Source organism: Moschus berezovskii, chromosome 20 (genome assembly GCF_049115385.1).
Source record: "Moschus berezovskii isolate FMDL1 chromosome 20, NW_MosBer_1.0, whole genome shotgun sequence".
NCBI classification, from domain to species: domain Eukaryota; kingdom Metazoa; phylum Chordata; class Mammalia; order Artiodactyla; family Moschidae; genus Moschus; species Moschus berezovskii.
In genome coordinates, this window is record NC_142479.1 from 18220533 (window position 1) to 18292621 (window position 72089).

At 39.9% G+C, this 72089-nt stretch overlaps 1 pseudogene; it reads right to left on the reverse strand.

Annotated features, from left to right (window-relative positions):
- Positions 1-7426: 7426 nt before the first annotated feature.
- LOC129536488 (bone morphogenetic protein receptor type-1A pseudogene) lies at positions 7427-9112 on the reverse strand (annotated as a pseudogene).
- Between the last annotated feature and the right edge of the window lie 62977 nt (positions 9113-72089).

The window sequence follows — 72089 nt, forward strand, 5'->3', positions numbered from 1 at the left end:
AAATGAAAATGGAGAGATCACAACCGACAACACAGAAATACAAAAGCTCTTACAAGACTACTATCAGCAATTATATGCCAAAAAATGGACTACTTGGAAGAAATGGACAAATTCTTAGAAAAGTACAACTTTCCAAAACTGAACCAGGAAGAAATAGAAACTCTTAATAGACCCATCACAAGCACGGAAATTGAAACTGTAATCAGAAATCTTCCAGCAAACAAAAGCCCAGGTCCAGACGGATTCACAGCTGAATTTTAACAAAAATTTAGAGAAGAGCTAACACCTATTCTGCTCAAACTCTTCCAGAAAATTGCCAAGGAAGGGAAACTTCCAAACTCATTCTATGAGGCCACCCAAAACCCTATTTCCAAAACCTGGTAAAGATCCCACAAAAAAAGAAAATTACAGGCCAATATCACTGATGAACATAGACGCAAAAATCCTTAACAAAATTCTAGCAGTCAGAATCCAACAACTTATTAAAAATATCATACATCATGACCAAGTGGGCTTTATCCCAGGAATGCAAGGATTCTTCAATATCTGCAAATCAATCAGTGTAATACACCGCATTAACAAATTGAAAGATAAAAGCCATGTGATTATCTCAAGAGATGCAGAAAAAGCCTTTGGCAAAATTCAACATCCATTTATGATAAAAGCCCTCCAGACAGCAGGAATAGAGGGAACATACTCCAACATAATTAAAGCTATATATTACAAACCTACAGCAAACATTATCCTCAATGGTGAAAAACTTAAAGCATTTCCCCTAAAGTCAGGAAAAAGACAAGTGTGCCCACTCTCACCACTACTATTCAACATAGTTTTGGAAGTTTTGTCCACAGCAATCAGAGAAGAAAAAGACATAAAAGGAAACCATTTCGGAAAAGAAGTAAAACTCTCACTGTTTGCAGATGACATGATCCTCTACACAGAAAACCCTAAAGACTCTACTAGAAAATCACTAGAGCTAATCAAGAAATAGAGTAAAGTTGCAGGATATAAAATCAACACACAGAAAACCCTTGAATTCCTATACACTAATAATGAGAAAATAGAGAAATTAAGGAAACAATTCCATTCAACATTGCAACGAAAAGAATAAAATACTTAGAAATATATCAACCTAAAGAAACAAAAGACCTATATATAGAAAACTATAAAACACTGATAAAAGAAATCAGAGAGGACACTAATAGATGGAGAAAAATACCGGGTTCATGGATTGGGAGAATCAATATAGTGAAAATGAGTATAATACCGAAAGCAATCTATAGATTCAAAGCAATCTTTATCAAGCTACCAACGGTATTTTTCACAGGGCTAGAATGAATAATTTCACAATTTGTATGGAAATACAAGAAACCTCAAATAGCCAAAGCAATCTTGAGAAAGAAGAATGGACCTGGAAAAATCAACCTGCCTGACTTCAGGCTCTACTACAAAGCCACAATCATCAAAATAGTATGGTACTGGCACAAAGACAGAAATATAGATCAGTGGAACAAAATAGAAAGCCCAGAGATAAATCCACGCACCTATGGACACCTTCAGAGAAGGCAATGGCAGCCCGCTCCAGTACTCTTGCCTGGAGAATCCCATGGACAGAGAAGACTGGTAGGCTGCAGTCCATAGTGTCGCAAAGAGTCAGACATGACTGAGCGAGTTCACTTTCACTTTTCACTTTCATGCATTGGAGAAGGCAATAGCAACCCACTCCAGTGTTCTTGCCTGGAGAATCCCAGGGACGGCGGAGCCTGGTGGGCTGCCGTCTATGGGGTCGCACAGAGTTGGACATGACTGAAGCGACTTAGCAGCAGCAGCATGGACACCTTATCTTTGACAAAGGAGGCAAGAATATAAAATGGAGAAAAGACAGTCTCTTTAACAAGTGGTGCTGGGAAAACTGGTCAGCCACTTGTAAAAGAATGAAACTAGAACACTTCCTAACACCATACACAAAAATAAACTCAAGATGGATTCGAGAGCTAAATGTAAGACCAGAAACTATAAAACTCCTAGAGGAAAACATAGGCAAAACACTCTCCGACATAAATCACAGCAGGATCCTCCAAGACCCACCTCCCAGAATATTGGAAATAAAAGCAAATATAAACAAATAGGACCTAATTAAAATCAAAAGCTTCTGCACAACAAAGGAAACTATAAGCAAGGTGAAAAGACAGCCTTCAGAATGGGAGAAAATAATAGCAAATGAAACAACTGACAAACAATTAATCTCCAAAATATACAAACACCTCCTGCAGCTCAATTCCAGAAAAATAAATGACCCAATCAAAAAATGGGCCAAAGACAGACATTTCTCCAAAGAAGACATACAGAGGGCTAACAAACACATGAAAAGATGCTCAACATCCCTCATAATCAGAGAAATGCAAATGAAAACCACAATGTGATACCATTTCACACCAGTCAGATTGGCTGCTATCCAAAGTCTACATGCAATAAATGCTGGAGAGGGTATGGAGAGAAGGGAACCCTCTTACACTGTTGGTGGGAATGCAAACTAGTACAGCCACTATGGAGAACAGTGTGGAGATTCCTTAAATAACTGGAAATAGAAGTGCCATACGACCCAGCAATCCCACTGCTGGGCATACACATGGAGGAAACCAGAATTGAAAGAGACACACATATTCCAATGTCCATCACAGCACTGTTTGTAATAGCCAGGACCTGGAAGCAACCTAGATGTCCATCAGCAGACTAATGGATAAGAAAGCTGTGGTACATATACACAATGGAGTATTTACTCAGTCATTATAAAAAATTCATTTGAATCAGTTCTAATGAGGTGGATGAAACTGGAGCCTATTATACAGAGTGAAGTAAGCCAGAAAGAAAAATACCAATACAGTATACTAAAGCATATATGTGGAATTTAGAAAGATGGTAATGATAACCCTGTATCCGAGATAGCAAAAGAGAAATAGATGTATAGAACAGTCTTTTGGACTCTGTGGGAAAGGGTGAGGGTGGGATGATTTGGGAGAATGGCATTGAAACATGTATATTATCATATGTGAAACGAATCCCCAGTCCAGATTCGAAGCATGATGCAAGATGCTTGGGTCTGGTGCACTGGGATGACCCAGAGGGATGGTATGGGGAAGGAGGTGGGAGGGGTGTTCAGGATGGGGAACATATGTACACCTGTGGTGGATTCAAGTCAATGTATGGCAAGACCAATACAATATTGTAAAGTAATTAGCCTCTAATTAAAATAAATTTATATTTAAAAATAAAATAAAATCAAAAAAGAAAAAGGAAATATCAGTTCTTCAGTGCTCAGCCTTCTTTTTGGCCCGACTCTCTCAGCTGTATATTAATACCAAAAAAGCAATAGCTTTGAGTATATGGATTTTTCGGGCAAATAACGTCTCTGCTTTTTAATACTCAGTCTAGGTTACGATTATACAGTGGAAGTGAGAAATAGATTTAAGGGACTAGATCTGATAGATAGAGTACCTGATTAACTATGGCTGGAGGTTCATGACATTGTACAGGAGACAGGGACCAAGACCATCCGCATGGAAAAGAAATGAGAAAAGCAAAATGGCTGTCAGAGGAGGCCTTACAGTTCAGTTCAGTCGTTCAGTCGTGTCCGACTCTCTGCGACCCCATGAATCACAGCACGCCAGGCCTCCCTGTCCATCAACAAATCCCAGAGTTCACTCAAACTCTTGGCCACAGAGTCGGTGATGCCATCCAGCCATCTCATTCTCGGTCGTCCCCTTCTCCTCCCACACCCAACCTTTCCCAGCATCAGAGTCTTTTCCAGTGAGTCAACTCGTCGCATGAGGTGGCCAAAGTATTGCAGTTTCAGCTTTAGCATCAGTCCTTCCGATGAACACCCAGGATTGATCTCCTTTAGAATGGGCTGGTTGGATCTCCTTGCAGTACGAGGGACTCTCAAGGGTCTTCTCCAACACCACACTTCAGAAAAATCAATTCTTCGGTGATCAGCTTTCTTCACAGTCCAACTCTCACATCCATACATGACCACGGGATAAACCATAGCCTTGACTAGACGGACCTTTGCTGGCAAAGTAATGTCTCTGCTTTTTAATATACTATCTAGGTTTGTCATAACTTTCCTTCCAAGGAGTAAGCGTCTTTTATTTATTTATCTTTTTTTTGGTTACAAAATATTTTTATTGAACATGTTTCTACAGTTTGTTCTTGATATAATTTTTAATAGATTAATTTAATTAAAAAATTATAATGGTCATATATTACCTGGAATTTTTGCTTCCACATAATATTTTAACATTTCTAAGAATAGGTTGGCTTGAAGCTCAACATTCAGAAAACAAAGATCATGGCATCTGGTCCCATCACTTCATGGGAAATAGATGGAAAAACAGTGGAAACAGTGTCAGACTTTGTTTTTTTGGGCTCCAAAATCACTGCAGATGCTGATTGCAGCCATGAAATTAAAAGACGCTTGCTCCTTGGAAGGAAAGTTATGACCAACCTTGATAGTATATTAAAAAGCAGAGACATTACTTTGCCAACCAAGGTCCGTCTAGTCAAGGCAATGGTTTTTCCCATGGTCATGTATGGATGTGAGAGTTGGACTGTGAAGAAGGCTGACCGCTGAAGAATCGATGCTTTTGAACTGTGGTGTTGGAGAAGACTCTTGAGAGTCCCTTATACTGCAAGGAGATCCAACCAGTCCATTCTAGAGGAGATCAATTCTGGATGTTCATTGGAGGGACTGATGCTAAAGCTGAAACTGCAATACTTTGGCCACCTCATGCGACGAGTTGACTCACTGGAAAAGACTCTGATGCTGGGAAAGGTTGGGGGCGGGAGGAGAAGGGGACGACAGAGAATGAGATGGCTGGATGGCATCACCGACTCTGTGGACATGAGTTTGAGTGAACTCCGGGAGTTGGTGATGGACAGGGAGGCCTGGCGTGCTGTGATTCATGGGGTCGCGGAGAGTCGGACACGACTGAGCGACTGAACTGAACTGAACTGAAGAATAGTTTGCCTTTCTTTACATTTTCCTTTATTAGGATGATGAATTATTTTCAAGATTTATCAGATCAGATCAGATCAGATCAGTCGCTCAGTCGTGTCCGACTCTCCGCGGAGAGAGTCAAGATTTATAGTTATCAAATAAAAAATAAATCAAGGTTAACTTTAACTAGATCAGAGCTCATAATTATTCTTAAATTACATGGCAAGTTAGATTAAAACACCTATATTTCTGAGTATACTGATGGGGAAAACATTCTCAAAGAGCAAGTTATTGGGTACTATCAATATATAAATTTACTTGGTGAACACTCCAAACTTTAGTTATGTTAGATGCAAACTATTAAACTTGGTCAAAACTGTTAAAGCAAATTTCAAATTTGTGAAATTTGACCAATATATAGAGTTTCATCCTTAACTGTCAATCACATTTTTGGTAATGGACAGATATGGGCTCTGATTCCTCCACTTTGAAGGTTTTTTTTTTACTATGTTGTTATAATAATCACATTTATTTTATGCTGTATTCAAGAAAATTCTCACTTTGTGCATCTATGAGTTGTTTGTTCAGAATAAGACAGAAATATTTAAAAGGCATTACAGAAATATAATAAGTAGATCAGAGTTACTCCTTGGGAAAACAAGGCATCCATGAAATATGTATTATATTCAAATATGTTACTGAATAACAGCTGTATGGTATAGATATAGGTACTGACTAGATATTGAATTTCTTGCCTGACTCTTCACTGTCTTCACAAACTTATGAAACCGAAATCATAAAACTAAAAATTATAAATGATTTAAGTGTCTAAAATAGTTGATGATAGATGTGTATTAACTCTAGAGATAGAAATTTCTAATTTGAGTATCCCTTCATAAACATTGACTCTAGATATAGAAATTTCTAATTGAGGATCCCTTCATAAACAGAACTGAGATGATGGCATCTTAATGAAAGTCTATACCTGAAGTTAAACAAAGTCCTAGATTTGATTTAGTATTTTGAATTAATTGTGAAGATTTTACATGTAGTTTCTACTTTATATATTTTTCTGATGATCTTTTAATTTTTTCCCTTAAGGATGGGATATGAGGTACACATGAGCTGGTTTCTATAGTATGAATGTATGTACATGTATAAAATATGGTTGTAAAGGAGCTGGTATTTTGCAAGTAAAGCATATTACACACAAAATATAAATAACTTCCCTTTTAAAAGTTACTGAGAATAAAGAATACAGAACATGGTTATAGGCACTTACACTGCTATCAAATTCATTAATTAGTATTTACTTCAATAAGAAATGTTTTCTTTAGAAGGTTCATGGCATTGGAAGCTCCAACTTCGGACAGAATGCTTTTCATGACAATAATAACAGTTAACAACAAAAAAAGTTTGTGGTGGGAGGAAAACAGTCCAAATTTATATACACTTTTAACTCCTTTTGGCCTTTATATTAACTTTAATGTTAAAAAATAAAGTTGGTGGAGAAGCTAGCTCACTTGCAAGGTAAATGGCTTTTATGCGATTGGCAAATCTCGGTCAGATAGCGCATTTTTAAAGCACAAAACCAATAGCCACCAATATCTTCCTGTGCATTCACAAATTCCGTTCCGTTCGGTCGCTCAGTCGTGTCCGACTCCTTGCGACCCCGTGGACTGTAGCCTACCAGGCTTCTCCGTCCTTGGGATTCTCCAGGCAAGAATACTGGAGTGGGTTACCGTTTCCTTCTCCAGGGGATCTTCCCGACCCAGGGATCGAACCCGGGTCTCCCGCATTTGAGGCAGACGCTTTAACCTCTGAGCCACCAGGGAATTATCTTCTTCTAATTCAAATGGCAGCAGAGGAACTCTGGTATGCACGTATGTACACAGACACACACACACCATCATCAAGGCATGACAAACTATCATAAACTAAGCAGTACTGTATCCCAAACAGATCATAATCCATAGGCTGTTTACAAAGGTAGAATACAAATAGATTAAATTTTTTTCAGGTAGAAGGCAAACATGTATATTTCTCCATCTCTGCTGAATTCATTTATCTTCTCAAGGCTTTCACAGAAAGCACCATTTTATGATCAGGTAATTCAGTACCCAGAGTTTGACTGGAGACTTATTAATCAGGATTGAAGTCTTGATGCAGTTCATAAAAATCCAATTAAAAAAAGGCATCAAAAATCACATTTAAAATAAAGTTGTCCATATATAAAGAATGAAGTGTTTAGAAGTTCCCAGCTTGTATTCTACAGAGTACTGAAAGGTTTAGTATTAGCAGCCTGTGAAGGTGTAGTGAGGAAAGAGTCTGAGAACCAAGTTAACATCCTCATTCTATTCTAATTCCACCCATTCCTTAGGTGAAAACAGTTCTTGCAGTCTAGAATTTCTCCTCATGATTTTTTATCTGTCAAATCTTTACATCTTGGAATTCAACCATCTTGGCAAGTGTCTTCTTGATTCTCAGAGCTGTAAGTCTGGAGGCTGGATTGTGAGCCCAGCATTCTAACATTAGCTTCAAAACTGCTCGTAGACATTCATCACTGTTCCATCTATTAGACACAATTGGCCGCAAACGTTTAACACACACAACCTCACGCATATCTTCATATGATGGATCATCGGGTACCATGCTATAATATGGCAATTGGTACTCTTCTACTATTCTTCCTGTGATACAACGATGAGCCATTTCCCAAATGATCAAGCCAAAGCTATAGATGTCAGCCATGATGTAGGGTTGGAAATGGTTTTTATTCAGGCTTTCATCTAGCACTTCTGGAGCCATGTAGCGTTTGGTACCCACCCTAGTATTCAAAGGGACATCAACTTCATTTGTGTCACTGTTGAACTTAACAGCAAGGCCCAGGTCAGCAATACAGCAACTTCCATTTTTCTTGATGAAGATGTTTTTGCTCTTTAGGTCTCGATGAGCAATTGCAGGCTTTCCTTGAGTGCCATAAATTTCTGTGTGAAGATGGCACAGACCACAGGCAGCCGAATAAGCCAATTTAAGCAGGGCTCTGGTGTCTAGTGTAGCACATTTCAGGAAATCATAGAGAGATCCGTTTTCATGGTAATCAGTAATCAAATAGAGCTGAGTCCAGGAACCTGTACCTTTAATGTCTGCTGCTATAAAACCAAGTATGTTTTCATGGTGCATTAGCACAGTTTGATAGATTTCTGTTTCTCGAAACCAGCTAGATTCTTCAGTGATAAAAAACACTTTGACTGCCACTTTCTCACCACGACATTTACCCATCCACACTTCTCCATGTCGGCCTTTACCAACTTGCCGAACCATCTGAATCTGTTTGGCAATAGTTCGCTGAACCAATAAGGGTAGTCCAGATCCACTACCAGAACTTTGTGACTGGTCAATAAGGTCTTTTAATGATTCTCCAACTGGAATAAATGCTTCATCTTGTTCCAGATCACGATTGTAATGGCGTCTGCTTGAGATGCTCTTGCAATAATGTTTGTAACAAAAGCAGCTACAGAAAATGATCATAGCAATTATGCAGACAGCCATAGAAAAAAGCAAAGCCAGCCATCGAATGCTGCCATCGAAAAATGGACCTATAACAACAGGGGGCAGTGTAGGTTGCAAATACTGGTTACATAAGTTGGTCCGACAACATTCTATTGTCCGGCGTAGCGGGGCTTTTGGTGAATCCTTGCACTGAAAATCAGATCCTTCATATTTCATACACCCTGAAGCTAATGTGGTTTCTCCCTGGTCATCTTCTTCTATGATGGCAAAGCAATGCCCATTAGTTAAGCATGTGTTATTAATAGCATCATCTGGGCAGTGACCTGAGCAATAGCACTTTAAAAAAGGCAAGGTATCCTCTGGTGCTAAGGTTACTCCATTTTCTGACTTCTTCTGATCGGAGTCTGATTTCATCCCAGTACCATGGAGCATACTGTCTAGATTCTGCCCTTGAACATGAGAAATGACGAACAGATAGGCTCCCAATAACCTGATGTAAATGTATAGCTGAGTCATTGTTCAATTTTAATGTTTCCTGTACAGTGTTACCTTTAAAAACTGGTCTTGTATGGTCACTAATTTGAAAGACTTTTATTCAATCAGATTTTCTTGTAAAAGGCTCAATCACTTAACAATGACTCCAACTTCCACTGTTTTCTTCCTGACTCCTCAGAGATGTGGTTAGATAAACCTGTACTTCCAATTTTCTCCAAACAGCTTTGACCTATACTTCCATCTCATGAATTCCAAGACAGTATTAAACTGATGCATATTTTCATAAATCCGAACCATGGGGAACTCATCCTCCAGCTCTCGGCGCGGAGCGGGGCGGGCTCGGGGGTGAGGCAGGGGGCCCGGCTCGGCCTCCGCCCGGGGCATGCAGCGGCCCCAGCCCAGTCGCCCCTCGAGCGGCCGTACAGTCCCTGTCTCGCGCTGACGGACACGCCAGAGCCCGAGCCTTCCTGCCTGCCCTCCCCTCCCTCCTCCCTCCTCGCTCCTCCTTCGCCAAGTGTCAGCAGGCGGATTCCAATCTCGGCAGCCGCTGCCGCCACCGCTGCCGACACCGCTGCGGACACTCGCCGGGGAGGGCAGTAAGCGTCTTTTAATTTCATGGCTGCAATCAGCATCTGCAGTGATTTTGGAGCCCCCCCCCAAAAAAAAAATTAAGTCTGACACTGTTTCCACTGTTTCCCCATCTATTTCCCATGAAGTGATGGGACCAGATGCCATGATCTTTGTTTTCTGAATGTTGAGCTTCAAGCCAACATTTTCACTCTCCTCTTTCACTTTCATCAAGAGGCCTTTGAGTTCCTCTTCACTTTCTGCCATAAGGGTGGTGTCATCTGCATATCTGAGGTTATTGATATTTCTCCCAGCAATCTTGATTCCAGCTTGTGCTTCTACCAGCCCAGCGTTCCTCATGATGTACTCTGCATATAAGTTAAATAACCAAGGTGATAATATACAGCCTTGACGTACTCCTTTTCCTATTTGGAACCAGTCTGTTGTTCCATGTACAGTTCTGACTTTTGCTTCCTGACCTGCATGCAGGTTTCTCAAGAGGCAGGTCAGGTGGTCTGGGATTCCCATCTCTTTCAGAATGTTCCACAGTTTATTGTGATCCACACAGTCAAAGGCTTTGGCATAGTCAGTGAAGCAGAAAGAGATGTTTTTCTGGAATTCTCTTGCTTTCTCCATGATCCAGCGGATGTTGGCAATTTGATCTCTGGTGCCTCTGCCTTTTCTAAAACCTGCTTGAACATCTGGGAGTTCACAGTTCACATATTGCTGAAGCCTGGCTTGGAGAATTTTGAGCATGACTTTACTAGCGTGTGAGATGAGTGCAATTGTGCGGTAGTTTGAGCATTCTTTGGCATTACCTTTCTTTGGGATTGGAATGAAAACTGACCTTTTCCAGTCCTGAGGCCACTGCTGAGTTCTCCAAATTTGATGGTATATTGAGTGCAGCACTTTCACAGCATCGTCTTTCAAAATTTGAAATAGCTCACCTGGAATTCCATCACCTCCACTAGCTTTGTTTGTAGTGATGCTTTCTAAGGCCCACTTGACTTCACATTCCAAGATGTCTGGCTCTAGGTCAGTGATCACGTTACTGTGACTATCTTAGTCATGAAAATCTTTTTTGTACACTTCTTCTGCGTATTCTTGCCACCTCTTCTTAATATCTTCTGCTTCTGTTAGGTCCATACCATTTCTGTCCTTTATTGAGCCCATCTTTGCATGAAATGTTCCCTTGGAATCTCTAATTTTCTTGAAGAGATCTCTTGTTTTTCCTATTCTGTTGTTTTCCTCTATTTCTTTGCATTGATCGCTGAGGAAAGCTTTCTTATCACTCCTTGCTATTCTTTGGAACTCTGCATTCAGTTGCTTATATCTTTCCTTTTCTCCTTTGCTTTTCGCTTCTCTTCTTTTCACAGCTATTTGTAAGGCCTCCTCAGACAGCCATTTTGCTGTTTTGCATTTCTTTTCCATGGGGATGGTCTTGGTTGCCGTCTCCTGTACAATATCACGAACCTCCGTCCAGAGTTCATCAGGCACTCTATCAATCAGATCTAGTCCCTTAAATCTATTTCTCACTTCCACTGTATAATCATAAGGGATTTGATTTAGGTCATATCTGAATGGTCTAGTGGTTTCCCCTACTTTCTTCAATTTCAGTCTGAATTTCCAAAAAAGGAGTTCATGATCTGAGCCACAGTCAGCTCCTGGTCTTGTTTTTGCCAACTGTATACAGCTTCTCCATCTTTGGTTGCAAAGAATATAATCAATCTGATTTTGGTGTTGACCATCTGGTGATGTCCATGTGTAGAGTCTTCTCTTGTGTTGTTGGAAAAGGGTGTTTGCTATGACCAGTGCATTCTCTTGACAAAACTCTATGATCCTTTGCCCTGCTTCATTCCGTGCTCCAAGACCAAATTTGCCTGTTACTCCACGGCTGTGAGGAGCTACCCCACTCCTGAGGCCAGGGCTGGCAGCTGAGAGGAGCTACCCCCACGTCTGCGCAGGCACAGGAGGGCCGAGAGGAGCTACTCCACGTTCAAGGTCAGGGGGGCGGCCTTGAGGAGATACCCCTCATCCAAGGTAAGGTGCAGCGGCTGCACTTTCTTGGAGCAGCTGTGAAGAGATATCCCACACCCAAGGTAAGAGAAACCCAAATAAGACGGTAGGCATTGTGAGGGGGCATCAGAGGGCCGACACACTAAAATCATAATCACAGGAAACTAATTGATCTGATCACATGGACCACAGCCGAAATGTGGAGAAGGGAATGGCAAACCACTTCAGTATACTTGCCTTGAGAACCCCATGAACAGTATCAAACGGCAAAATGATAGGATACTGAATGAGGAATTCCCCAGGTCGGTAGTTGTCCAGTGCTACTGAAGATAAGTGGAGAAGTAACTGTAGAACGAATGAAGGGATGGAGCAAAAGCAAAACCAATACGCAGTTGTGGATGTGACCGGTGATAAAAGCAAGGTCCAGTACTGTAAAGAGCAATATTGCATAGGAACCTGGAATGTTAGGTCCATGAATCAAGGCAAATTGGAAGTGGTCAAACAGGAGATGACCAGAGTGAACATAAACATTCTAGGAATCAGTGAATTAAAATGGACTGGAATGGGTGAATTTAACTCAGATGACCATTATATCTACTACTGTGGGCAGGAATCCCTTAGAACAAATGGAGTAGCCATCATGGTCAACAAAAGAGTCCGAAATGCAGTACTGGGATGCAATCTTAAAAACGACAGAATGATTTCTGTTCATTTCCAAGGCAAACCATTCAATATTACAGTAATCCAAGTCTATGCCCCAAAGAGTAACGCTGAAGAAGTTGAAGTTGAATGGTTCTATGAAGACCTACAAGACCTTTTAGAACTAACACCCAGAAAAGATGTCCTTTTCATTATAAGGGACTGGAATGCAAAAGTAGGAAGTCAAGAAACACCTGGAGTAATAGGAAAACTTGGTCTTGGAGGCCTTACAAATAGCTGTGAAAAGAAGAGAATTAGAAGCAAAGGAGGGAAGGAGTAGAAGATGGCGGAGGAATAGGATGGGGCGACCACTTTCTCCCCCACAAAATCAGCAAAAGAACATTTGAACGCTGAGTAAATCCCACAAAACAACTTCTGAATACCAGCAGAAGACATCAGGCACCCAGAAAAGCAGCCCATATTCTTCAAAAAGAGGTAGCAAATAGTATAAAAGATAAAAAGAGAGGCAAAAGAGGGAGGGATGGAGCTCCGTCCTGGGAAGGGGGTGCCTAAAAAAAAGAGAGAGAGAGAAGTTTCCAAACACCTGGAAACACTCACCGGCGAGTCTGTGGCGAGCCTTGGAACCTCAGAGGGCCACATAACCAGGATAAAAGAAGAAATAAATAATTAAAACCCACAGACTAAGTGCCCAGAGGAAACTCTCAGCAGAGAAGCAGCATAGACGCCCTCACCCACCACTAGCAAGTGGGGGCTGGGCAGGGAGGTGCGGCAGAAGCATTTAGAGAAAGGACCGGGCCTGAATGCCCTGAGGGCAATCTGAGGGCGCTCATGGGAGATAGCTAAGCAGACTGTGCAGCTAAAAGGCGAAAAGCCTGAGAAAAGGTGAAAAGCCCCAACCTAAGACTCTGCCAACCATGCTCACAGAACAAAGGACTGAGAAGAGCGAGCTGGCTGCGGGCGCCCCATCCCCACCCCCCACTGCGACAGGCAGGGGAGGGCGGCCAGCACCAGAAGAGGCAACCACGGCCTCAGAGAGGCTTCCCATACCAAGCTGCAGGCAGGCTTCATTGCTAACCAAGACTTCTTGGGTTCAGGCCGGTCGATATCTGCCTGAGAAGGTGAGCCTGTTGTACACCCAGAAAACTGAGTGGCTCGAACCGGGGAGGTGATAAGTCGCAGCGACCGCGCTCGACAAACGCCTGGTCACCTGAGCTGCTCGGACCGGAGAAGGCACAAAACGTAGCCCCAACCAAGTCTGCGCCTTTGTGGAGTACCTGAGTACCTGAACCTGAGCTGCTCAGACCTGGGAAGTGCATGCAACCCAGTGCAAGCTGCAGACAGCTCCTGGCAGAGCAACCTAGAGCCTGAGCAGCATAAACAGGGAAAGCACACACGCCATGAGCGGGGGCAATCCCAGTGTAGCCGAGACACCACGCGCACTCCCCACAGATGCCAGTGATATTTGTTAGCAGCGTTCCTCCCTCCCCACAGCAGGACTGAACAGGTGAGCCAAAAAAAAGTGTCCACCACCGCCCCCTGGTGTCAGGATGGGAATTAGACACTGTAGAGACAGCAAACAGAAGAGCTTTAACAGAAGGAACTGCCTTGGAAGTATCAGATGGAGAAGTCTTGAGCCTGTTGAAAGAATAAGACTGAAAATCAGAGGCAGAGGCTTAAGTCCAAATCCTGAGAATACCAGAGATCTCCTGTTCCAGGGAACATTAATTCATAGGTGCCCATCAAATGCCTCCATACATACACTGAAACCAGGCACCACCCAAGGGTCAACAAGTTTCAGTGAAAGACAAAGCACAAAAATTCTCCAGCAACACAGGAGAATAGCCATGAGCTTCAATATACAGGCTGCCTAAAGCCACTCCAAACCCACTGACATCTTAAACTCATTACTGGACACTTCATTGCACTCCAGAGAGAAGAAATCCAGCTCCACCCACCAGAACACCGACACAAGCTTCCCTAGCCAGGGAACCTTGACAAGTCACCCGTATAACCTCACACACAATGAGGTAACTACATAATAAAGAGAACTCCACAAACTGGCAGAAGATGGAAAGGCCACCCCAAGCACAGCAATATAAGCAAGATGAAGAGGCAGAGAAATACCCAGCAAGTACAGGAACAGGATAAATGCCCACCAACACAAACAAAAGAGGAAGATATAGGGAACCTACCTGATAAAGAATTTTGAATTTTAATTGTGAAAATGACTCAAAATCTTGAAAGCAAAATGGAGTTACAGATAAAAATGGAGAAAAGGATTGAGAAGATGCAACAAATGTTTAATAAGGAATTAGAGGAAATAAAAACGAGTCAATATACAATGAATAAGGCAATAGATGAGATCAGAACACTCTCGAGGGAACAAACAGTAGAATAAAGGAGGCAGAAGACAGGATAAGTGAGCCAGAAGATAGAATTGTAGAAATAAATGAAACAGAGACGGAAAAAGAAAAACGAATTAAAAGAAATGAGGACAATATTAGAGACCCCCGGGACAATGTTAAACACCCCAACATTCGAATCATAGGAGTCCAAGAAGAAGAAGACAAAAAGAAAGACCATGAGAGAATACTTGAGGAGATAATAGTTGAAAATTTCCCTAAAATGGGGAAGGAAATAATCACCCAAGTCCAAGAAACCCAGAGAATCCCTAATAGGATAAACCCAAGGCGAAATACTCCAAGACACATATTAATCAAATTAACAAAGATCAAACAAAAAGAACAAATATTAAAAGCAGCAAGGGAAAAGCAACAAATAACACACAAGAGGATACCCATAAGGATAACAGCTGATCTTTCAACAGAAACTCTTCAGGCCAGAAAGGAATGGCAAGACATACTTAAAGTGATGAAAGAAAGTAACCTACAGCCCAGATTACTATACCCAGCAGGATCTCATTCAAATATGAAGGAGAAATCAAAAGCTTTACAGGCAAGCAAAAGCTGAGAGAATTCAGCATCACCAAACCAGCTCTCCAAGAAATACTAAAGGATCTTCTCTAGACAGGAAACACAGAAAGGGTATATAAACTTGAACCCAAAACAATAAAGAAACTGTCAACGGGATCATATTTATCTATAATCACCTTAAACGTAAATGGGTTGAATGCCCCAACCAAAAGACAAAGGCTGGCTGAATGGTTACAAAAACAAGCCCACTTATAGGTTGTCTACAAGAGACCCACGACAAAACGAGGGACACACACAGACTGAAAATGAAGGGCTGGAAAAAGACTTTCCACGCAAATAGAGACCAAAAGAAAGCAGGAGTAGCAATACTCATATCAGATAAAATAGACTTTAAAACAAAGGCTGTGAAAAGAGACAAAAAAGGAAACTACATAATAATCAAAGGATCAATCCAAGAAGAAGATATAAAAATTACAAATATTTATGCATCCAACATAGGATCATCACAATATGTAAGTCAATAACTAACAAGTATGAAAGGGGAAATTAACAACAACACAATAATTGTGGGAGACTTTAATACCCCACTCACACCTATGGATAGATCAACTAAACAGAAAATTAATAAGGAAACACAAACTTTAAATGGTACAATAGACCAGTTAGACCTAATAGATCTCTATAGGACATTTCACCCCAAAAGAATGAATTTCAACTTTTTCTCAAGTGCACACGGAACCTTTTCCAGAATAGATCACATCCTGGGCCATAAATCCAGCCTTGGTAAATTCAAAAAAATTGAAGTCATTCCAAGCATCTTTTCTGACCACAATGCAGTAAGATTAGATCTCAATTACAGGAGAAAAACTATTAAAAATTCGAACATGTGGAGGCTGAACAACATGCTGCTGAATATTGAACAAATCATAGAAGAAATCAAAAGAGAAATCAAAATATGCATAGAAATGAATGAAAATGAAAACACAACCCAAAACCTGTGGGACACTGTAAAAGTGGTGCTAAGGGGAAGGTTCATAGCAATAAAGGCACACCTCAAGAAACAAGAAAAAAGTCAACTAAATAACCTATATCTACATCTAAAGAAACTAGAAAATGAAGAAATGAAGAACCCCAGGGTTAGTAGAAGGAAAGAAATCGTAAAAATTAGGGCAGAGATAAATGCAAAAGAAACAAAAGAGACCATAGCAAAAATCAACAAAGTCAAAAGTTGGTTCTTTGAGAAGTTAAATAAAATTGACAAACCACTAGTCAGACATCTCAAGAAACAAAGGGAGAAGAACCAAATCAATAAAATAAGAAATGAAAATGGAGAGATCACAACTGACAGCACAGAAATACAAAGGATCATTAGAGAATACTATCAGCAATTATATGGCAATAAAATGAATAACTTGGAAGAAATGGACAAATTCTTAGAAAAGTACAACTTTCCAAAACCGAACCTGTAAGAAATAGAAAATCTTAAGAGACCCATCACAAGCACGGAAATAGACGCTGTAATCAGAAATCTTCCAGCAAACAAAAGCCCAGGTCCAGACGGCTTCACAGCTGAATTCTACCAAAAATTTAGAGAACTACACCTATTCTACTCAAACTCTTTCAGAAAATTGCTAAGGAAGGGAAACTTCCAAACTCATCCTGAGGCCACCATCACCCTAATCCCAAAACCTGGTAAAGATCCCACAAAAAAAGAAAACTACAGGCCAATATCACTGATGAACATAGATGCAAAAATCCTTAACAAAATTCTAACAATCAGAATCCAACAACATATTAAGAAGATCATACATCATGACCAAGCGGGCTTTATCCCAGGAATGCAAGGAGTCTTCAATATCTGCAAATCAATCAATGTAATACACCACATTAACAAACTGAAAAATAAAAATCATATGATTATCTCAATAGATGCAGAGAAAGCCTTTGACAAAATTCAACATCCATTTATGATCAAAACCCTCCAGAAAGTGGGTATAAAAGGGACGTACCTCAACAAAATAAGAGCTATATATGACAAACCCACAGCAAACATTATCCTCAATGGTGAAAAACTGAAAGCATTTCCCCTAAAGTCAGGAACAAGACAAGGATGCCCACTCGCACCACTACTATTCAACATAGTTCTGGAAGTTTTGGCTACAGCAACCAGAGCGGAAAAAGACAAAAAAGGAATCCAAATTTGAAAAGAAGAAGTAAAACTTTCACTGTTCGCTGATGATATGATCCTCTACACAGAAAATCCTAAAGACTCTACCAGAAAACTACTAGAGCTAATCAATGAATACAGTAAAGTTTCAGGATATAAAATCAACACACAGAAATCCCTTGCATTCCTATACACTAATAATGAGAAAATAGAAATAGAAATTAAGGAAACAATTCCATTCACTGTTGCAGCGAAGAGAATAAAATACTTAGGAATATATCTACCTAAAGAAACAGAAGGCTTGTACATAGAAAACTATGAAACACTGGTGAAAGTAATCAAAGAGGACTGATAGATGGAGAAATATATCGTGTTCTTGGAGTGGAAGATAAAATATTGTGAAAATGAGTATACTACCCAAAGTAATTTATACATTCAATGCAATCCCTATCAAGCTACCAACGATATTTTTCACAGAGGTAGAAAAAATAATCTCACAATTTCGATGGAAATACAAAAAACCTCAAATAGCCAAAGCAATCTTGAGGAAGAAGAATGGAACTGGGGGAATTAACCTGCCGGACTTCAGGAACTACTACAATGCCACAGTCATCAAGACAGTATGGTACTGGCATAAAGACAGAAATATAGATCAATGGAACAAAATAGAAAGCCCAGAGATAAATCCACGCACCTATGGACACCTTATCTTTGATAAAGGAGGCAAGAATATAAAATGGAGAAAAGACAGTCTCTTTAACAAGTGGTGCTGGGAAAACTGGTCAGCCACTTGTAAAAGAATGAAATAGAACACTTCCTAACACCATACACAAAAATAAACTCAAGATGGATTCGAGAGCTAAATGTAAGACCAGAAACTATAAAACTCCTAGAGGAAAACATAGGCAAAACACTCTCCGACATAAATCACAGCAGGATCCTCCAAGACCCACCTCCCAGAATATTGGAAATAAAAGCAAATATAAACAAATAGGACCTAATTAAAATCAAAAGCTTCTGCACAGCAAAGGAAACTATAAGCAAGGTGAAAAGACAGCCTTCAGAATGGGAGAAAATAATAGCAAATGAAACAACTGACGAAGAATTAATCTCCAAAATATACAAACACCTCCTGCAGCTCAATTCCAGAAAAATAAACGACCCAATCAAAAAATGGTCCAAAGAACTGAACAAACATTTCTCCAAAGAAGACATACAGAGGGCTAACAAACACATGAAAAAATGCTCAACATCCCTCATAATCAGAGAAATGCAAATGAAAACCACAATGTGATACCATTTCACACCAGTCAGAATGGCTAATATCCAAAAATCTACATGCAATAAATGCTGGAGACAGTGTGGAGAAAAGGGAACCCTCTTACACTGTTGGTGGGAATGCAAACTAGTACAGCCACTATGGAGAACAGTGTGGAGATTCCTCAAAAAACTGGAAATAGAACTTCCATATGATCCAGCAATCCCACTGCTGGACATACACACCGAGGAAACCAGAATTGAAAGAGACACATGTACTCCAAAGTTCATTGCAGCATTGTTTATAATAGCGAGGACATGGAAGCAACCTAGATGTCCATCAGCAGACGAATGGATAAGAAAGCTTTGGTACATATACACAATGTAGTATTTTTCAGCCATCAAAAAGAATGCATTTGAATCAGTTCTAATGAGGTGAATGAAATTAGAGCCTATTATATAAGTGAAGTAAGCCAGAAAGAAAAACATCAATATAGTATACTAACACATATATATGGAATTTAGAATGATGATAACTTTAACCCTGTATACGAGACAGCAAAAGAGACACAGATGTATAGAACAGTCTTTGGGACTCTGTGGGAGAGGGTGAAGATCGGATGATTTGGGAGAATGGCATTGAAACATGTATATTATCATATGTGAAATGAATCACCAGTCCAGGTTCGACGTATGATACAGGATGCTTGGGGCTGTTGCATGGCGATGACATGGAGGGAGAATATGGGGAGGAGGGAGGTGGCAGGGGGGTTTAAGAAGGGGAACACATGTACATCAGGGGAAGATTCATGTCAATGTATGGCAAAACCAACCAATATATTATTGTAAAGTAATTAGCCTCCAATAAAATAAATAAATAAAAGCAAAGGAGAAAAGGAAAGATATAAGCATCTGAATGCAGAGTTCCAAAGAATAGCAAAGAGAGATAAGAAAGCCTTCCTCAGTGATCAATGCAAAGAAATAGAGGAAAACAACAGAATAGGAAAAACAAGAGATCTCTTCAAGAAAATTAGAGAATCCAAGGGAACATTTCATACAAAGATGGGCTCCATAGAGGACAGAATTGGTATAGACCTAACAGAAGCAGAAGATATTAAGAAGAGGTGGCAATAATGCACAGAAGAACTGTACAAAAATATCTTCATGACCAAGATAATCACGGTGGAGCCAGACATCCTGGAATGTGAAGTCAAGTGGGCCTTAGAAACCATCACTACGAACAAAGCTAGCAGAGGTGATGGAATTCCTATTGAGCTATTTCAAATCCTGAAAGATGATGCTGCACTCAATATGCCAGAAAATTCGGAAAACCAGCAGTGGCCACAGGACTGGAAAAGGTCAATCTTCATTCCAATCCCAAAGAAAGGCAATGCTAAAGAATGATCAAACTACCACACAATTGCACTCATCTCACACGTTAGTAACTTCATGCTCAAAATTCTCCAAGCCAGATTTCAGCAATACGGGAACTATGAACTTCCAAGATGTTCAAGCTGGTTTTAGAAAAGGCAAAGGAACCAGAGAACAAAATGCCAACATCCGCTGGATCATGGAGAAAGCAAGAGAGTTCCAGAAAAACATCTATTTCTGCTTGATTGACTATGCAAAGCCTTTGACTGTGTGGATCACAATAAACTGTGGAAAATTCTGAAAAAGATGGGAACACCAGACCACCTGACCTGCCTCTTGAGAAACCTGTATGCAGGTCAGGAAGCAACAGTTAGAACTGGACATGGAACAACAGACTGGTTCCAAATAGGAAAAGGAGTACGTCAAGGTTGTATATTGTCACCTTGCATATTTAACTTATATGCAGAGTACATCATGAGGAACGCTGGGCTGGAAGAAGCACAAGCTGGAATCAAGATTGCTGGGAGAAATATCAATAACCTCAGATATGCAGATGACACCACCCTTATGACAGAAAGTGAAGAGGAACTCAAAGGCCTCTTGATGAAAGTGAAAGAGGAGAGTGAAAATGTTGGCTTGAAGCTCAACATTCAGAAAACTAAGATCATGGCATCTGGTCCCATCACTTCATAGGAAATAGATGGGGAAACAGTGGAAACATTGTCAGACTTTATATTTTTGGGCTCCAAAATCACTGCGGATGCTGATTGCAGCCATGAAATTAAAAGATGTTTACTCCTTGGAAGGAAAGTTATGACCCACCTAGATAGCATGTTAAAAAGCAGAGACAATACTTTGCCAACCAAGGTCCATCTAGTCAAGGCTATGGTTTTTTCAGTGGTCATGTATGGATGTGAAAGTTAGACTGTGAAAAAGCTGATCACCGAAGAATTGATGCTTTAGAACTGTGGTGTTGGAGAAGACTGTTAAGAGTTCCATGGATTGCAAGGGGCTCCAACCAGTCCACTCTAAAGGAGATCAGTCCTAGGTGTTCATTGGAAGGACTGATGCTAAAACTGAAGCTCCAATACATTGGCCACCTCATGCGAAGTGTTGACTCACTGGAAAAGACTCTGATGCTGGGAGGGATTGGGGGCAGGAGGAGAAGGGGATGACAGAGGATGAGATGACTAGATGGCATCACCGACTCGATGGAGGTGAGTTTGAGTGAACTCTGGGAGTTGTTGATGGACAGGGAGGCCAGGCATGCTGTGATTCATGGGGTGGCAAAGAGTCGGACATGACTGATCGACTGAACTGGAGTGAACTAGGTTTGTAACAGCTTTACCTCCAAGGAGAAAGCATCTTTAATTTCATGTCTGCAGGCACCAGCCACAGTAATTTTGTAGCCCAAGAAGATAAAATCTGTCTCTACACTTTGCCCCCTTTCATTTGCCATGTGGTGATGGGACTGGATGTGATGATCTTTGTTTTTTGAATGTTGGATTTTAAGCCAGTTTTTCACTCTCTGCTTTCACCTTCATCCAGAGGTTCCTTAGTTCTCCATTTTCTTCTATTAAATTAGTATCATCTGCATATCTGAGGTTGTTGATATTTCTGCTGGCAATCTTGATTCCATCTTGTGCTTCAACCAGCCTAGCATTTCACATGATGTACTCTGCATTAGAAGTTTAATAAGCAGGGTGACAATATACAGCCTTGTAATACTCATTTCCCAATTTTGAACCAGTCCATCTGTTCCATGTATAGTTTTAGATGTTGCTTTTTGACCCTCACACAAGTTTCTCAATAGGCAGGTAAGGTGATCTGGTATTTCCATCTCTTTCAGAATTTTCCACAGTTTATTGTAATCCACACAGTTAAAGGCTATAGTATATGAAACAAGTAGATGTTCTCCTCGAATTCACTTGCTTCCTCTATCATCCAATGAATGTATCCAGCTTGTACATCTGGAAATTTTTGGTTCATATATGTTGAAGCCTAGCTTGAAGGATTTTGAGCATTACCTTGCTAGCATGTGAAATGAGTGCAATTGTACGGTAGTTTGAACGTTCTTTGGCATTGCCCTTCTTTGGGATTGAAATGAAAACTGACCTTTTCCCATCCTGTGGCCACTGCTGAGTTTTGCAAGTTTGTTGCCATTGGGATCAGCACTTTAACAGCATCATCATTTAGGATTTGAAATAACTCAGGTGGAATTCCATCACCTCCACTAGCTTTGTTTGTAGTAATCCTTTCTAAGGCCCACTTGGCTTCACACTCCAGGATGTCTGGCACTAGGTGAGTAACCAAACCATTGTGGGGATCTGGGTCATTAAGAGCTTTTTTGTATAGTTCTTCTGTGTATTCTTGCCACCTCTTCTTAATCTCTTCTGCTTCTATAGGTCCTCATTGATACCTTTCACCCTGTAGGACTCATCTTCAGTGTCATATTTTTTTGCTTTTTCATACCATTCATGGGTTCTTTAGGCAAAAATACTGAAGTGGTTTACCTTTCCTCCCTCCAATGGACCACATTTTGTCAGAACTCTATGTCAGAACTCTCCATCTGTTTTGGGTGGCTCTGCATGGTATGGCTCCGCTTCATTGAGTTATGCAAGTTCCTTATGCAAGACAAGGCTTTGATCCATGAAGGGCCATATAGTAAATGTCAGGGGCCTAAAAAACTGGTGTTATGGAGGTTGACCTGTATTCCTCAGGGTCTGCCTCTCCTCAAGGACTGAAGGTATCATTTGGAGCTCCTTTCTATCGCTAGGATGGATGCTTCCAATTCTAATTGATTTTTGCTCAAACAAACTCTTGAAAATCTTAATATTGTTCAGTTTATCTTTTAGCAGCTCTGGTGTCAGAAGAATGAACTGACCCAAAAGGACCTCAGCAGCACAAGCAAGGATACTTGGATGTCTGCTGAGTTTTTGAGCTCACTGCTCTCCCCCTTCTTCTGCAAGTGGTGAGCAAGTCCTTCTCAGGTTCTAGTTTTGCAGTTTTACATGAGATTTCATACTTTATTTTAGCATTTGTTTCTCTGGACTGGGGCCCCAAACTTGGCCAGAAAGAGACTAAATCTGACTTAGAAACTGGACTGGGCCTGGGATTGGACTGGGCCCAGCTTAGAAATTGGACTCGGCCCAGAGTCATACTGGGTCTTATTTAAATTGGACTGAATCCAGTGTGAGGCCTCAGGAGAATAAACTTTTGTTTTAATCCTGGAAAAATAAGCTACCCTTACCAAAAATAATCTTTATCTTGGCTGCCACAGGGTAGAAATTTTACCCCAGATTTTCTTATCATTTACGATGTTATCTAGAACAAATGTGATCTCAGTCAACTACTCATGATAAAGGGTAGAGGAAAAATGATTTTTCCTTCTCTAAAAATTTTTGGTGATCAGGATGGGACCCACTGGGACATCCTTCTTACTACAGAGCCTACAGACAGCAAAGGTAAGGGTTCTTACCAAAGTCAGCTCTCTCATCTCTATCTCCACCTGTGGTGCTTATTTAACAGAGCAAGGCTAAATTGCACTTTCTCCCTTCCTTTCCAAATTTAGATTGACAGGGAGCAAACATTTAAATGTATCAGATCTTTGAGTTGTAACTCTCAAATTTGCTTTCGAGTCCACATTCATTGTAGATCCCTTCTACCCCAAAGACAGTCATTTCCTTCTTGTTTGTCTCACTTTTGTCCTGAGAACTTGGCTTATCAAAAGCCAGGTTGGGATCCCCAAAAATTTTGACTGGGAAGGAATGTGGGTTACATTCCATGTGCAGCTGTGGTTTTATCCCTGTTGCCAGCTCTCAGCCCTTTCTTCCTTTTGCTTACCCTTGGGACTTGCTCTGAATCTTGGGAGGATAATGTCTTTTGCACTCTCTTTGGGGACTTCTCTTGTTCCCATGGGACTGTTCAATACTACCAGAAATATGTACTGTTTTTCCAGCTCAAACCTGACAATATACTTGGCAGGATTTTTTTTTTTTTTAAGTAGCTCTCTTGTAGGAAACTAACCAAATACAAAGCTGATTATAAGTACCTGATGGGAATTTGTTTTTAAGCCTTCTCCACTAAGCTAAATGAAACTTTGCACCAAGAGGGCAAGAAAAACTCTGAAGCCTTTGTGATGGACTTAACAAAATGCTCCAAAGACACAGAATTCTAAACTGAGAACATAGGAATCTTATAATTTATTTTCCTATTGAAGGATAATTGCTTTACAGAATTTTGTTGTTTTCTGTCAAACCTCAGCATGAATGAGCCATAGGTATACATATATCCCCTCCTTTTTGAACTTTCCTCCCCATCCCTCCCCTCTAGGTTGAAAACATAGGAATCTTTTGATTTCCATATTAGTTAAAGCTCTTCTCCCTGATGTAAAGAAGCAAATTGAGGATAATAAAGATGGATGGTGGGTTAACCTCCATAGTTCAAGTTGACACTCAATTCTTTGAGGAATTAAAGAAACCCATACTTATCATACAAACCAGGCCTTCATTATAACTGAAAAGGAGGCTCTAGAAAGAATTCAAAGCTGACTTGTCCGTTTTACCAATGCCCAAATGTACCCTTTTCATCTCAAAATGCTTGCAGATATTGTAAAAGTTCTGGACTTAAGGAACAAAAGTCCTTGGTGCAACTTCCATTCTTTCTTTGTGTCTATGACATATAAATATTCTATATAGTCTTCTCTGGGATACAAAGGAATTCTCATAAGAAGGAGAGAAAAAAGTCCTTTTTGATAATTAGGAGTAGGAAACATCTTAAAAGTCTCACTCACAAATATTAGTCAAAAGCTATCTGAGCAGATATCCTTAATTTATTCCATCTTCCAGAATCACAGTGGACCCGAATCTTCTTTTATAAACCACCGAATTTCATATTATCATAGCTGTTTATTTCTTTCTCTACCTATATGTTATAGTGAATTTTTTGTACTTCTGAATGATATCTCCAAAATTATTTTTAAAGGCTCCAGTTATTTAACTTGAAGTTCAACAAGAAATATACAAACCAAGTGTACTATCAGAAATTAAGAAACTAACCCAAATGTTTTCCAGATTCATGTGATATAGGGTAATATTTGATAAATAAGCCTAGCTTACAAGGACAATTTAATGGTGCTATAGAATCAATGGAAAATTCCCATTTTAATCTGGTTATATGCCCAAACTTCTAACCAAGAAATAGTTCAGCTATAGGAGTCAATTAAATTACTATAAAACATTCTTTCATCTATAAAACAAATCTTTTTTTTCCTTTGCCAGCTAAAAATTGTCACTTGCCACCTGGCACTATAAGAGTGAAGTCCCCAGCTACTGCAGTCACTGACCTTCAATAGACCTTGAAAGGAGTTCAGGGCGGAAATTAGGAATGAAGCACTCAGTGCTCTGGGAGGTTCTGGCAAAACAGATTTTGCATAGTTGAATATTTTCAGGAGAAGATTTTATTAGCCCAATTTCTTGCTTTTTCTTATATCTAGAAAACCACTAAAACTATTAGTGGATGTCTGCTCCACATGAATAGCAGCAGCAATCTTTCTGAGACTAGTGGAAACCCTCTGCCAAAATGTTTGCTTGACTGCACGTATCCCTCTTCACTAAAATCACATATATACTGACCCCCCCTGCCTACTTTTCAGAGCAGTTCCTCGGAGATATCCAAGAGGCTGAACCCTGGGCTATAGTTCTCATTTTGTCTCAAGTAAAACTTAACTCACAGCTCTCACATTGTGCTTTTTTTTTTTTTTTTGGTGACAACTTTGGCAATCAACAAAGAGACCCAGAGCAGACTTGTTGCCTTCTTCTGAACTTTATGACGAACCAGAGGTTGGTACCAATAGAGACCTCCCATGCCCATCCACCTTCTCAGAGAGTTCAGATGAATTTAGAGTGAGTCTCTCTTGGTTCTTGCATCTCACTTATAGGTTGATGATCCTGAGTTCTATTTGGTGGTCTATAACAGGTATCTGGCCCCCAGTTGAAAGATACTGGGGGGAGGGGAGCAACTGAAGGACACTGGGGAAATTGCCTACCCAGTTGAAAGAAATGAGTTTGCTCAGTTCAAAGACACTGAATGACCTGGGGCTGAGTGGTAAGATAGGAGGCTGATCTGACACATTTCCTCAATTTGGGAACCTTAATAGAATTTACTGGGATAAAGTGAAGATATTAGATGTTAATTTTTATCCAAAGAAGAGTGGTAAGATTCCTCCCAGTCAATTATGGCTTTCAAGGCAAATGAGAAATTTACAAGAGTGCTGGAGGCAGAGTCCTCATACCTTGGGAAATTGCCATAGGGAAATCCATTCATTAATAAAAAAGACTTGATCATCTAGGGATCATGAATAATAATTAGTCATTCAGTGATCTGAGCACCCGTGATGAAACCAAGATCTAAGCACCAAAGGAAGAAACGAAGACACTTTGAGAGGAAGTGAAATAACTCTGGGGTGATGGTTAATGGAGTTAAGCTCATAAGCAGCACAACAGCCCATCACACAATTTCATTAGTAAGTTTTATTCCCAAACAAATTCAACTTTAAAATGGAAACTAAGCTTATCAAACAGAGAAATGCAGGGTGCCTTTCTCTGAGTAATACCCAGTCAGGTTTATGTATGTACAAAACTCTTACTTACTCAATTGGGAAGCAAAGGACAATTTTGCCCTGAAAGTGGACAGTATGGGCACCTTTATTTTGTACAAGTTGCTGGAGAAAGCTAGCCTGATTAAACATCTTTTTCAGAATCCTAATTCTGAGGGAACAAGTCCTCCTAGGAGAACTTGCTTTTCCCTCCCTGCGCCTTGAGATGTTCTGTTCTACCACAGTTCTCAGGAATGCTTATCTTATCTAGAACATCTTGAAACTGAGGGGCTAGAAAAAGGGGAAAGAGGACTTTAAAATTTAACATATTCTAATTGCTATTTATAAAGCAGAGAATTTTATATTATAATACTGGTTCATGACTAGGTTTACAGAATGAAGCTATGAGATCTCTGGTTGGGTCTGTCTTTATATATATGTGTGCAATATTATCAAAATTAATTTGTAAATTAGTTTTACTTAATTGACTTAAGGGCTTCCCAGGTGGTGCTAGTGGTAAAGAATCTGCCTGCCAATGCAGGAGACATAAGAGATGAGAGTTCAATCCCTGGGTTGGAAAGATCCCCTGGAGGAGGTCATGGCAACCCATTCCAGCATTCGTGCCTGGAGAATGCCATAGACAGAGGAGCCTGATGGGCTACAGTCCACCGGGTCGTAAAGAGTTGGACAGAACTGAAGCAACTTGGCATGCACAACTGACTTAAAGGGAATTAAGTACTTGCATAAACTCTAAGAAATATGAAAGAAAACTGGACAGAATGAATTTTAGGTTCATATGAACTGGGAAATAGTTGGTATTAAATTAATACCTGTATTAAAGTTAAAGTTTATTGATGTAATTAATATTTGAATGCTTTTAGAGTCATCGACTTTCTGTATAATACTTTTACTTTTTCCTAGGTTTCAGTTCAGTTCAGTCGCTCAGTCGTGTCCAACTCTTTCCTAGGTTTAATAGAAGTCAAATAAGATCTTATTACATCTGTTGCAAATTTTCTAGCAAAAACCAAAAAACTTGGTATGACAAAATTTTTATAAGCAAATTATCTCTAAATGAGGTAAAAGTTGTGTGGATTCTTTAGGAATAATTGTGCTTTAGGAATATTTAGTTAAAAATAACGTCTACAGATTTTGGTAACTTGAAATTTTAGAGTCGTGAAAAAATAAGTTAAATGATAGAAGTTTATGGTATAGCAAGGTCATTCCCAAATAAGATAAGACACTGAAACACTAATTACTCAACAATTGGTTTCCTTTTACAAAGAAACTAAAGGTATTTAGTACCATTAATAAATATGTTTAATGCTATACTGAGATTTTTTATAAGAAAGCACATGTTTTTAGAAATTATTATTGGTATTTATGTTTACTTGTCTGTAGAATGCTAATGTAAAAAACAGTTCATAATTGCTTATGTCTTAGTTTTTACTAGAAATTAATGTTTTTAAGAGTTGATGATTCAAATTTAAAATATGCCATTAAAGCTACTAGAAAAAATTAGAGAAATATTTCAGTATACAGTAGCAAAGTAGAATGTGTGTTTTCATAAAGAAGGTATGAGGAATGGAATTGTTTTATTAAGAGAAAAGTAAGTAATATAGTCTTTGAGCTAGTAGTTTCTGGATATAAAAAATAAGTGACAAACTAATATGGATACAGAAAGTTACGGAAGGTCTGTGGAAAAGGAACTCTGAGAAAGGAGTTTTGTACATTGTCAGAATTAGTTAAGTCTAGAATAATTTTTTAATTCATTTATGTTTAGTTTTAGCTTTCCTGTGTCTTCATTGCTACACACAGGATTTCTCTAGCTGTGGCGAGTGGGGGCTACTCTCAAGTTGTGGTACATGGGCTTCTCAATGCAGTGGCTTTTCTTGTTGCAGAGCGTGGGCTCGCGGGTGCGTGGAGTTCAGCAGTTGTGACACTTGGGCTTGATAGTTGAGGCTCATGGGCTCTAGAAAGCAGGCTCTGTAGTTGTGCACACAGGCTTAGTCATCCCCATGAGCAGGTGGAATCTTCCTGGAGCAGGGATTGAACCTATGTCCCCTGTATGGGCAGGCAGATTTTTAACCACTGGACCACTAGAGAAAGCTTAGAATAAATTCAACTGAGTAAATTTTAGAAGTAGGCTGGTGCAAAACCAGACTTTGGGTTTGTTTCCCTCTGTTAAGAGAAAATTTTTCTTAAAATATCGATTTGCTTTTGATAACAGATTATAAAGCTTATTTTACCTTTAACCAGTAATCTGTTGTGGCTTCCCCAGTGGCTCAATGGTAAAGAATCTGCCAGAAATGCAGGAAATGCAGAGAAGTAAATTCAATCCCTGTGTCAGGAAGATCCCTTGGAGGAGGAAATAGCAACCCACTCCTGTAATCGTTCCTGGAAAATTCCACAGACAGAAGAGCCTGGTGGGCTACAATTTATGAGGTAGCAAAAGAGTTGGATACAAGTGAGCGACTAAACAGCAACAACACTGTAATCTGTTCAGTTCAGTTCAGTTCAGTCGCTCAATCGTGTCCGACTCTCCGCGACCCCATGAATCACCTAATTTTGCCTTTGAAATCTTTGTCACTTTGATTGGTTAAGTGAATAAGTATTGATTCACAGTAATCTGTGATCCTATTTGAGCAAGTGTTTTGCAATTTTTTGTATCTTTGACAAATGTCACAAATCAAAATTTGATGACGTTCCTTTGACCTCTAGCTAATTTTAATTTTTTATAAATTTATTTATTTTTAATTAAAGGATAATTGCTTTACATTGCTGCATTGGTTTCTGCCATACATCAACATGGATTAGCCACAGGTATACATAGGACTCTCCTCTTGAAACTCCCTCCCACCCCATCCTACCCCCCTAGGTTGTCACAGAGCACCAGATTGAGCTCCTTGTGTTACACAGCAACTTCCTATTAAGCGTCTATTTTACCTATGGTTATACATGCATACATACATATATATATATTTATTTATATTTATATTTCAGTGCTGCTCTCTCAACTTATCCCGCCCTCTCCTTCCACTGCTGTGTCCGTAAGTCTGTTCTCTATGTCTGTGTCTCTACTGTTGCCCTGCAGATAGGCTCATCATTACCATTTTTCTAGATTCCATATATATGTGTTGCTGCTGCTGCTGCTAAGTCACTTCAGTAGTGTCCGATTCTGTGTGACCCCATAGACTAAAGCCCAGCAGGCTCCCCCATCCCTGGGATTCTCCAGGAAAGAACACTGGAGTGGGTTGCCATTTCCTTCTCCAATGTGTGAAAGTGAAAAGTGAAAATGAAGTCGCTCAGTCGTGTCTGACCCTTAGCGACCCCACGGACTGCAGCCCACCAGGCTCCTCCATCCATGGGATTTTCTAGGCAAGAGTACTGGAGTGGCTTGCCATTGCCTTCTCTGATATATATGTGTTAATAAACAATATTTGTTTTTCTCTTTCTGACTTACTTCATTCTGTATAACAGGCTTTAGATACATCCACCTCACTACAACTAACTCAAATTCGGTCTTTTTATGACTAATACTTCATTGTATATATGTACCACAACTTCTTTATCCATTCATCCAATAATGGATATCTAGGTTGCACCCATGTCCTGGCTATTGTAAATAGTGCTGCAATAAACATTGGGGTACATGTGTCTTTTAGAATTGTGAATTTCTCAGTGTATATGCCAAGTAGTGGCATTGCTGAGTCTTACGGTAGGTCTAATCCTTGTTTTTAAAGGAATCTCCATACTGTTCTCCATAGTGACTGTATCAACTTGCACTCTCAACAGTGGAAAGTTTCTCTTTTCCATATCCTCTCCAGCATTGATTGTAGATTTTTTTGATGATGATGGCCATTCTGACCAGTGTGAAGTGATACCTCATTGTAGTATTGATTTGCATTTCTCTATTAATAAGCAAATTTTGAGCATTTTTTCATGTATTTATTAGCCATCTGTATGTCTTTTTTGGAGTAGTGTCTAAGTCTTTTGCCCACTTTTTGATTTGGTTGTTTAGTTTTCTGATATTGAACTGTATAACTTCATGAGCTTCTTGTATGTTTTGGAAACTCATTTACAATTATTTTCTCCCATTCTGAGGTTCGTCTTTTCACCTTACTTATGGTTTAATTTGCTGTGCAAAAGTTTTTAAGTTTAATTAAGTACCGTTGTTTTTTTTTTAATTTCTGTTATTCTAAGAGATGTGTCATAGAGGATCTTGTTATGATTTATGTCATAGAGTGTTTTGCCTATGTTTACCTCTAAGAGTTTTATACTTTTTGGACTTACATTTAGGTCTTTAATCCATTTTGAGTTAATCCTTGTGTATGGTGTTAGGAAGTGTCCTAACTGTATTCTTTTACATGTAACTGTCCAGTCTAACTAATTTTAGAATGTGTCAAAGGACCCTGAAACACCCCAAAGAGAGATATTAAACTAATTAGGAGTATTTGCTATGTTAAATTACATAGGAAGCATTGTCAAATGAGTAATAAATCTCTTCAGGTTATATTATATGAGTAAATGTTATTAATCTAGATATTCCACAAATTAAATGGAACTCCTGAAACTCTTATATTTCCTAGTAAAATATTATTTGTCATAATTCTAGTCATTATCTGAAAATGTTGTATGTCACAGCAGTAAACAAGTTTCTTTGTCGGTTGCGTTGTGAACAGGTCTTCAACCGCACCTTCTTAAATAGTCATTCATACAGCTATTGTTTTATTTTGATTCTTTTGCAAAAGTGTTTCCTTTTCAAGAAGACTATTAGCAAGGACTTTTTGACAAGGACAAGATTCTGACAACTTTCTGATCATACCACTGAACTGAGTAAGAAATTACATTTAACTTATATGCAGAGTACATCATGAGGAACGCTGGGCTGGAAGAAGCACAAGCTGGAATCAAGATTGCTGGGAGAAATATCAATAACCTCAGATATGCAGATGACACCACCCTTACGGCAGAAAGTGAAGAAGAACTAAAGAGCTTCTTGACGAAAGTGAAGGAGGAGAGTGAAAAAGTTGGCTAACCCACTACAATATTGTAAAGTAATTAGCCTCCAATTAAAATAAATAAATTAATAATAATTAAAAAAACCCTCAATGTTCAGAAAACTAAGATCATGGCATCTGGTCCCATCACTTCCTGGGAAATAGATGGGGAAACAGTGGAAACAGTGACAGACTCTATTTTGGGGGGCTCCAAAATCACTGCAGATGGTGACTGCTGTCATGAAATTAAAAGACGCTTGCTCCTTGGAAGGAAATTTATGACCAACCTAGACAGCATATTAAGAAGCAAAGGCATTACTTTGTCAACAAACGTCCATCTAGTCAAGGCTATGGTTTTTCCAGTGGTCATGTATGGATGTGAGAGTTGGACTATAAAGAAAGCTGAGTGCCAATGAATTGATGCTTTTGGACTGTGGTGTTGGAGAAGACTCTTGAGAGTCCCTTGGACTGCAAGGTGATCCAACCAGTGCATCCTAAAGGAAATCAGTCCTGAATATTCATTGTAAGGCCTTATGTTTAATCTGAAACTCCAATACTTTGGCCACCTGATGTGAAGAATTGACTCACTTGAAAAGACCCTGATGCTGGAAAGGACTGAAGGCAGGAGGAGAAGGGGATGACAGAGGATGAGATGGTTGGATGGCATCACCAACTCAATGGACATGAGTTTGAGTAACTTCGGGAGTTGGTGATGGACAGCGAGGCCTGGCGTGCTGCAGTCCTTGGGGGTGCAAAGAGTCAGAAACGACTGAGTGACTTAAGTGAACTGAACTGAACTGTTCTGCCCAAGCAAAGCATAGAGTGGGCCTGGTTACAGCGAGAGGGAGTTAAGTGGGACTGAAGATTGAATTTTTGGAGGCACTAGCTTACACAGGGTGGGGGTATAGCTATGTCTGTGTATGTTGCAGGCAGGACCAAGGCTGCCCTGGGAGGCAAGTCTGGAATGGTTGACTCTCAAGATCCTGAAGCTGGGCTGGGTTGAGTCCCTGGCTGGGGGCCAGAGTCATAGGGCTGGGTGTTTTCTGTTTCGTATAGACACAGAATAGAGGGGTGGAGTCTGGAGCTGGCCAGGAATAATAGGGGAATCAAGAAAACAGAGCTGGTTCCCTGCCCTCCAGCTTGTGCCTTCTGGTTCCTCCATGGGGCTCTGGCCTGACATTCAAGTCTGGGGTGAGGATCTAGGCCCCACCTTTGAATCCTTCTGTGGGGTCTGGCTGGCTTGGGCTTGAATCCTGACTGTGTGATACAGGGCAAGTAAAGCTTCACCTCTAGTCTGTTTTCCCAGCTATAAATAGAAGTGACCTTAAAATGATCAGTAGACTGGATGGTGGGGTGGGGGAGGAACCAAAATGTATAAAAGGAGAAAGCCAAGATAGATTGAGGCCTCTCTCCTTTGGGGTCCGTCTGCCCAATGCCTGGAGGGTGTACTTTCCTTTGATTGCTGAATAAAACTCTGAGCTGTAACCTGAAAAAAAAAATTGATCAGTGGAAATAACAACAATCACTGACTAAGTGCTTACTGTATGCACTAATATATCACTTCACAAATAAGGAAGCTGAGGCCTGGGAGATGAAGTTGCTCATTCAGAGTTACACAGTAAGAAGTGGAATTTGAACCCAGGTTGCCTGACTGCATAGCTCCTCCATGGGTGGAATACTTATCAGAACCCTTAGCACCAGGTTGGTGTTCAGTAAAGAGCAGCTGTCATTATTATGAATCATTCTGGCAGCTTCTCCCAGGGGCCTCAGGATGGCAGTGGTGGGGCGGCTGCCATTCTGCACATTCCACATCCCCTTTCCTGGCATGAGGACTCAGCATTTCCTGCAGGGAGCACTCCCTTCCACTCTCAGGACTTGAGTGGGGCTCTTGTATCCCAGGACCTTAGCCTGGTCAGTGAGGGACACAGGGGTTAGCTTGGTAATGGGCGTATGATCCAAGTCAGTTAAGAAGGCCCACCTCTGGGAATTTTATTGGCGCTATCCACCTTTGCCTGTCTGAGAGCCTCCAGGGTGCAGAGAGGAGGAGAGAGAGGAGTTAGAGAATCTCGATTATACTTGTATGCCTGGATCCAACTCTGCCTGAAGCTGTAACTAAGTTACATGAGCAACACACTTCATTTTCACAATCTAAGATTGGTTTCTGCCACTTACTGAACAAACAGAGATGATTCTTTGCCCAGCAACCAACAGCCCTGGGGACCTCCTCAAATAGCTCCTGTTTCCTAAACAGTTACAGTGTGCTAGACATAAGCACATTCACTTAACAGACACCCAGTTTCTTCACATGTTCTGGAGGCAGAGTCAACTGCACAGTTGTCCTTTTTTTCTCAGATGAAGAGACCAAGGCTCTGAGAGTTGGCTGAAGGACAGGGCTGGGGCTAGAACCCGGCACTCAGAGGAATAAGAAAGGACCCTCCACTATCTGACCCAGCCAACTGTGACTCACCTGCCACCACATTGCAGCTGCACTCTATGATGCTGATCTTCACCAGGTGGACGTTGCTGGCGTGTGCAGTGGGCAATGTATACCTACTGCCTTCACCACCTTATGACTACCAAGTGCGACTCAGCTCTGCTAATATTTCCAGGCCCTGCCCCATAGGGCTGCAGACTCTGGGGCTGCTCTGCATGGGGCCCAGCAGTTGTGCTGGTCGCCATCTACACCTCCCTTGGCCCCTCTGCCACCCAAGCGGTGGCATCTCCACCTCAGGAACTGGGCTGTTCGGGGGAAGCCAGGTCTGAGGCTGGAGGTTAGCCTGCCATGCATAAGCTGCTAGTGGTTCCCAGAGCATTTTCTTTTTTAAAAATTTAATTGGAGGCTAATTACTTTATATTATTGTATTGGTTTTGCCATACATTGACATGAATCTGCCCCAGGTGTACATGTGTTCCCCATCTTGAACTCCCCTCCCACCTCCCTCCCCATTCCATCCCTCTGGTTCATCCCAGTGCACCAACGCCAAGCATCCTGTATCCTGCATCGAACCTGGACTGGCGATTCGTTTCATATATGATAATATACATGTTTCAATGCCATTCTCCCAAATCATCCCACCCTTACCTCTCCCACAGAGTCCAAAAGACTGTTCTATACATCTGTGTCTCTTTTGCTGTCTCTTATACAGGGTTATCATTGCTATCTTTCTAAATTCCATCTATATGCATTAGTATAATGTATTGGTGTTTTTCTTTCTGGCTTACTTCACTCAGTATAATAGGCTCCAGTATTTTTTTTTTAATTTATTTATTTTAATTGGAGGCTAATTACTTTACATTATTGTATTGGTTTTGCCATACATTGACATGTATCTGCTCCAGGTGTACATGTGTTCCCCATCTTGAACCCCCCTCCCACCTCCCTCCCCATATACCATCCCTCTGGGTCATCCCAGTGCACCAGCCCTGAGCATCTTGTATCATACATCGAACTTGGACTGGCGATTCATTTCACATATGATAATATACATGTTTCAATGCCATTCTCCCAAATCATCCCACCCTTACCCTCTCCCACAGAGTACAAAAGACTGTTCTATACATCTGTGTCTCTTTTGCTGTCTCTTATACAGGGTTATCGTTATCATCTTTCTAAATTCTATATATATGCGTTAATATACTGTATTGCTGTTTTTCTTTCTGGCTTACTTCACTCTGTATAATAGGCTCCAGTTTCATCCACCTCATTAGAACTGATTCAAATGTATTCTTTTTAATTGCTGGGTAATACTCCATTTTGTAAATGTACCACAGCTTTCTTATCCATTCGTCTGCAGATGGACATCTAGGTTGCTTCCATGTCCTGGCTATTATAAACAGTGCTGCGATGAACATAGGAGGACACGTGTCTCTTTCAATTCTGGTTTCCTTGGTGTGTATGCCCAGCAGTGGGATTGCTGGGTCATATGGCATTTTCTTGAGCTGAGTCTCTAGCACAGTAACCTTAGCAGCAAGTTGCCTGAGTTTCCAGCATGCCCAAGCCCTGCTCTTGGGCTCAGGTTCCCCGTACTCCAGGTCTAGAGGGCCACTGGGTTCCTGGGGGGGCTCAGGGAGGTCCTGGCAGAGCTCGCTTCCCCCCAGGGCTCCGCGGGGTGCCTATGAATTTCCGGCTCTTGAGCTGCACCATGGGCTGCCACTTCTCCTCCTGCAGCATCAACTGCTTCACTCAGAACACAGACATCAGCTTCACCTGCTCCTCTAGCTGCTACAGCTTTGCTGGCCATCTGTCCCACACATGGCTCAACTGAGGAGTGCTGGGTGGCAGAGGTGTGGACAATCCATGTCCCCATGGTGTCATCGGCGGCAGCCCCACACTTACCAGCGAGCACGTGAAGACTGCTATGTGGCCACCAGGCAGTCCAGGCCAGCGGGTGTGGCCTTCTGGTCCTCAAGTGGTTGCAGGTGTCTAGCGGCTTGTGCCGCACAAGCAGGTTGAAGCTGGTGCAAGCAGCCAGAATGCCTTACATGGGCAAAAGTGGCAGCTGCAGTAGGAATCCACCAGGAGCCACGGCTGTAACCTGGCAGGAAGCTGAGGCCAGGCCCCATGCTGCACAACCACCTGCCTCAGCATGTGGCCCTTTTTCCCACGTAGTTCAAGTACTTGTTCTTGAGAAAGTCCAGATCAAGTTGGTAGCCTTAACCACCTCCACAGAGTAGGGCAGGCCTGGGCACTTTGGAGGGGAAGGCCCAAAGAGAGGGTTGGGGTGGGAGTCCCTGGGCAGGGGGTTGAAGCATGCAGGACTTGGGCCATCCTCTTGCGACCAGACCCTCCTCAAGAGTCACTTGGTGACAGTGAGTCAGACCACCTGCAACAGGGGCTGAGGCTTACCTTGCCCTCTTTGGCTGTCTCAGATTTCCACCACCCCACCCACCCTGTTTTATGCAACCTTCTGAATCACTGAATTTTGTTAATTAAGGTCGGCAGTTTACTAAGAGTTACTTCCCAGTTAGCTCCTTGCTGTTATATTATTGTAAAGTTCAACTGAATTATTTAAAGGACAATCAAGTTTGTTTCTGAAGTTCATCTAATTAATCTAAATTTGGATGAAGATCAGAAACCCTTTGACTTACAAGCAGCAGATTGCGCATACTGAAAAAGACAACATTTAAAGGACTATGTCCAACCTAGATAAGAAAATCGCAACCCACTCCAGTATTCTTGCTTGGAGAATCCCATGGACAGAGGAGACTGGTGAGCTACAGTCCATGGGGTCACATTGGACATCACCACCAACCTCGATGGAAGGACTGTTATCAGGTATGCTTAACTTGCTCCTGCACAGCAACACTGAAGGGAATTCACTCTTGGATTAATATTTCCCCCCCAAAAGGGTCCCTGCACTAAAATGGTCTATAGAGGGGATTGCTGACTTCAAAATCTCCTGAAAGGAATTCTCAAACAGAGGAGATTCTAGCAGACCAAGATGAGAATATATATATATATCTGAAGTAGACAGCTGACCCAAGTTACAGACCAAGTGTGTATACTAACTATTTTGATATTAGCACACTGAGTGGCCTATTAATGAAATCTTTGCCCAATTTAGGAATAAGCATTCCTAGCACCATGGGACAAAATGATCATGACATTTCTCCAAAACCATGGTCAAATTTATAATCATGAGGGAGTATTGCAAACTATTAACTGGCACCATCTGTTATTACAAGAATGAAGTACTAGTTTCAGTTGCTGATCTTCAACAAACGCTATAAGGAATTCAGAGCGGAGGTCAGGAATGAGGCACTCTATGCTCAGAAAGATGTGACAGAATACGCTATCAGATGTATATGTATTTTTAATTAATTTGTTTTTTATTGAAGGATAATTGCTTTACAGAATTTTGCTGTTTTTTTTTCAAAAGACTTTATGAGCTCAGTGTCTTCCGTCTTCTCGTATACATATAAAAACTTAAACTACTTAAAAACAGTTTACAGTGGACTTCTCAGTCGACATAATCATGTGAGCCAATGCCTTGTGATAAATGTTGAATTTGGACAGAAATTTGAAAAAACGTGCAGAGGATTTCCTTTGAAACCTGAGGAGGTAAAAGGGATATCTTGAGGTAAAGCACAGAGATAGGTGATACCTACTAACAGTGAATGTATATTAACCAATTTCTAAACACTGGGCACAGGGTGAACACTTCACCCTTGTATATGCATAAAGACTCCAAAACAGAAGGGAACTTTGTCTTGTTCCCAGCTATGCACTCAATATAGAAAACACAGATCATTTAAACTCTGCTGAATGAATGAATGAATCAGTGGTGGCACAATAATCCTAAGCCCTAGGATCTCAATTTGGACCTATAGCAGAAAATGATATAAAAATTTACACTTTATTTTAAAATTTACACTAAATTTACTTGTGTTCCACCCATTTCTTAACAAAAGAGTGAGCTTTTAGAACAAGTGAAGTTTTACAATTTTTCTTTAAAATGTTTAATTGGAGGATAATTGTTTTATAATACTGTGTTAACTTCTACTATACATCAACGTGAATCAGCCATAGGTATACATATTTCCCCTCCCTCTTGAAACTCCCTCCACCTCCCGTCCCATTCCACCCTTCTACACTGTCACAGAACACTGGGTTTGCGCTCCTTGCATCATACAGCAAATTTCCACTGCTATCTATTTTATATATAGTAATGTATACATAAGAGTGAGTGAGTGAGTGAAGTCACTTAGTCTTGTCCAACTCTTTGCGACCCTGTGGATTGTAGCCGACCGGGCTCCTCCGTCTGTGGTGTTCTCCAGGCAAGAATACTGGAGTGGGTTGCCATTTCCTTCTCCAGGGGATCTTCCCGACCCAGGGATCGAACCCAGGTCTCCCGCATTGCAGGCAGACGCTTTACCCTCTGAGACATATATTTCATGTATATACAGTAATGTATATATATTTATATATAGTAATGTATATATTATACATATTCATTATATATAGCATTATATATATATTTATATATACATAATACATATATAATTTATATATTATATACACATTATGTATATATAATGCATATGTATAGTATTACTATACATATAGTAATGTATATATTATACATATGCATTATATATACATAATGTGTATATATACAGTAATGTATATATAGTTATATATATACACTCTAATGTATATATAGTAATATATATAGTAATGTATATATATTTACATAGAGTAATGTATATATTTCAATTTGTCCTCCCTCTCCTTCCTCTGCTGTGTCCACAAGTCTGTTCTTTATATCTGTATCTCCATTGCTGCTCTGCAAATATGTTCCTCAGTACCATCTTTCTAGATTCCATATATATGCATCAATATATTTGTTTTTCTCTTTCTGACTTACTTCAGTCTGTGTAATAGACTGTAGGTTCGTCCACCTCATTGGAACTGACTCCAATGCATTTCTTTTTATGGATGAATAATATTTCACTGTATACATTGATATGTACCACAAGTTCTTTATCCATTAATCTGTTGATTAACATCTGGGTTGTGTCCATGTCCTAGCTATTATAAACAGTGCTGCAGTGAACACTGGGATACATATATCTCTTTCATTTATGTCTTCTTCAGGGTATATTCCCAATGGTCATATTGGGAATGACTGTTTGGTCATATGGCAATTTTTTTCCTAGTTTTTTAAGGAATCTCCATACTCTTCTCCATCTATTTACATTCCCACCAACAGTGCAAGAGGGTTTCTTTTCCTCCACACCCTCTCCAGCATTTATTGTTTGTAGAATTTTTGATGATGGCCATTCTGACAAGTGTGAGGTGATACCCCATTGTAGTTTTGATTTGCATTTCTCTAATAATACATGACATTGAGCATCTTTTCATGCATTTATTAGCCATCTGTATGTCTTTTTTGGGGAAACATCTGTTTAGGTCTTCTGCCCCCTTTTAAATTGGGTTCTTTGTTTTACTGGTATTGAGCTGAATGATCTACTGTATATTTTGGAGATTAATCATGTCTCAGTTGATTAACTTGCTATTAATTTCTCCCATTATGAGGGTTGTCTTTTTGCCTTATTTATAGTTTCCTTTGCTGTTCAAAAGTTTTTAAATTTAATTAGGCCCTACTTGTTTATTTTTGTTTTTATTTCCATTATTTTAGGAGGTGGGTCACAGAGGATCTTGCTGTAATTTTTGTCAAGGAGTGTGCTGTCTATGTTGTGCTCTAGGAGCTTTATGCTGAAGCTGAAACTCCAATACTTTGGCCACCTCATGCAAAGAGTTGACTCACTGGAAAGGACTCTGATGCTGGGAAGGATTGAGGGCTGGAGGAGAAGGGGACGACAGAGAATGAGATGGCTGGATGGCATCACCGACTTGATGGACATGAGTTTGAGTGAACTCCGGGAGTTGGTGATGGACAGGTAGGCCTGGCGTGCTGTGATTCATGGGGTCACAAGGAGTCAGACACGACTGAGCGACTGAACTGAACTGAACTGAGGAGATTTATAGTTTCTTGCCTTACATTTAAGTCTTTAATCTATTATGAGCTTTGTGTATGGTGTTAGGAAATATTCTACTTTCATTCTTTTACATGTAGCTGTCCAGCTTTCCCAGCACCATTTATTGAAGATACTGTTTTTTCTCCATTGTGTGGTCTTACCTCCTTTTTCCAAGACAAGGTGAGTATAGGGGCATGGGTTTATCTCTGGGCTTTCTATCCTGTTCCATTGGTCTATATTTCTGATTTTGTACCAGTATTATTCTGTCTTGATGACTGTAGCTTTGTAGTATAGCCTGAAGTCAGGCAGGTTAATTGCTCCAGCTCTGGTTTTCTTTCTCAAGATTGCTTTGGGTCTTTTGTGATTCCATACAAATTGTGAAGATTTCACTCTAGCTCTGTGAAAAATACCATTGATAGTTTGATCGGGATTGCATTGAATCTTAGATTGGTTTGGGTAATACAGTCATTTTCACAAAATTGATTCTTCCAATCCAAGAACATGGTGAAAATGAAAGTGAAAGTCGGTCATTCATGTCTGACTCTTTGAGACCCCATGGACCATACAGTCCATGGAATTCTCCAGGCCAGAATACTGGAATGGGTAGCCATTCCCTTCTCCAGGGGATCTTCCCCTCCCAGGAATTGAACCTGGGTCTCCTGAATTGCAGCCAGATTCTTTACTAGCTGAGCTATTTGAGAACCCCAAGAACACAGTATATCTCTCCATCTATTTGTGTCATCTTTGATTTATTTTGTCAGAGACTTATAGTTCTCTGCACAAAGGTCTTTTGTCTCTTTAGGTAGATTTATTCTTAGATATTTTATTCTTTTGGCTGCAATGGTGAATAGGATTGTTCCTTAATTTCTTTCTGATTTTTTGCTCTTAGTATATAGGAAAGCAAGGAATTTCTCTGTATTAATTTTATATCCTGTGACTTTACTATATTCATTGATTAGCACTAGTAATTTTCTGGTGGAATATTTAGGGTTTTCTATGTATAGTATAAATATCATGTCATCTGCAAACAGTGAGAGTTTTACTTCTTTTTTGATCTGGATTTCTTTTATTTCTTTTTCTTCTCTGATTTCTGTGGCTAGGACTTCCAAAACTATGCTGCATAATAGTGGTAAGAGTGGTCACCCTTATCTTGGTCCTGATTTTAGAAGAAAGGCTTTCAGTTTTTCTTCACTGATAATAATGTTTGCAGGGAGTTTGTTATATATGGCCTTTATTAGGTTGAGGAATAATCCTTCTATACCTATTTTTTGGAAAGTTTTTTTTTTTTAATCATAAATTGGTTTTTAGTCAAAAGCTTTCTCTGCATCTATTGAGACGATCATATAGATTTTAATCTTTAAATTTGTTAATATAGTGCATCATCTTGATTGATTTGTCTGTCCTGAAGAATCCTTGCGTCCCTGGTAAAAGCCCACTTGGTCATGATGTGTGATGCTTTTCATGTGTTGTTGGACTCTGTTTGCTAGAGTTTTGTTGAGAGTTTCTGCATCTATGCTCCTCAGTGGTACTGGCTTGTAGATTTGTCTCTCTCTCTTTTTTTTTTTTTTTTTTGTGGTATCTTTGGCTTTTGTATCAGGGTGATGGTGGCCTCATGAAATGACTTCGGGAGTTTTTCTTCCTCTGCAAGTTTCTGGAAGAGTTTGAGCAGGAGAGGTGTTAGCTCTTCTCCAAACTTTTGGTAGAATTTGTCTGCAAATCCATTTGGCCCTGAGGTTTTGTTTGTCAGAAGACTTGTTTTTATTATACTTTTGATTTCTCTGCTTGTGATTGGTCTGTTGATATTTTCTATTTCTTACTGGTTCACTTTTCTAAGAACTCGCCGGTTTCTTCAAGGTTGTCCATTTTATCAGTATATAGCTGCTCATAATAATGTCTTATGATCCTTTGTAGTTCTGAGCTGTATTTTATAACTTTTTTGTTTCTAAATTTACTGATTTGAGTCTTCTCATCATCAACTCATTTCTTGATGAATCTGGCTAATGGTTTCTCAATTTTGTTTATCTTTTCAAAAAACAGCTTTTAGATTTATTGATTTTTGCTATTGTCCCCTTTATTTCTTTTTCATTTATTTCTGCTCTCATCTTTATGATTTCTTTCCTTCTACTAACTTTGAGGATTTCTTTGTTCTTCTTTTTCTAGTTGCTTTAAGTGTAAAGTTAGGTTGTTTATTTGATGTTTCTCTTGTTTCTTGAGATAGGTTTGTACTGCTATAAATTTCCCTCTCAACACTGCTTTAATTACATCCTGTAGGTTTTGAGTTGTTATGTTTTCATTGTCATTTATTTCTAGGTATATTTTTATTTCTTTAGAGATATTGGTTTTTCAGAAGCATATTGCTTAGCCTCCACAAGTTTGTGTTTTTTATAGGTTTGTTCCCCCTGTAGTTGATGTTTAATCTTATAGTGTTGTGACCATAAAAATGCTTGAAATGATTTCAGTGTTTTTAAATATGCCAAGGCTTGATTTGTGACCCAAGGTGCAGTCTATTCTGGAGAATGTTTCACGTGCACTTGAGAAAAAAAAAAAAGTGAAATCTACTGTAATGGATGAAATGCCCTGTGGATATCAATTATGTTCAACTGATCCAATGTATCTTTTAAAACTCATGTTTCTTTATTAATTTTCTATCTGGATGATCTGTCCATTGGTGTGAGTGTGATATTAAAGTCTCCAACTATTACTGTGTTATTGTCATTGTTATTGTTGATTACCCCTTTAATAGTTGTTAGAATTTGCCTTATGTATTGAGGTGCTCCTATGTTGGGTGCATATGTCTTTATAATTGCTATATCTATTTTTTGGATTCATCTTTTTATCATTATATAGCATTCTTCTTTGTTTTTTGTAGTGGTCTTTATTTTAAAGTCTATTTTATCTGATGTGAGTATTGCTACTCCCTCTTTCTTTTGATTTCTGTTTGCATGTAATATCTTTTTCTATCCCCTCACTTTCAATATGTTTGTGTCCCTAGGTCTGAGGTGAATCTCTTGTAGACACAATATATAGGGGTCTTGTTTTTGTACTCATTCAGCCAATCTGTGACTTTTGGCTGAGTGTATAGTTTATTTACACTAAAGGTAATTATTTATATGTGAGAGTTGGACTGTGAAGAAGGTTGATCGGTGAAGAATTGATGCTTTTGAACTGTGGTGCTAGAGAAGACTCTTGAGAGTCCCTTGGACTGCAAGGAGATCCAACCAGTCCATTCTAAAGGAGATCGATCCTGGGTGTTCATTGGAAGGACTGATGCTAAAGCTGAAACTGCAATACTTTGGCCACCTCATGCGAAGAGTTGACTCACTGGAAAAGACTCTGATGCTGGGAAGGATTGGGGGTGGGAGGAGAAGGGGACGACAGAGAATGAGATAGCTGGATGGCATCACCGACTCGATGGATGTGAGTTTGAGTGAACTCCGGGAGTTGGTGATGGACAGGGAGGCCTGGCGTGCTGTGATTCATGGGGTCGCAAAGAGTCTGACATGACTGAGCAACTGAACTGAACTGAACTGATGATCATATTACCATTTATTGTTTTGGGTTTGTTTATGTAGGCCTTTAATTTGTCTATTGTTTTCTGTCTAGAGAAGTTCCTTTAGCATTTGTTTTAAAGCTGTTTTGATAGTGCTGAATTCTCTCAACTTTTACTTGTCTGTGTGGACATGAGTTTGAGTGAACTACGGGAGTTGGTGATAGACAGGGAGGCCTGGCGTGCTGTGATTCATGGGGTCATAGAGAGTCGGACACGACTGAGCAATTGAACTGAACTGAACTGAAAGCTTCTGATTTCTCCTTCAAATATGAATGGGATCCTTGCTAGACAGAGTAATCTTGGTTGTAGGTTTTTTCCTTTCATCACTTTAAGTATATTCTACCACTTTCTTCTGACGTGCAGAGTTTCTATTGAAAGATCATTATTAGCCATATGTGGATCCCCTTGTATGTTATTTGTTGCTTTTCCCTTGCTGGTTTTAATATTTATTCTTTGTGTTTAATATTTGTAAGTTTGATTAATATGTGTCCTGGCATGTTTCTCCTTGGGTTTATCCTGAATGGCACTCTCTAGGTTTCCTGGATTTGGGTAGCAGTTTCCTTTCCCATTTTAGGCAAGTTTTTTACTATAATCTCCTCAAATATTTTCTGATGCCCTTTCCTTTTGTCTTCTACTTCTGGGACCCCTAATTCTAATGTTGTTATGCTTAATGTTGTCCTAGAGGTCTCTGAGACCTGTCCTCATTTCTTTTTGTTCTTTTCTTTAATCTGCCCTGCTTCAGTTATGTCCACTGTGCTAACTTCCAGCACATTTATCCATTCTTCTGCCTCTGGTGTATTTTTAATCTCAGTTATTATGCTGCTCATTGCTGATTGTTTATTCATTAATTTGCTTAGGTCTCTGTTAAACATTTCTTGCATCTTCTTAATCCATGCCTCCAGTCTATTCATTGGTGCCTCCATTTTATTGTCAAATTTTGGATCATCTTTACTATCATTACTCTGAAATTTTTTCAGATAGATTGTGATTTCCTCTTCATTTGTTTGGTCTTGTGAGTTTTTACTGTGTTCCTTCATCTGCTGCATGTTACTCTGTCTTTTCTTTCTGTTTATTTCACTGTTTGGGGGTCTCTTTTCTGCAGGCTGGAAGGTTGTAGTTCCTCTTGTGGAGTCTGTTCCCTATGGGTGGAGTTGCTCAAGTGCCTTGTGAAGACTTCCCAGTTAGTGAGATTTGTGCCTATATTTTGGTGGATGGAGCTAGATCTTGTCTCTCTGAAGGGCAGCACAGTGTCCAGTAGTGTGTTTTGAGGTGTTTATGGGTTCTGCTTTATTGACTATGCCAAAGCCTTTGACTGTGTGGATCACAAAAACTGTGGAAAATTCTTCAAGAGATTGGAATACCAGACCACCTGACTTGCCTCTTGAGAAACCTGTATGCAGGTCAGGAAGCAACAGTCAGAACTGTACATGGAACAACAGACTGGTTCCAAATAGGGAAAGGAGTATGTCAATGTTGTATATTGTCATCTGCTTATTTAACTTATATGCAGAGTACATCATGAGAAATGCTGGGCTGGATGAAGCACAAGCTGGAATCAAGATTGCTGGGAGAAATATCAATAACCTCAGATATGCAGATGACACCACCCTTATGGCAGAAAGTGAACAGGAACTCAAAAGCCTCTTGATGAAAGTGAAAGAGGAGAGTGAAAAAGTTGGCTTAAAGCTCAGCATTCAGAAAACTAAGGTCATGGTATCTGATCCCCTCACTTCATGGCAAATAGATGGGGAAACAGTGCAAACAGTGGCTGACTTTATTTCTTGGGCTCCAAAATCACTGCAGATGGTGACTGTTGTCATGAAATTAAAAGACACTTACTCCTTGGAGGAAAAGTTATGACCAATCTAGACAGCACATTAAAAAGCAGAGACATTACTTTGCCAACAAAAGTCCATCTCATCAAGGCTATGGTTTTTCCAATAGTCATGTATGGATGTGAGAGTTGGACTATAAAGAAAGTTGAGTGCAGAAGAATTGATGCTTTTGAACTGTGGTGTTGGAGAAGACTCTTGAGAGTCCCTTGGACTACAACGAGATCCAACCAGTCCATCTTAAAGGAAATCAGTCCTGGGAGTTCTTTGGAAGGACTGATGGTGAAGCTAAAGCTCCAATATTTTGGCCACCTAACGCGAAGAGCTGACTCACTTGCAAAGATCCTAATGTTGGGAAAGATTGAAGGCAGAAGGAAAAGGACACAGCAGAGGATGAGATGGTTAGATGGCATCACCGACTCAATGGACATGAGTTTGAGTAAATTCCGAGAGTTAGCGATGGACGGGGAAGCCTGGCGTGCTGCGGTTCATGGGGTCACAAAGAGTCAGACATGACTGAGCGACTGAACTGAACTGAATTGATGGCTTTGGTATGGCCTATCTGCTAATGTGTAGCGTTTTGCTCCTGTTTTGCTGATGTACTGGTATGGGGCATCTGGCACCAGAGCTTGCTGCCTTTTGGGTGGGTCTTGAATGTCGAGATGGGAGCCTTTGGGAGAGCTCTCACTGATTAATGTTCCATGGGGGTCAGGAGTTTTCTGAGGGTTCGAAGTCCTGGTCTTGGTTCTCCTACCTCAAGGGTCCGGGCCCAACCCCTTACTGTAGTACCAAGATATTACGAGCCACACAGTACAAAAGACAAAACACCAAGACTATTGGTGAAAGCAATCCTCAAGAGCCCGGAATACTCAGAGAAACTCACACTAAAGTCCTCCAATATTTCTAGGAAGAGATATTGTGTGCCTCTCTTGCGGGAAGTATGAAGTCCACTCAGTCATAGATCTGGCCTTACTCCAGCTTGTGTGTGCATTCCAAGTCGCTTCTGTCGTGTCTGACTCTTTGTGACCATATGTATGGTAGCCTTCCAGGTTCCTCTGTCCATGGGGATTCTCCATGCAAGAATACTGGAATGGGTTGTCATGCCCTCCTCCAGGGGATCTTCCCGCCCCAGGGATCAAACTTGTGTCTCATATGTCTCCTGCATTGGCATGTGAGTTCTTTACCACTAGCGCCACTTAGGAGAAGGCAATGGCACCCCACTCCAGTACTCTTGCCTGGAAAATCCCATGGGCAGAGGAGCCTGGTGGGCTGCAGTCCATGGGGTCGCTAAGAGTCTGACACAACTGAGAAACTTCACTTTCACTTTTCCAGTGTGCTTGCCTGGAGAATCCCAGGGACGGGGGAGCCTGGTGGGCTGCTGTCTATGGGGTCTCACAGAGTCGGACACGACTGAAGCGACTTAGCAGCAGCAGCAGCAGCAGTACCACCTGGGAAGCCCACTCCAATTCGTACCTGCTCCCAAACCCCACAGTTGCCCCTAACATCCACAGTCACACTAATTGTGGATATTTGATCTGCTGCACCTGTGGCTGCTGGAGATAATTCTTTTTCTCTTCTTCAGTCGCAGTCCCTGGTGTTCCTCTTTGGGTTTGGGCCCAGCTCTGCTTATATGTCATCCTCCAGTGACTGATCCCTTCCCAGACATGAGAAGGCCAAGGCTTTTTAGGGCTCACCTGCTCAATTCGGCTAGGGAGAAGGAGGGGTATGGCAGCCACAGTTGGGATGTACTGGGGAATGCTTGTGTCGGTAAAGACCTGCTGGATGTTGTTACAGTCTGAGGGGGCTGGTCTCTCTCCAAGAGGAATTGGCCCCTGGTCATGGGCCCCTAGAAAGAGCCAAGCTACATAGGCTCCCAGCAAAGAGTGGTCAGCAACCTGTGCTTGCTCACAACCTGGTGGTAGCTACCACCTCTGGGATCAGGACTGCATCAGTGATGTTTTGTCCACTGCCTCAGGCGCTTTCTCTGGCTTTGGCAGTGACTTAGGCTTATGCTTCTCCTTCTGGGATTGCAAACCATGGTGTCTAATTCCACCCACTGGGACTCAGACCAGTTTTGGGTTTTGAAGTCCCCTGCTGTGCACTCAGCTGTCTGCTAACACACAGAATTAGTGTGGCACAGCAACAATGACCTCTTGCCACTCTGGGATTCCCAGTCTTTTCCCTGTACTTTCTCAGTTGTTGTACAAGTCCCCTCAGAGTATCCTCATGGCAGCCAACTCTGGTCCTCTCCCTGGGGTCTGACACCAACACCCGAGCCTTGACAACCCGCCCCCATTCTCTGCAGGAGGCAGAGGGACAAGAGTCACTTTTTGAGTGCAAAGTGCTGTTCACAACAATCTCTGTAATGGTTTCTCTCTATTTTGCCTTCTGAGCACCTGTTGTTGCTCTCCCCTCTGCGGTTCCAAACCTCCACCCTGACCTGGTCTGTGAGGGGATTTCTGAGGGCGTCGAAACTTTTCCTCCTTCATGACTCCCTTCCTGGGGCACATATCCTTGTCCTGAAATCCTTTCTCTCCTTTTTATCTTTTGCCCTACATCATTCTAAGCAGATTGACTTGCCTATTTGGGAGTCTGGTGTCTTCTGCTAGCATTCAGATATTGTTTTGTAGGATTTGTTCCATATTTAGATGAAGTTTTGATGAATCTGTGGGAAGGAAGATGATCTCCCTGTCTTATTCACCCATAATCTTCATTTCTATCAAATTTTTAGAATTTTTAACAACTAGAATTGTTTGGTCTTTGTTATTTTTGCTTAATTCTATTACTTAAAATTTTTAAGGAAATTATTTTTGCTTCTTCATCCTATTTGGACATCTTTGAAGGACTTATACAGGCTGTCTAGAAATCCACACAGTAGAAAGGTATTAATGATGTAGATACTTAAAGGGAGAGAGGCAGGAGGTAATGCAGGGTAAGAAGAGAGGAGCTTTTCATTTGCAGACCAAGATCCTGGAAGTTAAGAAAACATGATTCCCCTATGGACAGATATGGAGGTTGATGAGGGTGGAGGCAGTGATCAAGCCCATTTTCTCCTATCCACTTTACTTGATTCCTTTCTAGTGGTTCATAAACTGGGAGAAAGCCAATGGAAACCAAGCAGGACAAAAATGATACTTAGAGCTCAGTGAAGGACACAGAACAACTTTTGTTCTATGTCAAAAGCTTAGGAGGGTCTATTTCTAAGTGGTCATGAATGCTGCTTATTGATAAATGTGGAGTTTCATTTTCCTAGGGACAGTGAATAGCATTCCTCATTGGGAGCCTGATTTCAGGCCGGTGTTGAATAATTGCTGGGTTGCTGAAAGTATCCAAGGAGGAGCTCTCCCTCCACTTCACTGCTTGGCTCCTCTCTCCTCCCAGCTACTTCAAGCTCTTGTAAACAGCATTCATTTTCAATTACAAGCTAAGAAATGTGATTGTGAAGCCAAGGTGCCAAGTTTCTGGAGAGGGACTGCTAGGGAGGCTGCATGATCTCATTCTGGTTTGTAACTTGCTGGTGGGGTTGGGTTGAGTAATCACCGAAGAACAGATCAGAATGCACCTGCTGTAAGAAGAGAAACAGTGATGGGATGCCACTCAGAGACTAGGTTGTGAAAGACTGTGATGTCCTTCTTGCTCACTCTGGCACTGCTCACTTGCTCTGATGAAGCAAGTTGCCATTTGTGAGCTACTGTCTGGAGAGGATGATGTGACAAAGACCTGAGAGTGACCTTTTGACCAGCGGCCAGTCAGGAACTGAGACCCTCTGCCCAACAGGCTGGGGCGAACTGAGTCCTGCCAACAACCTTTTCAATGAGACTGAAGAGAATCCTTCTCTGTCCTGCAGTTTTACAAAGATTGCAGTCCCAGAATATCCTGACTGCAGCCTCACAAGAGTTGCTGAGCCAAATACCAGGACCAGCTCAGCCTCACTCAGGCCCCAGACACACCGAAACCCTGAGATAAGAAAGATTGACTCAGTGGGAGAGGGCGAGGGTGGGATGATTTGGGAGAATGGCATTGAAACATGTATGTTATCATATGTGAAACGAATCACCAGTCCAGGTTCGATGCATGATACAGGATGCTCGGGACTGGTGTACTGGGATGAACCAGAGGGATGGGATGGGGAGAGAGGTGGGAGGGATGTTCAGGATGGGGAACACATGTACACCCGGGGCAGATTCATGTCAACGTATGACAAAACCAATACAATATTGTAATTAGCCTCCAATTAAAATAAATAAATTAAAAAATAAAATAAAAAAATAAATAAAAGAAAGGTTGATACATTTGGTACAGAGTGTAGGTGGCCAATCCTCCACCTCACTTCACTCAGATCTCTTCTAAAATGTCTCCTAACACATCCAAAACCAACCAAACCCACAAAACTGATCACACATTATCCTCTAGCCACTTACCCATCTTTATTTTCATTCTGGAAATTATCACCACTTACACTTACTCACCGACTCTGTGGACATGAGTTTGAGTGAACTCTGGGAGTTGGTGATGGACGGGGAGGCCTGGCGTGCTGTGATTCATGGGGTCGCGGAGAGTCAGACACAACTGAGCGACTGAACTGAACTGAACACTTACGTATTTATTAGCTGGATTCCCTACCAGAATGAAAATTCAATGAATACCATGTCTGTCAATTTGTTGGTAAAAATAAAGATTATATATTTGCACTGATGGTGGCTAGATTTATTTGAAAAAATAGATATTGTAGGGCTGCTTTATACCAGATCCATTGACCCTAGGTTTTCTATACCTTTTCCCTGGTATCTGGGTCAATTAATTTAGTCTCTTGGTTAATTATTTTTCTTGTTATTGTTACGAAATTGCTGTTTCTATGCCTTTATCTGAGTTTTTAATTAAAATGCCAATATTTTGTCAAGGCCAGACCTTATATGTACATGCTTGATTGAAGTCCAGCATAGGAAGATCATAATTATTTGAAAAGTTCTTACCTTGCTTTGTGATGAAGTCTAACTTCCTGCTACTTTCCTCAATTGGCCTTAGCATTTTGTTCTCAGAAATAATAATAACATATCTATTCAGTTTCCACAAGCATAGTTCTTTTGTTGTTGTTTTGTTGCTAAGTCATGTCCGACTCTTTTGCAACTCTGTGACGTGTAGCCCACCAGGCTCCTCTGACCATGGAATTTCCCAGGCAAGAATACTGGAGTAGGGTGCCATTTCTTTCTCCACAAGCATAGTTCTAATTGTTCCATTAACTGTATTTCTTTGGCTGTGAGTTTTGCTTATTGAATTTATTGTCTCGTTTTTAAACTAAAGACTTATCTTAGACGTTTGGTGTTTCCTCATTTGATGTTCGCTTTTGCAACTGAGACTGCAATTCAACTTTCTGCTTCTTTAAAGGAGGTGTGGGAACTACTGCTGAGGCTCACTGTCCCCAGGTTTCCACTGGGAGGGGCAGGCCCACAGCACCATTAGCCAGGTCTCCAGGGATCATCTCCTACATCACCTAAGCTAGAACTTTCCTGTGTGTCTGCCTGAAGCTCCCATAGTCACTCTTCTCATCTCAGAGAAGTTGCTTCTACCCCTGCTGTACATGTGTGTGTGCGGTCAACAGTGATAAATTAGCCCGGCCACTTTTCTACGCTCATGAGAGACACCAGAGATAGATCAACTCTGAACATGGATCATCTGTATTTTTCTTCCCATCTTTACAGCTGGGTTCTTCCACAGGAGTCCTGACTTCTAGCTCGCTCTCAAGTCTATCTCATCCATTTGTTGTCTGTTTCTGGCCCACAAGGTATATCAATTCTCATGTGAAAACCTTTGTGCTTTAATTCTTATGTATGCATTTATGTGTATATATTTTGCAAATATAAAATAAGACTGTATTACCAGGTATACATATGTATATGTAGTCAGCTTGGCTGCCATTTTGAAACCAGTATATCTACTGCCTTTCTTTCAGTCCTTCAAATATTTGAAGATAATTATCATGTTCTCCCTTATTCTCACCACCTTATTCTAAAAATATCATGTTCCTTTAACAATTCTAATCGACAATGATTTTCGGACTCTTAATCACCTCCCTCCTCTATTCCAGTAGACATATAAGATTCATTTAGTAGCACTGTATAGATCCCAGTGTGAGAGGAATACTCAAAATATTCCTTCTGATAAGGAGAGACTATTCCTTCTAGTAATATATATATTTTTCCTATTACTGCTAAGTCCGGTTTATCTTTTTAAACTATATATGCCTACAACTGGCTCATAATAACCTTCCCACTCTTCTTCCACGCTTTAAATACATAAACTCTACCAAGTGACAGCGCCCTTCCTCTACCTGTGTAATTGACCACTAACTACCATGAAAGACTTCATACTAATTTCTGCTGAGTTTCACCATGTTAGTTTTAACCTCCTCACACTCTCTTGAAATGCATTAGGCTATGCAGAAACACTAGCTTAAGTTTTTTCTTATGTTTGCTAAGCTGACTAGATCCTCTGATGAACTGATCCCTAGTGAGTTGTTTTCCTTCCATCTATGGGACATGTTTTCCTCTCTTATTAACCTTTCCAGAGAGCATACTATATTAGCTTCTTCATCTGAATCCCACTTGTGCTTACTTGGATTATGTCATCCATTCACTGGACAAAGATTTATCAAAGGCCAGCTCTGTGCCCAGAGTCACACTGGTCACTGGCTACACAGAAATAAACAAACATGGTCTTGACCTCATGGAACATATGGTGTGGCACTCACAGCTTTATAATTGTGGTAGACTTGCTATTATCCCTATAATGTTTGTTTTTTATACAGTCATTATTTTTTTTTTAAATATAACCATTTTATAAAGGAAAAAGAGCAAAATGTTAACTGTAGAATCTAGATGGTGAACAGATGTACATTCTATTTCACTGTACATTTCTTTATACTTTTTTATATATTGGAAATTTTTCATGGTAAAATTTTGGGGAAAAACTGCATATCTTTCACAAGCTTTATTTCTTTTATAACACTCAACCATGGGATTGTACAAATCTCTTTTTAAAGCTCTTTAGATAACTTTTCTTGATTTTATGAATGTCCATGTATTAACGCCTTGATCTCCCAGGGTTCCTGGGAGAAGCAGTCACATAATATCAATAGAAAGAACACTCACAGTGAAGATGACTGAAACTCAGAACTCAGCACCTCTTGGCTCTGTGCACACTGACAACATCGCTTTATGTCTCTAAGCCTTGATTTTTCTCATCCCTTAAATGGGATAGCATTCACGCCCTAAATTGCTGTGAATTAGAATATTTAAACTACATCTGCCCCTCTTCTACCACTTTCTCTGCTTAGCCACCTTGGACATAACCATTATTTCCTTCCTTACAAATCTGATTTAAGCAATTAATGCCCATTCATGTTCTTTATTTAACTTTTGAAGAATAAAATTCTTAGAAACTCACATCTCTAACGTATTATTAGATGTTTTTGTCTAGCAAATAATATATCAGAAGAAGTGAATTCATCTATCACCTTCGAATTTATTTTTGTTCAGGTATGGGATTGATATTAAATAAACACCATTCATACCCAAAGCAGGTGGTCTGAAACTGCTGCTACTTTGTAAAAGCTTACTGCCAATGGCTGTCTTAGTTCAGTATGTTTATACTATTGCTTGTGTCTTGATTCCTCTGTCTACAGTGTTAGCTTTGCTTTCTGAGACTACAAAAGACTTGCACTTCTTCAGACTGAGCTCAATGTCACATCATCTAGTGAAAGCTTCCTGAGTCCCTTCCTCCAGCTTTTACTCATGATGTTTCGACTGTCTTGTGTCATATCTTGAAATACCTTACATCACTTAATACTAGATGGTCAGCACCATGTAGCCAGAGGAAAACACTCTTTTATTTTTCTGGTTCCAAGTTATAAGACTGGGAACAGTCAGTAGGCATTTGTTGGAGATGAATGCTTGTGGAGAAAAATGACTAGAGTCCATTGTCCTTGGGCATCAGGTTTCATCCTCTAAGAAATGAGAGAGATATCCAGACATCTTAGAAAACAAATATGAGCACCAAAACGCTATGATTCTTGGATTTTTGTATTGTTACGCCCTACTCTTTGCAACCCCATGGACTGCAGCATGCCAGACTTCCCTGTCCTTCACCATTTCCCAGAGTTTGCGGAAACTCGTGTCCATTGAGTCAGTGATGCAATTCAACCATCTCATCCTGTGTCGTCCCCTTCCCCTCCCACCTTCAATCTTCCCCATCATCAGGGTCTTTTCCAATGAGTCAGCTCTTCGCATCAGGTAGCCAAAATATTGGAGCTTCATATTACGTTACTTAAACGCAGTAGACGTTTTTAAAATTTCAAGTATTAATCTTAATGCTAGAGCTTTATGTATGGTTAGAAGCTTCTTGATATTTAAGCAACTGGGATTTGGATGTGCATACAGCCCCTTTCTCTGACTCTTTGCCTTTAATTTCATCAAGGATATGACTGAGTTGATGTATTTACAACTCCTGACATATCCCACACTCCAAAGAAATAAATTTCTTCTCATCATCGCCTTAACCTCCATCTCCCAGGTTTAAATGCCTTAGAACACTCCTTCTGTCTTGTGTCCCAACCCTGAAGAAGGTTGAGTGGATTCACGTATTCTGGAGGCTGCTGGGTCTCTACAGAAGTATTACAATGATGTTGACTTTCTGAGCCTCAGACCCTTTAATCCTCCAACTGTTGCTGGGTCCAGTTGCTTGGAAAACATTTAAATTTTAGTCTAAGATACTGTGTGTTCTCATTCATTATTGGGGAGAGTCAACAACATTCAGTAATAAAGAGGAAGCATGTCATTAAGGTTTAAAATCTCATATTTCATCCCTCTCTCCTCACCTTTAAATTCCAGCCATGCTGAACATACCGAATATTCTCAATACACTACACTGTCATTCAATTCATTTCCTCTACTTTGCACATTTTTAAAATCCTCTCTACCTTATTTTTCTGCTAAAGTAGAGTCATACTCTGTGTCTCATCTAAAAATATCAACTCCTACAAAAGTCTCCTGATTCTCCTATTATAACACTTGATATTCTCTTTGGCAATTATTTGATTATATGAAGGAAAGTTATGACCAACCTAGATAGCATATTAAAAAGCAGAGACATTACTTTGCCAACAAAGGTCCATCTAGTCAAGGCTATGGTTTTTCCAGGGGTCATGTATGGATGTGAGAGTTGGACTGTGAAGAAAGCTGAGTGCCGAAGAATTGATGCTTTTGAACTGTGGTGTTGGAGAAGACTCTTGAGAGTCCCTTGGACTGCAAGGACATCCAACCAGTCCATTCTAAAGGAGATCAATCCTGGGTGTTCACTGGAAGGACTGATGCTAAAGCTGAAACTGCAATACTTTGGCCAACTCATGCGACAAGTTGACTCATTGGAAAAGACTCTGATGCTGGGAGGGATTGGGGCGGGAGGAGAAGGAGACGACAGAGGATGAGACAGCTGGATGGCATTACCGACTCAATGGACACGAGTTTGAGCGAACTCCGGGAGTTGGGGATGGACAGGGAGGCCTGGCGTGCTGTGATTGATGGGGTGGCAGACAGTCGGACACGACTGAGCAACTGAACTGAACTGAACTGATGTTCTCTTCACTTACATATACATTTCTTGGAAGAAGACACCGTCTTTCTTATTTATTGTTTTATCACTAAAGCTCACTAAAGTGCCTGACAGGAGTACATTGCTTCTGTATCTACTGAATGAATTAATGAATCTAGGAGACCCTTCTCTCATAGAAGCTGAAATGTTATAGCATACAAAAGATAAGCGCACAAATAAGCAGTATAGTCATGCCTTCTGTTTACACTTCCCAAGTAATCTGTGTAGTTAGCATTGTTTCTCCTACTTTCACAAAGGAAATTTTAGACTTAGAAGATGTGTCACTTACCAAGATGACTGTACAGGTAGAAAGTGGCCAAGCAAAGAGTTGTACTCTAGTCTTCGATAGCAAAGTAAGTTTCCCCTATATAATGTTGCAGCAATATATATGAAGCAAGTGTTACAAAATCAACTGTGTTTTATAAATGGAAGAATTCACTTCTAAATGAGATGACATTTGAACTTGAACCTGAAAAATAAATCAGCTTTTTTCTTAAAGAATTATTTTCAATTATGAAAACATGATCAAAGAACCCCTATGTGTTATAATAAATTCGATGAATATAGACATATTTAATACAAAAGTCAAGGTTCACCTCACTTTTGCTTTAACTACATTCCTAAGAAACAGCAATCACAAACCGTATCTGTGTATATAAACATGAAATGTTGGTTTTATTTGTTTTAAAAAAAAACCACACTATGACTACTGTTCTGCAGATTTTTTTTTTTACTTCAGTGCCACTTAGACAAACTTCTATCTGACATATTTATACTTACCTACTGCACTTTTAGCTACTGCATTTCGATTTTTTTGGTAGGTATTTTCCATAATTTTCTTAATCAATCTACTATTTAGATGACTTTTTGTTTCTCCTCTAAAAATATTTCTGCAATAATACTTTTGTATACACATCTCCTAAATTTCATTAAAGATTTTTTTCTCTATCAGTTCCTAAAAATAGAATTTCTTGTGTCATATGTTACATACATTTTAAATTTTCAACAAAACTGACCAAAATGCAGAGAATGTGAAAAGTTGGGATGGGAAGGCAAAAAAGATATTCAAGCTCAGGAAAGTCACATAAATAAAGGTACTGAGAAGCATAAGTCACAATCCTTTATTTCTTCCAAGAAGTTTCAGCATTTTGTCCATTTGTGTGAGCTCAAATGAAAATTTCCAGCTCCTGGAAAGTGATCACATGTTATTTGTCTGTCTTTCTTTATCCTCCTTCTTTCTCTTCAGGGATGGAGTCCTCAGAGGTCAAACACTCTCATTAGTAATCTTACCAGTGTAACCCCTGTTTGCTGCCCATTGTTTTTTAACCTCAGTGACTCCTTACCACGCACAGACTCCCATTGTGCTACGCACACTTTCCAGATGAAACCAAAGGCTTAATTCAACTGTAGTCAAAGAAAAATAATTCTGCACAATTTCACATACATACACACACTAACAGTCCACTAACAGTCCACTTTCCAGCAACTGAAACTTAAAACTGAGTGATTATGATATGAGATGCTTTTAAAAACTGTCTCCTTGCCTTCAGTTTTATTAAAGGCACAGATGTGCAGTCACACTTAATGGTGTTTACTTGGAAACACACAATGTATACCCTTGGAAATGCATCTCTCACCTTATGGTGAACAAAAGGGCATTTCAACTTCATGTAGTCTGACTGCCTGCTTAAATTTAGGTCTGCACTCAAATGGGAAAAATACTTAAGTATCAGTCATCTTGGAATCCAAAGGACTTATTCACTGAGTATGTGGGGCTCTATTCATACATGATTTATGTCTTTGCATATAAGAGAGTGGGGGCTGCTTGTGTGTTGCTCAGAGAACCATCAACTGCCTCTCCTGAGTAGTTTATATAATATCAATATTTATCAAAGTAAGCCAAGAATTGTGACATATTCTCTGAATTTTAAATACTACCTTTACATTAATAGCTCCTTCACCCATAGAAGGGAGCACAACAAATTAAAAAGGTTGTGCAAATCTAAAGTGGTTCTCTTCATCTCTGGTGTGTTCGATACAATGTGAAGCTTTGGCTGAAATTACTGATTTCTGTCGTGGACATTGTTCATGACTAACACATAGCAGGTATTTAAAAATGTATTTGTGGAGTAAAGAGAAAAAAGCAAACATTGCTGTCACTTTTCACAAAGGAAAAAGAAGTTTGCTCACTGACTGTATTCTTTTAAGATATATTAACTGAGTAACCACTAAGCATTTTAACCTTGAATGACACAATTATTATTTGGAATGATCTTCTAGCCATATGTTTAAATAATAAAAGATATAACAAAGAAAAGCCCTGTATTCTCAACTAAAGGTTGAATAAAAGTGTTCTGGAGATTCAGAAGAAGGATCAACTAATTCTGCACAGAGAAGTTTATAAATGATTATGTTTGTAGGAGTTCAATAACCTTGTGGTGAATAGAGAAGGGAATTTTAGGAAGAAGTGATGTCACAAACAAAAGAAACATAAAAGACTGCAGAAATGGGGTGTGTTGCTATGAATAATTAGATAACTTGTCAATAATGATAGATAAATTTGAAACTTTTCTGTTAGAATTGAATTGTAAAAGGCTTTATACACTCAACCAGTGAGGTATTAACTTCTTTTGAAAGCAAGAGAAGACCCTCATAAAATTTTAAACTTGGACGTGACATAATTAGATGACCCTTAGTGATATATCTACATACCATCTGGTGAAGAAGGACAGAGAGGAGATTACAAATGGAGTTGCACTTGTTTATCAAGTGCTCAGCTTTCTTTATGGTCCAACTCTCACATCCACACATGACTACTGGAAAAACCATACTAGGTAATAGAGAGATCCTAGGTCCTAACTTATGGTGATTTCAGTGTGTAACTGGAAGATGATGGGAGTATATTTAAATATTTCATACTACATATAGTTAATTCATTAAGTTTTCAAATAATATTATAGGCATAGATAGATACAGATATGTACTTCTGCATATAAAGGACTTGAATCACTTGAGTTTAAGATAAAAGAACAGAGGATGACTTTATAAAGTTCATAGTTTAAGATGGAATGCAGAGGAAAGCAATCATCATGAATTAAGAAAAGGAATAGAGAGGTGGTCCCAAGATGGCAGAGGAATATGACAGGGAGACCACTTTCACCCCCACAAATTCATCAAAAGATTATTTGAATGTTGAGCAACTTCCACAAAACAGCCTCTGAATGTTGGTGAAGGACAACAGTCACCCAGAAAGGCAGTCCATTCTGCCTTTCTGGGTAGGACAAAAATATAAAAGATAAAAACAGACAAAAGATTTAGGGGTGGAGACTCAACCTGGGGAGGGAATCCTGAAGGACAACTTTCCACACAGTAGAAAACCCTATCACAGGTGGGTTTGTGGGGAGTTTTGGAATCTCAGGGGGCAACATAATCGGGATCTATCCTAGATTTTTGATCTTTAAATTTTGGTATTTGTTATAAATTTTGTACCTTTAAGAATCTAATCTTCAGTATTCAATTTCACTTAGGGATTTGATTACTGGCTTGATTGCTCGCTCCCCTTTTGACTCTCTCCTTTCTCCTCCAGGTCACCTCTATCTCCTTCCTCTCCCTTCTCTTCTCTACTTAACTCTGGATCTCTCTGGGTGTTCCAGGCTGCGGAGAGCACTTAAGGACTTCTTTACTGGTTAATTGCTCTCTCCCCTTTTGACTCCCCCTCTTCTCCTCCTGGTCATCACTATCTCCCTCCTCCCTCTTCCCTTCTCCATGTAATTCTGTGAATCTCTCTGGGTGTCCCTTGCCATGAAGAATTGTTTTACCATTAACCTAGATGTTTTATTATCTATACTGTATGTATGTACTGTATGTCTTGATGCTACTGTAAGAGAAGGACTGATATTCAGAGGCAGGAGGCTTAACTTCAAAACTTGAAAACATCAGAGAACCCCTGATCCAGGGAACATTAATAGACAAGAGCTCACCCAAAAGTCTCCATACCTACAATGAAAACAAGAGGCATCCAAGAGCTGACAAGATCCAGTGCAAGACAGACCATGCTGATTCTCCAGAAAAACAGGAACACAACCCCGAGCATTAAAAGACAGGCTGCCCAAAGCCATGCCAAACCCCAAAACTCACTACTGGACACTACATTGCACTCCAGAGAGAAGAGATCCAGTTCCACCCACCAGAACACAGATGCAAGCTCACTCAACCAAGAAACCTTGACAAACCAATAGTTCAACCCCACCCACAGGGAGCAGACTCCGCAGAAAAGAGGAGCCATGAGCTTCCAGGCTACAGAAAGGGCACCCCAAACACAGTAATCTAAGCAAAATTAAAAGGTAGAGAAATATTCAGCAGGTAAAAGAACATGATAAATACCCACCAAAGCAAACAAAAGAGGAGGAGATAGGGAAAATTTAGAAAAATGATACTAAAGATGATAGAAAATCTTGAAAACAAAATGGAGTTACAGATAAATTACAGTTACAGACTAGAGACAAGGATTGAGAAGATGCAAGAAATGTTTAACAAGGACCTAGAAAAAATTAAGAAAAGTCAATATATAATGAATAATGCAATAATGGAGATCAAAGCACTCTGGAGGGAACCAACAGTAGAATAACTGAGGCAGAAGAGAAGATAAGTGAGGTGGAAGATAGAATGGCGGAAATAAATGAAGCAGAGAGGAAAATATAAAAAAAGAATGAGAAGAAATGAGGACAAGCTCAGAGACCTCCGTGACAATGTTAAACACCCAACATTCAAATCAAGTGTCACAGAAGAAGACAAAAAGTAAGGCCATGAGAAAATACTTGAGGAGATAATAGTTGAAAACATCCCTAAAATGCGGAGAAGGCAATGGCAAGCCACTCCAGTACTCTTGCCTGGAAAATCCCATGGATGGAGGAGCCTGGTGGGCTGCAGTCCGTGGGGTCGCTAAGGGTCGGACACGACTGAGCGACTTCACTTTCACTTTTCACTTTCACACATTGGAGAAGGAAATGGCAACCCACTCCAGTGTTCTTGCCTGGAGAATCCCAGGGATGGGGCAGCCTAGTGGGCTTCCGTCTATGGGGTCACACAGAGTCGGACACGACTGAAGTGACTTAGCAGCAGCAGCAGCAGCATCCCTAAAATGGGGAAGGAAATAGCCACCCAAGTCCAAGAAACCCATAAAGTCCCAAACAGGATAAACCCAAGGCAAAACACCCAAGACACATATTAAACTAACAAAGAGCAAATGTTAAAAGCAGTAAGGGAAAAGCAACAAATAACACACAAGGGAATCCCTATAAGAGTAACAGATGATCTTTCAATAGAAAATATTTTTCAGGCCAGAAAGGAATGGCAGGACATACTTAAAGGGATGGAAGAGAAAAACCTACAACCAAGATTACTCTATCCAGCAAGGTTCTCATTCAGATATGAAAGAGAAATCAAAAGCTTTACAGACAAGCAAAAGCTGAGAAAATTCAGCACCACCAAACAAGCTCCTCAACAACTGTTAAAGAATCTTCTCTAGACTGGAAGAACAGAAGATGTCTATAAAATTGAACCCAAACCAACAAAGTAAATGGTAACAGGATCATACTTATCAACAATTACCTCAAATATAAATGGGTTAAATGCCGCAACCAAAAGATAAAGACTGGCCAAATGGATACAAAAACAAGACCCCCATATATGTGGTCTACAAGAGGCCTGCCTCAAACCAAGGGACACATTCAGACTGAAAGTGAAGAAATAAAGAGCTGGAAAAAGATATTTCATGCAAATGTAGATCAAAGAAAGCAGGAGTAGCAATATTCATATCAGGTAAAATAGGCTTTGAAATAAAGACCATGAAAAGATAAAAAAGAAGAATACTACATAATGATCAAAGGATCAATTCAAGAAGAAGAGATAACAATTATAAATATATATGCACCCAACATAGAAGCACCTCAATACATAAGGCAAATACTAGCAAGTATGAAAGCGGAAATTAACAGTAACACAATAATAGTGGGGAACTTAAGTACCCCACTCACACCTATGGATAGATCAACCAAACAGAACATTAGCAAGGAAACACAAGCTTTAAATGATACAATGGTCCAGTTAGACCTAATTGATATCTAGAGGGCATCTCACCCCAAAACAATGACTTTCACCTGTTTTCTCAAGTGCACACGGAACATTCTGCAGTTTATTTCTTATCCTGGGCCATAAATCTAGCCTTGATAAATTTAAAAAAAAATGAAATCATTTCAATCATCTTTTCTGATCACAATGTGGTAAGATTAACTGTCAACTACAGGAAAAAAATACTAATAAAAATAAAAGCATATGGAGGCTAAACAACACACTTCTGAATAACCAAAAGATCATGAAAGAAATAAAAAAGGATATAAAAATATTCACAGAAACAAACGAAAATGAAAACATGACAACAAAAAAACTATGGAATTTAGTAAAAGCAGTGCTAAGAGGAAGGTTCAGAGCAATGCAAGCTTACCTCAAGAAATAAGAGAAACATCAAATAAATAACCTAACTTTACACCTAAAGCAACTAGAAACAGAAGAAAAGAAGAACCTCGAAGCTAGTAGAAGGAAAAAAGTCATAAAAATCGGAGCAGAAAGAATTGAAAAAAAAACGAAGGAGACTATAGCAAAAATCAGCAAAACTAAAAGCTGATTCTTGAGATGATAAATAAAATAGACAAGCCATTAGCCACACTCATCAAGAATAAAAGGGAGAAGAATCAAATCAACAAAATTAGAAGTGAAAATGGAGAAATCACAACAGACAACACAGAAATACAAAGGATCATAAGAGACTACTAATTATAGGCCAATAAAAATGGACAACTTGGAAGAAATTGACAGATTCTTAGAAAAGATTAACCTTCCAAAATTGAACGAGGAAGAAATAGAAAATTTTAACAGACCCATCACAAGCACAGGAATCGAACTTCAATCAAAAATCTTCCAACAAACAAAAACTCAGGACCAGTGGACCAAATTCTACCAAAACTTTAAAGAAGAGCTAAGACCTATCCTACTCACTCTTCCAGAAAATTGCAGAGGAAGGTACACTCCCAAACTCATTCTACGATGCCATCATCACCCTAATATCAAAACCAGACAAAGATGCCACCAAAAAAGAAAACTACAGAACAATATTACTGATGAACATAGATATAAAAATCCACAACAAAATTCTAGCAAACAGAATCCAACAACATATTAAAAAGATCATACTTCATGACCAAGTGGGCTTTATCCCAGGGAAGTAAAAATTCTTCAATATTTGCAAATCAATCAATGTTATACACCACATTAACAAATTGAAAGATAAAAGCCATATGATTATCTCAATAGATGCAGAGAAAGCCTCTGACAAAATTTAACACCCATTTATGACAAAAACCCTCCATAAAACAGGCATAGAAGGAACATACCTCAACATAATAAAAGCCATCTGCAACAGACCCAGAGCAAACATTATCCTCAATGGGGAAAATTAGAAAGCATTTCCTCTAAAATAAAAAACAAAACAAGACAACTCTCACCATTACTATTCAACATAGTTTTGGAAGTTTTAGTCACAGCAACCGGAGAAGAAAAAGAAATAAAAGGGATCCAGACTGGAAAAGAAAAAGTAAGACTCTCACCGTTTGCAGATGACACAATCTTCTACATAGAAAACCCTAAAGACACCACCAGACAATTACTAGAGCTAATCAATAAATACAGTAAAGTTTCAGGATATAAAATTAATACACAGAAATCCCTTGCATTCCTATATACTAACAGTGAGAAAACAGAAAGAGAATTTAAGGAAACAATCCCATTCACCATGATAATGAAAAGAATAAAATATGTAGGAATAAATATACCTAATGAAACAAAAGACCTATATATAGAAAACTATTAAACACTGATGAAAGAAATAAAAGGTGACACAAATAGATGGAGAAATATGCCATGTACACGAGTCAGAATAATCAATATATTGAAAATGAGTATACTACCTAGGCAATCTATAGATTCAATGCAATCCCTATTCTGCTTTTTCACAGAATGAGAGCAAATAATTTCACAATTTGCATTGAAACACACAGAAAAAATGAATAGCCAAAACAATATTGAAAAAGAAGAACAGAACTGGAGGAATTAACCTGCCTGGCTTCATACTACACTGCAGAGTTACAGTCATCAAGACAGTATGGTACTGGCACAAAGACAGAAATATAGATCAATGGAACAAAATATAAAGACCAGAGATAAATCGATGCACCTATCGACACGTTATCTTTGACAAAAGAGGAAAAAATATACAATAGAGAAAAGACAATCTCTTTAACAAGTGATGCTGGGAAAAATGGTCAACCACCTATAAAAGAATGAAACTGGAACACTTTTTTTTTTAATTGGAGGCTAATTACTTTACAATATATATTGGTTGGTTTTGCCATACACTGACATGAATCAATTTGATTTGCATTTCTCTAATTATTAGTAATGTTGAACATCTTTTCATGTGTCTTCTGACCATCTGTATATTTTCTTTGGAAAGTCTACATAGGTCTTCTGTACGTATTTGATTGGATTGTTTACTTGTTTTTGATATTGAGCTATATGTTCAGTTCAGTTCAGTTGCTCAGTCGTGTCTGACTCTTTGCAACCTCATGAAACACAGCACGCCAGGCCTCCCTGTCCATCACCAACTCCCAGAATTTACCCAAACTCATGTCCTTTGAGTCAGTGATGTCATCTAACCATCTCATCCTCTGTCATCCCCTTTGCCTCCTGCCTTCAATATTTCCCAGCATCAGGGTCTTTTCAAATGAGTCAGTTCTTTGCATCAGGTGGCGAAAATATTGGAGATTCAGCTTCAACATCACGCCTTCCAATGAACACCCAGGACTGATTTCCTTTAGGAAGGACTGGTTGGATCTCCTGGCAGTCTAAGGAGCTCTCAAGAGTCTTTTCCAACACCACAGTTCAAAAGCATCAATTCTGCATTCAGCTTTCTTTATAGTTCAACTCTCACATCCATACTGGACTACTGGAAAAACCATAGCCTTGACTAGACGGAATTTGTTGACAAAGTAATGACTCTGCTTTTCAATATTCTGTCTACGTTGGTCATAACTTTCCTTCCAAGGAGTAAGCATATTTTAATTTCATGGCTGCAATCACCATCTGCAGTGATTTTGGAGCCCCCCAAAATAAAGTCAGTCACTGTTTCCACTGTTTCCGCATCTATTTGCCATGAAGTGATTGGACCAGATGCCATGATCTTAGTTTTCTGAATGTTGAGCTTTAAGCCAACCTTTTCACTCTCTTCTTTCACTTTCACCAAGAGGCTCTTTAATTGTTCCTTCCTTTCTGCCCTAAGGGTAGTGTCATCTGCATATCTGAGGTTATTGATATTTCTTCCGGCAATCTTGATTCCAGCTTGTGCTTCTTCCAGCCCAGCGTTTCTCATGATGTACTCTCCATATAAGTTAAATAAGCAGGGTGACAATATACAGCCTTGACGTACTCCTTTTACTATTTGGAACCAGTCTGTTGTTCCATGTCCAGTTCTAATTGTTGCTTCCTGACCTGCATACAGGTTTCTCAAAGGGAGCTCAGGTGGTCTCATATTTCCATCTCTTTCAGAATTTTCCACAGTTTATTGTGATCCACACAGTCAAAGGCTTTGGCATAGTCAATAGAGCAGAAATAGATGTTTTTCTGGAACTCTCTTGCTTTTTCCATGATCCAGCGGATGTTGGCAATTTGTTCTCTGGTGCCTCTGCTTTTTCTAAAACCTACTTGAACATCTGTAAGTACATGGTTCACATATTGCTGAGGCCTGGCATGGAGAGTTTTGAGCATGACTTTACTAGCGTGTGAGATGAGTGCAATTGTGCGGTAGTTTGAGCATTCTTTGGCATTGCCTTTCTTTGGGATTGGAATGAAAACTGACCTTTTCCAGTCCTGTGGCCACTGCTGAGTTTTCCAAATTTGCTGGCATATTGAGTGCAGCACTTTCACAGCATCATCTTAAAGGATTTGAAATAGTTCAACTGGAATTCCATCACCTCCACTAGCTTTGATCATAGTGATGCTTTCTAAGGCCCACTTGACTTCACATTCCAAGATGTCTGGCTCTAGGTGAGTGCCCACACCATCGTAATTATCTTGGTCATGAAGATCTTTTTTGTACAGTTCTTTTCTGTATTCTTGCCACCTCTTCTTAATATCTTCTGCTTCTGTTAGGTCCATAACATTTCTGTCCTTTATCGAGCCCATCTTTGCATGAAATGTTCCTACAAGGCTTAGGTCTAACTATTTTCTCCTGCAGATAATTATTCTGAGCCACCCAGACTATGGGGATCTTGCTCAGTTATCATGAATTCCAAACAGCTCTATATCTTCATTTTATTTGTTATATACAAAATCTTTTCTCCAAAATGAATATAACGTTTTTAAAGAAGAATTGTTAATGCAACAAATTTTATAATCCCCAAAGACCTTAGTAGAATAATTTCATTATAGAAAACACATCTTACATGTGCCATGCTCTCCCCTGTGAATTTCTCACACATCTCATTTGTTCTTCATAAAAACAACCTACACAGTTTCTCTTATTTTATACAATTCAAAACCGAGTCCTAGAGAGTTTTAAATGCAATTCCTGAGGTCACTGTGCTTAAACCACACAGATGTCAACCTACAAGTTCTCCTCAGGCCCAGAACAATTTCATGTAGATTCTTTTGCTTGACTCAGGTACCAAAGAAGTAGATGTAAAGAAGTAGATGTTATGGACAATCTGAATACAGCACCTGGATGGATAGGGTTGCTTTCCTGATGATTTACACTTTTAAATAAAATAATAAAACCCTTGGCTGGACAGCTTCACAGCCCCAGGCCTGCGAGGTGATCACTGTGGTTCCAAACACACTTAGATTCCCGCTCAAGTAGTCATTCAGCTATTAGAATGGAAGGGATAGGATTCCAGGTTCCCTGATCTTAAGGCTCCATCAAGTACTTCTAGCTAACTTTGTGACGAATAAAGTGATGAACAGAGGGGAAATGTGATAAAGATGATGAACCTAATAACAAACATCACCATTAACATTTATTGAGTTCTCATCATGTGCTGGGCACCAAGAAAATACTTTCCAAACATCATTTCTTTTTTTTTTAACATTCAAAATATAACTTTAGGAGAAGGAACAAGATGGCAGAGGAATAGGACAGCGAGACCACTCTCTCCCCCACAAATTCATCAAAAGAACATTTGAACGCAGAGTAAAGTCCACAAAACAACTTCTGAATGCTGACAAAGGACATCAGGCACCCAGAAAGGCAGCCCATTGTCTTTGAAAAGAGGTAGGAAAAAACATAAAAGATAAAAAGAGAGACAAAAGAGGTAAGGACGGAGCTCCGTCCCGGGAAGGGAGGCTTTAAAAAGAGAGGTTTCCAAACACCAAGAAACACTCTCACTGACGAGTCTGTGCCGAGCCTTGGAACCTCAGAGGGCCACATAACCGGGAGGAAAAAGAAAGAAATAATTAAAATTAAAACCCACAGATTACCAGCCAAACAGTAACTCCCAGTGGAGAAGCAGCACAGACTCCTGCATACGCAATTAGCAAGCAGGGGCTGGGCAGGGAGGAGCCGGCTGAACTGCTTAGAGAGAGGACTGGGCTTGAATGCCCCAAGAACAATCTGAGAGAACTAACTGGGGATAGCAAAGCAGACTGGGATAGCTTCCCCACGAAAAGGCAGAAAGCTTTAACCTAAGACTATGCCACTCACAGGACAAACGGCTGGGCAGAGCGAGCCGGCTGCAGTCGGCCCATCCCCCATCCCCTGCCGAGACAGGCAGGGAGGTCAACCAGAGCCGGAGGGGCAACCGCAGCCCCAGAAAGGCATCCGATAAAAATTGCAGGCAGGCTTGTTGCTAATCAAGACTTCTTGTGCTCGGGCCGGTTGATATCCGCCTGAGAAGGTGTGCCGGTTGCACAACCAGAGAACTGAGTGGCAGGGACTGGGGAGGTGATAAGTCGCAGTGACCGTGCTTGCCAAACACCTGGTCACCAGAGCAGCTGAGACCGGGGAAGGCACAAAACGCAGGCCCAACCAAGTCTGCGCCTTTGTGGAGTACCTGAGAAACTGAACTTGAGCCGCACAGACCTGGGAAGTGCATACAACCCAGCGCCGGCCTCGGACAGTTCGGCAGAGCAACCTAGAGCCTGTGCTGTGTAGACTGGGACAGCACACGCGCTGTGAGCAGGGGCAAACCCAGTGTGGCCAAGACGCAGGGAGCACTCCACACAGATGCCAGAGATATTTGTCTGCAGCACTCCTCCCTTCCCAGAACAGAACTGAACAACTGAGCCTTAAAAAATGTCCACCCTCCCCCTAGTATCAGGGCGGAAATTAGACACTGAAGAGACCAAAAAACAGAAGCTAAAAGAGAGGGAACCACCTTGGAAATGACAGATAGAGAAGTCTAGAGGCTACTCCAAGAATAAGACCAAAAACCAGAGGCAAGAGGCTTAAGCCTGAGTCCTGAGAACACCAGAGAACTCCTGACTCCAGGGAACATTAGTCAATAGGAGCTCATCAAACGCCTCCATACCTACACTAAAACCAAGCACCACCCAAGGGTCAACAAGTTCCAGAGCAAGACATACCACGCAAATTCTCCAGCAACACAGGAAAATATCCCTGGGCTTCAATATACAGGCTGCCCAAAGACACTCCAAACCCACTGACATCTCATAACTCATTACTGGACACTTCATTGCACTCCAGAGAGAAGAAATCCAGCTCCACCCACCAGAACACCGATACAAACTTCCCTAACCAGGGAACCTTGACAAGTCACCCATCCAACCCCACACACAGCGAGGAAACTACATAATAAAGAAAATTCCACAAACTGCCAGAAGAGGGAAAGGCCACCCAAAGCAAAGCAATATAAGCAAGATGAAGAGGCAGAGAAATACCCAGCAAGTAAAGGAACAAGATAAATGCCCACCACCACAAACAAAAGAGGAAGATATAGGGAATCTACCTGATAAAGAATTTCGAATTTTGATGGTGAAAATGATTCAAAATCTTGAAAGCAAAATGGAGTTACAGATAAATCACCTGGAGAAAAGGATTGAGAAGATGGAAGAAAGGTTTAATAAGGACTTAGAGGAAATAAAAAAAGAGTCAATATACAATGAATAATGCAATAGATGAGATCAGAAACACTCTGGAGGGAACAAACAGTAGAATAAGAGAGGCAGAAGACAGGATACGTGAGCTATTAGAATTCTAGAAATAAATTAAACAGAGAGGAAAAAAGAAAAAAGAATTAAAAGAAATGAGGACAATATTAGAGACCTCTGGGACAATGTTAAACGCTCCAACATTTGAATCATAGGAGTCCCAGAAGAGGAAGACAAAAAGAAAGACCATGAGAGAATACTTGAGGAGATAATAGTTGAAAACTTCCCTAAAATGGGGAAAGAAATAATCACTCAAGTCCAAGAAACCCAGAGAGTCCCCAATAGGATAAACCCAAGGTGAAACACTCCAAGACACATATTAATCAAATTAACAAAGATCAAACACAAAGAACAAATATTAAAAGCAACAAGGGAAAAGCAGCAAATAACACACAAGGGGATTCCCATAAGGATAACAGCTGATCTTTCAACAGAAACTCTTCAGGCCAGGAGGGAATGGCAAGACATACTTAAAGTGAAGAAAGAAAATAACCTACAGCCCAGATTACTGTACCCAGCAAGGATCTCATTCAAATATGAAGGAGAAATCAAAAGCTTTACAGACAAGCAAAAGCTGAGAGAATTCAGCATCACCAAACCAGCTCTCCAACAAATGCTAAAGGGTCTTCTTTAGACAGGAAACACAGAAAGGGTGTATAAACTCGAACCCAAAGCAATAAAGAAAATGGCAACGTGATCATACTTATCAATAATTACCCTAAACGTAAATGGGTTGAATGCCCCAACCAAAAGACAAAGGCTGGCTGAATGGATACAAAAACAAGAACCCCATATATGTTGTCTACAAGAGACCCACCTCAAAATGAGGGAAACATACAGACTGAAAGTGAAGGGCTGGAAAAAGATATTCCATGCAAATAGAGACCAAAATAGAGCAGGAGTAGCAATACTCATACCAGATAAAATAGACTTTAAAATGAAGGCTGTGAAAAGAGGCAAAGAAGGAAACTACATAATGATCAAAGGATCAATCCAAGAAGAAGATATAAAAATTATAAATATTTATGCACCCAACATAGGAGCACCGCAATATGTAAGACAATTATTAACAAGTATGAAAGGGGAAAATAACAACAATGCAATAATAGTGGGAGATTTTAATACCCAACTTACATCAATGGATATATCAACTAAACAGAAAATTAACAAGGAAACACAAATTTTAAATGATACGATAGACCAGTTAGACCTAATAGATCTCTATAGGTCATTTCACCCCAAAACAATGAATTTCACCTTTTTCTCAAGCGCACATGGAATCTTTTCCAGGATAGATCACATCCTGGGCGATAAATCTAGCCTTGGTAAATTCAAAAAAATTGAAATCATTCCAAGCATCTTTTCTGACCACAATGCAGTAAGATTAGATCTCAATTACAGGAGAAAAACTATTTAAAATGCCAACATATGGAGGCTGAACAACACGCTGCTGAATAATGAACAAATCACAGAAGAAATCAGAAGAGAAATCAAAATATGCATAGAAATGAATGAAAATGAAAACACAACAACCCAAAACCTGTGGGACACTGTGAAAGCAGTGCTAAGAGGGAAGTTCATAGCAATACAGGCACACCTCAAGAAACAAGAAAAAAGTCAACTAAATAACCTATATCTACATGTAAAGAAACTAGTAAAGGAAGAAATGAAGAACCCCAGGGTTAGCAGAAGGAAAGAAATCATAAAAATTAGGGCAGAGATAAATGCAAAAGAAACAAAAGAGACCATAGCAAAAATCAACAAAGCCAAAAGCTGGTTCTTCGAGAAGGTAAATAAAATTGACAAACCACTAGTCAGACTCATCAAGAAACAAAGGGAGAAGAACCAAATCTTTAAAATTAGAAATGAAAATGGAGAGATCACAACCGACAACACAGAATTACAAAGGATTATTAGAGAATACTATCAGCAATTATATGGCAATAAAATGAATAACTTGGAAGAAATGGACAAATTCTTAGAAAAGTACAACTTTCCAAAACTGAACCAGGAAGAAATAGAAAATGTGAACAGACCCATCACAAGCATGGAACTAGAGGCTGTAATCAGAAATCTTCCAGCAAACAAAAGCCCTGGTCCAGACGGATTCACAGCTGAATTCTACCAAAAATTTAGAGAAGAGCTAACACTTATTCTACTCAAACTCTTCCAGAAAATTGCTGAGGAAGGGAAACTCCCAAACTCATTCTATGAGGCCACCATCACCCTAATCCCAAAACCTGGTAAGGATCCCACAAAAAAAGAAAACTACAGGCCAATATCACTGATGAACATAGATGCAAAAATCCTTAACAAAATTCTAGCAATCAGAATCCAACAATACATTAAGAAGATCATACATCATGACCAAGTGGGCTTTGTCCCAGGAATGCAAGGATTCTTCAATATCCGCAAATCAATCAACGTAATACACCACATTAACAAAATGAAAAATAAAAATCATATGATTATCTCAATAGATGCAGAGAAAGCCTTCTACAAAATTCAACATCCATTCATGATAAAGACCCTCCAGAAAGTGGGAATAGAAGGGACATATCTCAACATAATAAAAGCTATATATGACAAACCCACAGCAAACATTATCCTCAATGGTGAAAAACTGAAAGCATTTCCCCTAAAGTCAGGAACAAGACAAGGGTGCCCACACTCACCAATACTATTCAACATAGTTCTGGACGTTTTGGCCATAGCAATCAGAGCAGAAAAAGACATAAAAGGAATACAAATTGGAAAAGAAGAAGTAAAACATTCACTGTTCGCTGATGACATGATCCTCTACACAGAAAACCCTAAAGACTCTACCAGAAAACTACTAGAGCTAATCAATGAATACAGTAAAGTTGCAGGATATAAAATCAACACACAAAAATCCCTTGCTTTCCTATACACTAATAATGAGAAAATAGAAAGATAAATTGAGGAAACTATTCCATTCACTGTTGCAACGAAAAGAATTAAATACTTAGGAATATATCTACCTAAGGAAACAAAAGACTTGTACATAGAAAACTATAAAACACTACTGAAAGTGATCAAAGAGGACACTAATAGATGGAGAAATATACCGTGTTCGTGGATTGGAAGATTAAATATTGTAAAAATGAGTATAATACCCAAAGTAATTTATACATTCAATGCAATCTCTATCAAGCTACCAACAATATTTTTCACAGAACTAGAACAAATAATCTCACAATTTGTATGGAAATACAAAAAACCTCGAATAGCCAAAGCAATCTTGAGGAAGAAAAATGGAACTAGGGTAATCAACCTGCCAGACTTCAGGCTCTACTACAAAGCCACAGTCATCAAGACAGTATGGTACTGGCATAAAGACAGAAATATAGATCAATGGAACAAAATAGAAAGCCCAGACATAAATCCACACACCTATGGACACTTTATTTTTGACAAAGGAGGCAAGAATATAAAATGGAGAAAAGACATTCTCTTTAACAAGGGGTGCTGGGAAAACTAGACAGCCACTTGTAAAAGAATGAAATAGAACACTTCCTAACACCATACACCAAAATAAACTCAAAATGGATTAGAGAGCTAAATGTAAGACCAGAAACTATAAAACTCCCAGAGGAGAACGTAGGCAAAAGACTCTCTGACATAAATCACAGCAGGGTCCTCCAAGACCCACCTCCCAGAATATTGGAAATAAAAGCAAAAATAAACAAATGGGACCTAATCAAAATCAAAAGCTTCTGCA